The sequence below is a fragment of the Benincasa hispida genome, chromosome 12, assembly GCF_009727055.1.
Source record: "Benincasa hispida cultivar B227 chromosome 12, ASM972705v1, whole genome shotgun sequence".
NCBI classification, from domain to species: Eukaryota; Viridiplantae; Streptophyta; class Magnoliopsida; order Cucurbitales; family Cucurbitaceae; genus Benincasa; species Benincasa hispida.
In genome coordinates, this window is record NC_052360.1 from 80,670,488 (window position 1) to 80,742,576 (window position 72,089).

Below are 72,089 nucleotides of genomic sequence, written 5' to 3' on the forward strand. Positions count from 1 at the left end.
AAATTATCTCATAATTAATAAATTATAAATAATTACAATAACTAACTTATCTTATTATAATTATAACCTATAGTTTTAATATTGCATCATATGCAACATATAAACCATAGTTCTTTTTCTATTTTATGGCATTTAATATAAATCATATTTATATTAATTCCTCCAATCAAATAATAATGTATCAAATACATCATATCAATTATATCATATATAATTTAATTAATTTAATTATATCATATATAATCAAATTCCCTCTTGTTAATTTGAACATTTCAAACTAACCCAAAAACTGATTCTCAACTTGAATTCATTAAGCTACCAAGGGAACCTTATGGACCTGTAGCTTGAAGCTCCATCGGTACGTGAATAACTGACTAAACTCTTTAATCGCAATATCCATCATCCGTTAACTGTCGGACATTCCACTAAAGACCGATAGCTGCACTCTTTGCACTATGGTTATATTTATGTGTCCATTGGATATAACCAATCAACAGTACGATGACCCTTCACAAATTGCTCGTAAGTACAGTTGGGCCAAATTACCATTTTCCCCTGTAGTTACATCCAACTCCTTACTTACCACTGATTCCTCTAATGAATAATGGATTATAGTCCTACTATGACTAAACCCTTCTCAGACCAAAAGAAGACGAGGCGCCACATTGTTCAAGCCCCAGAATCAGCCCTTAAGGGAGCAATTTATCTACTTACCCCTGCATCGGGGAAGGAGTGAATTCCATCTTGTATAGCTGGGTTCCCAGCTTCCCACTCCAAAATGGTAGGCTTGTTGAGTTGGCGATCTGACCATTCTCACCCATGAAAATCAAAGGACTGTCCTCATAGGTAGGAGTTCACAACTCATTCAGGATTAAGGTCATGTTACCTATGGTCATCCTAGTGAAATGAAAATTTCAATTGTGAACGACGTTATATAACGAGACTAAATATTTCGTGGTTTGGTCTTATACAAACTCCTTTGTATAGAATATCCCCACTCGCATGTCTAATACATGAATGATTAGGATTAAATCATTTGTAGAACTTTACAACATTTGTAACACCTACAAAGTAGGCCACACTCATAGTGTCACCAGGATAAGGTATCCCTCCTTTATCCATATACTACAGACCATTTAGGTTATCACTTAAAGCACGATCCACTTGTATGTCTCCACATGCATGCTTAAGTTACAACGATAACCATGGATTTTAGTTTATTGGTTTGTGGTTAATGCAACTAAAATATCTCATATTTCATAGACTGGGGTTTATAAAATATCATATATTATAAATCACAAAGTATTTGTTCATACAAGTGTTTACAAACTACAGAACCCTACGAGATTTAGAGCATCAACCCCAACAAGGTCATCAAAATGAAATAGTCAGTTTTAACAGTAAACATTGTATAAAGAAAAATGAAAATTTCATGGCCTGGTCTTATGTAAACATTGTTTATGTGTGGGATGCCCTCATTTGCATGTCTCTACATGAACGATTCAGGATTATATTGTTTATCTTAAATAAAAAGTGGGTCGCATCTATAGTATTTCCAGGATAAGGTACTCAGCCCTATTCCTATACTTATAGACCATTTTTTTTATATACTCAAACTTGATCCACTTTTATGTCCCCACATAAAGTTCAAGCATTCATGCTATAGCCAAGGGTTTGTTAGTTTATTGGATTTAGGCTTTAACAAGTGCAATTTACATATTCAATAACAACTTTACTGAATATAACTCAATAACATCTTTATTGTAAAATAGAATATATTTAATGTTTACAAACTGCGAGTTTTAGGATATACAACCCAACACTTGAAGGCCTCGTGCCAGATCTGAGAAGACGCTTGTCCAAACATCTCCTGGAGAGACTCCATGATCTGATGTGCAGTGATCATGGTCTCGTGTTTTTTGGTAAGGACGTTAGACAGACTTGCCAACATGTAGACTCGGGCCTTGTCATTGGCCTTTGTTCAGTGGTCATATGCATCCCCCATTGCTTGGGATACATTTCGATCAGGGGTTGGAGAACACTCCTCTATTAAGACGAGCCGCAGATCATCTATAACTAGAATTGTATTCAAGTTAAATTTCCATGTCGCATAGTTTTCACCAATTATTTTTTCATTCTTTAGCAAGGAAATAGTCGTGGAAGACATGTTGAAGAGAATAACAAACAATTGATTGTATCAATTATATTTTCCTTAATTCATTACACAAAATACAAGCATCCAATCAAGTCAGCAGACACAAAAAATCAAAGAACCCTAGTTAAACTATTGATTTAGTTTTTGCAACAATACTTCAGTGGTTTAGAGCAACAACCATCTAAGGGTGATCAACCATCCCTCCCCTGAATTGAGACAATCTCAGCTAATCTTGGAAAAAGGTCGAATACCATTAAGTTCTTATCTACAATTTTTTGGCCAATGACTCATTAACTACTTTAATTCATCTCGTAAGTGTGACCTTACCATTTTTGGATCCCAAAGGTACGCTTCAACAGACTACCGTAAGGAAAGACAACTGTTGAATATTAACCTAAGAAATCTTATCCATTACTGGAGTTTGTGTTGTTCCAAATCCTATGATCAAGTCCTCCGAACGGGTGGTCACTCCAAGATGACACGCAGGTGGATCATAAAAATCTTACAATGCAACATAATGGAGGAGACCATGGATTACGTTGACACACGTCTTTCTCCCACTTACTATGAACACTTTCCTTATTCACCTTGGTATTGACCAATGCAAACACTTTTCGAAGGGAAGTCGTGTCTAGGATGCCATGAAGCCAAGCATGGATCTCACGGTGTGAACTCTTAGGGACATGAGAGCTAAAAACTTATATATCTCATATATATTTTTTCTCCCATTAAAGTGTTCTACCATTTCAGGGTTTTATTATACTTAGTTAAATTCCAATTAATGAATCTATATAAGTCTATGGCTATTATAAATCTTATAATAAGGTATTTACTTTAATGTTCTAGGTGAATCAAGTTATTTATTTAACCTAGTAATATTGCATGCTAACAGGACTAAAGTTAATTCAACTTAAGTTATGGGTCAATTCTCAAGAAAAAGGTGTTCCGTAAACTGTCATCTTAAATACCCCCAACCTAGACATAACTTTACTAGTAGAGTTCCCTTAAACCTAAAGTCTTATTTGTCCTACTCAGTCATATTTTAAATCTATATAAAAAAATAGGACTTAATTCTAATCTTATTAGAATTAATGTAATCTAAAGTCTAAATTACTTACGATCTTAAGGATTGAAATTAAAATCCTTAATATCCTAAGTTTGCATGCAACTCTTTATTATAGATTGTTAAGTTCCTAATTTACGTTGTTTAGAAATTGATGGAATATCGATTAGTTATGGATACTAACAAAATATATACTAATCGATTAATAACTCCTAATGCTTAAACTTAACTTTACCGATTTTTCTATTTTCCATGGAAGAATTAGGAAGATTGAAAAATATCCCTAAATTCTTAAACTTAACTCCAATTTTAGGGATTTTGTACAATGATTCTAAATTCTTCATCATCTTTCTTCTACATACCAGATGTATTTATCAACAAATAAAGAAACTAAAAGGCATTAATCTAAGAAAGTAAACCCATGTGTTATTGAATTTAGAAGTTAACTCGTTAAGTTCCTCATTTACGCTATTTAGAAATTGATGAAAAATTGATTGGCTATAGATACTAAAAAAATATATACTAATCGTTAATAACTCCTAATACTTAAACCTAACTTTACAAATTTTTCTATTTTTCATGGAAGAATAAAGACAGATCGACAAATGTCCATAAATTCTTAAAACTTAACTCCAATTTTTTTAGGTATTTAGGTACAAAGATTCTCAATTCTTCATCATCTTTCTTCTACATTCAAGAAGCACTACTACAAAAATCACATTACTTGACGCTTGAAACTTTTGAATACTTGACGTTTTTATCAAAAAAAATCAAGTAACATGTAAATTTGATGAAACACTTCAAGAATAATGAAAAGGTGGAGGTTGGTGAAAATTTTCGGATTTTTTCATCCCGTGTTTACTTGACGCTTTATAAACATCAAGTAATCTATGGTTTGTTTTTTCTAGGGTTTCATATATTAAAGAGATGAAAAATAGGGGGAGGCGCCTTTAAACCTCCAAATCACCCTAAACCCCCAAAACCACACCAAATGCATGTCCCTCTCCCATCAGTCAAAGAACACCGCACCTCTGCTCATTCTAATCGTCATCGTGTCGTCGTGTCGTCGTGCCAAAAGAAGAAGAAGAAGAAAAAGAAAAAGAAGAAGTAGATGGGACATTGATTAAAGTGGTGTTGATTTTCTTGGATTTAGTAGTAAACTAATCTTAGGTGAGTTCTTCCCTTTAAATTTCATCTCGTAATTGAAGAAATAAGTATAGTTGGATTGGGTATGATTCAAATTCGAAAGAAAACTGAAAGACAAAGTAGATACATGAAATTAGTGATATTTACTTTGATGGGCTAAAGGAAAATGAAAAAGTTCGTAAGGAGCTGGAGAATGCTATCCACATAATATGGAATTACAATCTGCCTTCGCAAAGAGTATGTCTATCCTATTTTTTGGTTGTAGTTTACTCATCTCTCTACTTTTAGCAAATGTCATTATTTTAAACGTCTTGTTGTTGACTGCAGGATGTTGTCATCGATGCCATTGTTGAACACAACTTGGTCTCTGCTCTTCAACTGTCTGCTTTTCCAGAGATTATCTTCAGTAAAGAAAATCTTATACCGTGAGAAGGGTAAGTACGAAACGAAGAGAGAACATTGTGAGTTTTTTTTATTTTTTATTTTAACTCTCAACTTTTGTAAGTTGAGCTCTGAGTTTTGGTTTGGTTCAGAATTTGTAAGTGCAGATGAGTTGTCCAAAATAATGGCATTCTCCTACTATAGAGCAACTAAGCCACCATGTTTAAATGACATTGGGGATTATCAGGAGACGATCCATCAGTTTTTATTGGGGATTATTGGAAGAAGAAGAAAAAAAAAAAAGAAATAGATGAGATGTTGATTAAGGTGGTGTTGATTTTTTTGGAAGAATATTTAGTAGCAAACTAATCTTAGGTAAGTTCTCTCCTTTAAATTTCATCTCTTAATTGAAGAAATAAGTATAGTTGGATTGGGTATGATTCAAATTTGAAAAAAAACTGAAATAACAAAGTAGCTACATGAATTTTCATCTATTTTTTTTTTTTTATAAAGTTGCTACCTTTTTTAGTTTGTAGAGATGAAAGCGTTTTTCTATCCAAATATTAAAAAAAAAATTCATCCAATTTGAAAGCCCAAATTTATAGAAAAAAGTCATGCAACATTTGCATGAAACAAATTCATAAAAACCAACACCTCAAAATCCACTATCTATGTGGGCTTGATGTCTCCACTATAAGCCAACACCTAGCTCACTATCTTGTTAGTGGAATTATCCAACAAAAGTTTGGATTTTCCCATTAACTTTAGTCAAAGGGCAAAATGGTCATTTTGTCAAAGTCAAAATTTGACCAAAAAGTCAACATTTTGACTTTTTATAAATTTTTTTCGTGTTGACTAATTTTGACCTCCCGAGCATGAGTCCGTATTTATTTTCTTGAAATTCAAATCACATTTGAATATAACGGCGGTCAAAGTTTGACTTTTCAAAGTCAAAAGTCAATGATTTGATTTTTAACATCTTTGACCATTTCTATTATTTCCAAGCTTCCGAACATGAACGTATTCATATTCTTGATATTTAAATCACATTTAATCATTAAAGCTGTATCTCTAAATTGAAAACCGACTATATCACATATACTTGTCGGTTTCTCTCTCTTCGCCTAATTTCTAACAATTCGAATCATTCTATCATATTGTTCTAAGTTTATTTCATATGAACTAGTAGAGGAACCTAATGGACCTATAGATCATGGGCTCCAACGATCCGAGATTAACTGGTCAAACTCTTTTAGACGGAGCTAATCAACATTCGTTAACTAACGAGTCATTCCACTATAGTTCCGTAGTTGCACTCCCCTCACTATAGATATATTTGTGTCCATTTGATATAACCATGATTAATAAGCTAATCCTTCGCAGGTTGCTCGTAATCTCGGCTGGGTCATAAAAACCGTTTTACCCCCAAGACTACATCTTGTTCCTTAAGTTCCACTGATCTTCTAATGAACAATTGGTTTAAGGTCCAACCTATAAACCAAACCCCTCTCGGGCCAAGGAGAGGGTGGGGCCCCTTGTTCAAGACCTGGATTCAGTACTAAAGGGAACAACCTATCTACTTTCCTTATAACGGGTAGAGTGAATTCCATCTTACACTCTATGTTCCCAACTATCCACCTGATCTTACCCCTAAAATGGGAGGCTTATTGGACCAGCGATAATGAGTTGTTCTTACCTATGCAGATCTAAGGATAATTTCGAGTGAACAGGAGCTCATAGTTAGTCCAGGATTAGGATTAAGTTACCTAGGTCATCAATTAACGAAATAGTCAGTTTTATACATAAAACAGCGTTTAGAACGTAAAAAGTAACTATTTCATGGTTCAATCTTATGTAAACTCTTTACATAGGATGCCCCCACTTTCATGTCTCCACATGAACGGTTTAGGATCACATCGTTTGTACTAACTACAAAATGGGCCACATCCATAGTGTCACCAGAATAAGGCGTCCAACCTTATTCATATAAGACCATTTTGGTTGTATATTTGAACTTGATCCACATTTATGTCACTACATAAAGTTCAAACTAAATTAAATAGCCTCAGGACCTTAGTTTATTGGATTGAAGATTACAATTTCAATAACAATTTTATCGAAAAACAAAACTGAATATGTTTATCAATTTACAAACTACGAGTTTTATGACATAAAATTCAACATGTAGCATGAATAACCCCACTTTTGGTTTGAAACTTCCAGATTCTAGTATATGTAATGTCTTAGAATAGTTTTAAATTGAATTGAGCTTCAAATTTATGGAAATATGGATTAGCAAAGAATTAAAAGGATTGGAATAAGCCAGGTGATTAAAGTGACTTGTTTTGATAAGATCATTATATCATTTTTTTAGTTGGATCTAATTGGTCTTCCATTAGGACTTTAGTTATCGGGAGGGACTTGAACGAGACAAAAACAAGGACTCTTTGGAAAGTGGGAATGTTGGCTAGATAATGTTTGAAGATTAGGGGAATGCCTTAGACAAGCTCATAGTAGAACAAGGCAAGGCTAGGGACACGATTGAGAGTTATGAGAGAAGCAGTGTCCTTGAGTAATATCCTTGAAGTCTATTCTTAGGTACGCTGGAAAAAAAATGGTTGATGGGACTAGTATTTCCTTCCAACTACTTGTTGAGCTCTTTGGTTTTGGCCCAAAGAGTTATGTTCTGCAAGAAGATGTGATCGAATTTTGTAGCATGCAATAAGTGAAGACTTTATCAATGGTGGTTTATATCGCGTAAGTAAATGTTATTTATTTATGATATATTATCACTTTATTAATTAGTAATAAGTTAATGTGTTTGATCTATTATTGTAGGTACTTACGCTCGTTCATTGCTGATTCAAATAAAAGGGTCAAAGTACATTTTTGTAAATCCATCTCTTATATCCGTGGGCCAAAATACTCAAGAAGTTAGAGCTTGAAACCTTTATAGTAGATTAATGGCTTCCGAACAAAATCAACTAGTTATTGCTCCTTATAATCCTGAATAAGTAGAATTTTACTCGATTGATCATACTGGAGTTCTCAGAGGCATTCATTGTTCTACCTTACTTCTTGGGTGACTTGAAAGCAAAATCCCTTCTTTCTTTCTTTCTTTCTTTTTTTTTTTTTTTTTTCCTTTTTTTTTTCAATGTGGAATTGTGTTGGGATCATTGAACTTGTATACCAAATAATGGAATATAAGAAAATTAGGTTGAAAATTTTACATGTGTGGTCCATGATGGAGTAAAAAATATCATGTGCTTTTAGCCCAAGAAAATGTTAATGTAATGAATCGCCTTCATGTTCCATACTAATTAGTTGTGCATTTTATTTAGTGATCATTGGTCAATAATTGTTATTAATGCATATGATGATGTGGTGTACTATCTTGACTCATTGAGAACAAGTCTGTGAGAATATATCAAATATATAAGAAATATGTAAGCTAACTTTGTTTTTTTGTTTTTTTTTTTTTGGTGTAAAGTTTATTTCATTTTGAATAATATTTTATACTCTTTGGCAAATGTAGGGTAGTGACGATTTTTCAATCTCAACAGAATTTGCAAAAGTAAAGGCAAGTATAAGAGCATTAAAAAAATTATAGAATGATGTATATTGAGTGCATTTGTATGATATGTATTAATTATTGGTTTTGTATTGTAGTGTCCTTTACAAGTGGGAACTGTCAAATGTGAGAATTACGTTATGAGATATATTCGAGAAATCATGACTAAAGAGAAGAATATGATCACAAATGCGGTATGTTTTTAAATTACTTATGTATATATTGTAATATTATAAATAGTGTAAATAGTGTAAATAATGTATATTTGACTTTTTTATGTTTTATAGATTGATACGAGGAGTTCGTACTCGCAACTTGAATTGGATGAAGTACACATGTAATGGACTGAATATCTAGGTCGTTATATATGATGGACTTCTTGTAAATTTTGTGTATGTGGCTACAGGGGAATGCCATAAACTTTTTTTTGTGTAATGTTTTGTTCATAGGCATTATAGGTTATGTTACGAAATCAACAATTAAAGAACACACAAAGGAACGTAGAGATAGAGAAGATCGACACACAAATATACGTGGTTCACTAACAGTGTGTTAGCTATATCCATGGGCAGAGGGAGAACAGCATTATTAGGAAGAATGTTTTCAGAAAATTACATCAAACGGCACCTCTAGAGTTAGAGAGTTTATATAGCGCACTACTCTAAACCCTAGGGTCATAATCGTAAATAACTACAAATAAATAAATATGATAAACACAAGTGCGAGACCCCCGTACTTGGTTGTTTGAAGCGCCAACAAACAAATTCAAGGCATTCCAACAGGTTATATACTTCAAAGAAATGTGTAGTGGGGGATATAATTTTAGTTTTGTGATTTTTAGAGTATATAGCACATATGGATTCATCTTGTAATTTTGGAATTATCATACATTGGGGCGGGTTGATAGAATATATATTTTTGTAAATTTTAGAATCGTTCATATACATGAAAGGTAATAGAATAATGGAATTGTTAAGTTACGTTGGATATATTGGACTAATATATAGACCTGAAATATGTGCAACTGTTTATTTTAGTTGATAAAATTGTCTTATTGGAACACATGTAATGCAGGAAATAAGAAATGGAAATTAAATTCGAATGTTTAATTTTTTTTTTTTTAAAAAGCATAGATTACATTGGAAATGTGTCAAGAATTAAATAACTTGTCCATTATTTCGTGTCAAGATTAAATATATTTGACAAATAAAAAAATGTCAATAGTAATCACATATGATACGTAATAAATGTCAATAATTAATCAACTTGATACGTCATCAGTGTCAAGTGTATTATCTTTTTTTACACAGAAATTGTATTAAAAAATACTTGTCTTGACATTTTTTCAGAATCAAGTTATCACATTATATTTGACAATTAAATACTTGACGTTTTCATAAGCGTTAAATATACCCTTTATTTGACATTGAAAAAATGTCACGTAATCCAATTTTTGTAGTAGTGAAGCATTTATCAACAAATAAAGAAACTAAAAGGCACTAATCTAAGAAAGTAAACTCATATGTTCTTCAATTTAGAAGAAAACTTGTTAAGTTCCTAATTTACGTTGTTTGAAAATTGATGGAATATTGATTGGCTATAGATACTAGCAAAAGATATATCAATGGATTAATAACTCCTAATGCTTAAGCTTAACTTTACCAATTTTTCTATTTTCCATTGGAAGAATAAGGAATGATTGAAAAATATCCTTAAATTCTTAAACTTAGCTCCAATTTTAGGGATTTTGTATAAAGATTCTCAATTCTTCATCATCTTTCTTCTGCATACAAAAAGCATTTATCAACAAATAAAGAAACTAAAAGGCATTAATCCAAAAAAATAAACTTATATGTTCTTGAATTTAGAAGTTATCTTATTAAGTTCCAAATTTATGTTGTTATAGAAATTAATGGAAAATTGGTTGGCTATAGATACTAACAAAATATATACTGGTCAATAAATAACTCGTAATGCTTAAACTTAACTTTACCATTTTTTTCTATTTTTCATGGAAGAATAAGGAATGGTTGAAAAATATCCCTAAATTCTTAAACCTAACTCCAATTTTTCTAGGGATTCAATACAAATATTCTCAATTTTTAATCATTTTTCTTCGACATACGAGAAGCATTTATCAACAAATAAAGAAACTAAAAGCATTAATCTAAGAAAGTAAATTAATATGTTCTTGAATTTAGAAGTTAACTTGTTAAGTTCCTAACTTACGTTGTTTATATATTGATTTAAAATTGATTGGTTATAGATACTAACAAAATATATACTAATCGATGGGAATTTCACATAAAAAAAAATCACCTAAAAATGAGTGGGTTCTCTGAAAATAAGTGCCTTGTGGTTTTTCAAAGGAGGAAATCGTCAAAAAGTTGTATGAGTTTAGAAATCGGGGTTAAATATGTACTAATAGATAGAAATTTCATACAAAAATACGTGAAAATGAATGGATTCTAGGCAAACAAGGTTCCATTCACATTCGTATGAGTTCCATTTTGGCGTTCTGTCTAAATCGAGTGCAGAAACTCGTCCAAACAGGTGTAACAGCAGTCACTGTCCATTCGTGTCAGAGAAGATCGTCATCATCCATCCATTCAGGTGCACCAAGTATGGTCGCTGTCGTCCATCTATTCAGGTGCAACAGTAGTCGGCCATTCGCACATAGTAGTCGTGTTCCTCCGTTCGCTTCCTCTGTTTGCACACAACAGTCGGTCGTTCAGGTGCAGCAGTCATCCGACAGTGAAGTCGAGTGAAAGAGTGAGGGAATGGAGAGTTGAAAAAGGGAGAGAAACGGTGAGTGGGTTGAAAATGATAGGGAAAATGGAAGAGGGGAAATAATTGGGGGGAAGAAAGAGGGAGAGAGAAAAACCTAAAACTTTTAATTTTTTTTATATAAAATTATATATATATTTNAAATAATTGGGATGAAGAAAGAGGGAAGGAAAAAACCCTAAAACTTCTACTTTTTCTAATAAAATTATATATATTTAGTGACACCTTTCTATGTTGCTAATATTAGGATTGGTGTCCTAAGTCTCTCTTGTATTCTCGTAGTTTGTAAACTTTGTGAATAAATTATTATCAATAAAATGATTATTATTTTATTAGCATACACTCAATTCAATAAACTAAGATCCTATGATATTTTATGTAATTTAAACATGTATGTATAGAAATACAGGTGGATCATGTTTAAATGGTTACATGAACAGTATGTAGCAAATGGATAAGGTTGGATACCTTATCATGGTGCTATTACGGATATGACCTGCTTTGTAGTTGTTACAAGTGTTGTAAAGTGCTACAAATGATATGATCATGATCATCCATATGGAGACATGTAAGGGAGGGTACCCTATACAAAGAGTTTGTAATACCAAACTACAAATGAATAATATCTCTTTATAACACTGTTGCTAGAAGATGCTTACATTTCACTAGGATGACCATAGGTGACTTGACCTAAATCCTGAGTGAGTTTTGAACTTCCTGCCTATGAAGGCGGTTCTTTGATTTGCATGGGTGAGAGTCGCCAGTTTCACCGACCCGATATGCCTACCATTTTGCGGATTCGTTTGAGGAGCTGGGAACACAGCTACACAAGAAGAAATTCACTATTTCCCTATTGTTATAGTAAGTAGAAAAATTCTCCCTTAAGGGCTGATTTCGGGGATTGAAAAATGAGGCGTCTCACCCTCTTCTGGTCAAAGAGTGATTCAGTTATAGTTGGACTATAACTTATTATTCATAAGAGGGATCAATGGTACTTAAGAAGTTAGAGGTAACTATAGGGGTAAAATGGTAATGTTGGCCTTTGGCCTAATTGTACTTACGAGCAATTTGTGAAAGGTCGACATATTGTTGACTGGTTATATCCAATAGATGCATAAATATCTCTATATTGCGAAGAGTGCAGCTGTCAGTCTTTAATGGAGTGATCGGCAGTTAATGAAGGTTGATTAATTTAATTAAAGAGTTTAATTAATTAATCAAGTATCATTAAAGCTTCAACCTATAAATCCATAAGATCTCCTCATTAGCACAATTAGGATTAATGAGAATCGAGTTAGTTTTGGATTAATTTGAATTGTTCAAATTAATAAAAGGGAATTAATTATATCAGATATAATTAATAATGTATATCATACGTTATATTATAAAGTTTTAGTGGAAGAAATAAATATTTGAATATGACTTAAATATTACATATATGAATATGGTTCATATAAAAACTATACACTAAAATTAATGTGAATTTAATTCATTCTAATCTATTGGTTGTGTGAGAGACTTATAAACTATAGTTTATATTATATGTGATATAATATAAACTATACGTTATATGTTATATGTGGTATAGCATATGGTTTTATTATATGTGATATAATATAAATTATAGGTTATATGTTATATGTGATATAATATATAGTTCTATTAATAAAATTGGTTTTATTAATAATTTTTATTTAATTTAAATATTAAATAATAAGTGAGGAAGTTAATTTTAATAACCTCATTTCCTTTAATCTCTCATCATCTCTTAGTACGTGTAGGGAGTTACTTCTTTTCACAGAGAGATGGTTTTTTCCTTCCTCCTTCAACTTCAAGCAAGCCCTGGGCATAACATCTCTCATCATCTCCGTCTGTCTCTTCGCAGTATTGCAATGTTGTTGTACAGTGTCGATCTCCATCAAATTTACTCTGATTTGGACCTCGTTTTCTCTAGAAATTCGTCGAAAAGACCATGAATGAAACAGACAATAAATAAACAGACTTGCATATTAATGCTCAAAACAACGGGCCCTTACAAACCAAATTGTAAAATAAAGCAGTAAATTCTACACAGTCCAATCCTGAAATATCCATAATTGCAAAATCATACATTCATCAACATGAAATGCAGTATGGTAATGCAACCCACCATTAAAGAAATTTTAATTCTAGAAAAAATTAAAATTGGGACCAAGAACGTTGCTCTGATATCAATTGAAGGACTGTGAGGTCCAATGCGAAAGTGTAAATTGTGTCCCAATTTCAATTTCACATAATTGTAATATAGAGAATCCTAAATTATGCATTTTACAAAATTTTACAACATGCTATTTAGATTAAACAAAGAAGGATAAGGAATTAAACATAGAGATCTGGTCACTCTCACCCATGCAAATCAAAGTACCGTCTTCATAGTCAGAAGTTCACAACTCACTCAGGATTCAGGTCATGTCACTTATGGTCATCTTGGTGAAATGTAAGTCTTTATTATTAACGAATTATATAATGAGACTATTCATTTTGTGGTCCGGTCTTATACAAACCATTTTGTATAGAATACCTCCGCTCACATATTTCTACATGGATAACCTTGATGTTAGTTTATTGGTTTTGTGGATTAATGCTATTAAATGTCAAATAAAACACCTCAAATTTTATTAAATATATAAATTGTTTGATTACAAACTATAGGACTCACGAGATGTAGGGCATCAACCCCAACAGTTCACACACTTCCACCTAGGATTCAATCCCTTAAGTTAAAAGTATTCAGTATTTTATGGTGCTGGTAGCTACATTGCTAATTCTTTTAATGACGTTTAAGATGCATTGGTAATAAAAAAACTTTTTGTGATATTTTTACAAGACATCGTAAAAAGTTAAAATGAATTGGTCCCTCCGACTATTTTATTGTTGACTTGTTTTCTTAAGAAAATATTTAGTCTATATTAGTCTTCTTTAATATGCATTTTTAAAATATATTCACATCCAGTCTTTTCTTATATATAAATAATTATTATTATTTAACTAATTTAGAAATTAAAAAAAAAACTTTGTACTTACTAATTTTAAGATTTATTTAAGTAAGTAAATTAAATTTGGACCTTTAAAAGTATATTAATTAGAATAGACTGAAACTGGATTGTATAGAAATAGTATTTAAACATGTTTTCCGTACGGCAGAAGAAAATAGAATGTTTAGCATCATCGATATGCTCAATTAAATTGACCCTAATATTATAACTACAAATCCACTCCAAATGATCAATTGTAATTAAGAAAAAAAAATGAAAAATGACCTATCAATTCAATTGAGCTCAATAAAATTAATCAATTTTTGTTTTTAAGTTGTTCTTAAAGTCGATTTAATAGGAAAATGGAAAAACAAAGTTTGATTGAATCCCAACTTCGCTATACATAGTTGACTTTGTGATATTTAAATTTAATATGATGTGATATTAAAAATCAAGTATAATATATATTTAGTTTATAATTAGTTAAAAGATAAACATCAACCTTAATTATGGTGAGTTTATTATTGACAAGCAAAACTTAATTAGAATTATTGATGCCAAGTACTTGTTAACCACACATTCGTTCTAATTGTTAGCCACATCATGTTTCTACAAGAAAAAGAAATTTGAATAATTTATAACCATTTGATAATGCTTGTGTTTTTAATTTCTATTTTTGAAATGAACGGTGGTTTTCAATTTTCTTAAAAAATGAAAATATGGATAGAAAAATGAATAAAATCTATTTGTGAAAGTAGTATTTAATTTATATGTTTAATTTTTCAAAATTATATAAATGATTTTCAAATAAGATATTAATGGTTAAATTTCTATGTAAACCAAATAATATTTATTAAACGGGATCTCAGTCGTTCAATTTTATAAATCGAATTATCATATATATTATATATTAATCATCGATATTTGAACATTGTAACTATTTGATCACTACCGCATCAAAGTGTAACACTTGATCTTCATGATTCAAACTATTTGATTTTTAATTAATTTTTGAAGTTTGAATTTATTTCTATTTTCTAAATTGACTTCAAGTAAGATTTACACCAGTAAATCTAACAAAAAGACGACTGTTGGCCTACTTTACTTTCACGTTAAAGTAAATTAAAATTTTCACTTTAGATGAATTAATCAAGCAGTTTTACCTAATAACATAGATGATTAGAATTTTTTTTATTTAAAAGTTTTTTTTTTTTTTTTTTTTTTGTAAACTAAAAGAGTCAAATATAAACTAAGTTCACCAAATTATATTTTATCCTATTAGTTTGATATAATTTTTCTTTTAAAAAAAACCAGAATTATACTTCAAGTGCCGTACCGTTTTGAAGTTCTATATTGTATCAATTTATCAACAAGTACCGTACTGATCTGAATGGTTCAACGTACAGTTGATCATGTAGCTATTAAACATGCAATAATTAGTAAAATAACTAACAAAATATCTTATGAAAAAAAAATCTCTGGGAAGCCTTTCATACATACACAGAACAATATTTAGGTATATTTCAAGATACATCTATCTTTATACATTTCACTCTTAGAAAAAATAAAATATTTTTTAAAAAATTAATTCCGTCTCTCATTTTTCGCCTAAACGAGATTCCCAATCCTAATCCTCCAACTACAAGAAATGTCTCTCTAGAGTAGTATATTAATATCTCTCTACATCTAACCATATAAAATTATTGTTGGCTACATTATACAAACCTTATTAACTCCTTGATAGAGAGGTTCAAATATGAAAGCAACGTATTGATATTATGGTTTTTTTTTTTTCATTGAAGTTTATTTGTGATTGAAATTTTTAGGGGTGTTCATTTAATATTGTGGATGAGTGACCTAAATTGTTGTTACATTAGACTACTATAGCCATAATAAATTAAACAATCAAATAGAACGACGAAGAATCTAAGACTACCACAATATCATCTACAACTTATAATAATTTAGTGTGTACATTAAAGAGCATGTTGAATTTAGAATATATTTCCAAATTATTATTATGTTACAAGGTATCCAAGATTTTGTTCCCCTTTCTTGCTCTCTCTTTTTTTTTTTTTTTTTTTTTTAATTTTATTATTTTATTATTTTTTACATGTTTGGTTAGAAAGCTGAATGAGATTAGCCCATTGTTTTGCTAAGAAAGATGTTAGATTAATGATCTAGTTACTCTATTTTATGGAACAATGAAAAACTATCCTCATATGGATCATTGATGTTGTTGGATAGAAGATTGATATCAAATAATAATGTGGAATCATTTTATTTTAATTGAGATTCTTTTGTTAATTAAAATTGTATAGAAGTCAATGTTGCTTAACGATTAAGACACTGACACCTTTAATTTTTTAATAGTTCAAAGGGTTCATTTCTCTAAAACGAAAAAAAAAAAAAAATAATCCCGTATGAAAATAGACTATGTACTAAAAGAATTAATTATATAAAATAGGTTAACCTAATTTTTGGTTTTATTTGATAAAAATCTTGTATTAATATGAATACATACTTTTTAAAATAAAACAAATTAATTGGGAGGATTTAAACCATACATGTCAATATACTACTTTGCCATATTAATTAATAAGAACATTATATATCATAAATGTTATACAAAAGACATAGACCAATCTAATTTTGAATATTGATAGCAGGTTAGTTATGTTCATTTTGGTATTTTAAATTTATAAATACATAAGTACATATTAAAGAATTAAAAGATTGATATTTTCAACCAACAACTTAGAAAGTTTCAATTGAACTACATTGTTGTCTGGTATAATATATTTCTAGAACATAAGTATATTTTTTATTTGAATTATAAGAAGTTAAGAGCACATTTTGGAAGTTAGAAACAAAAACTACAAGAAGGTCTTATGTGAAAATATCAAAAGACTACTTATATCTCATTCATCCACAAAAATTTTTATTCATTTTAATTCCATCCCTTAATCTCAGTGTATAATTCCTAACCATTTAAATAAAATTTAAGAAAATAATGTCATTGTATTTATGATTGATTGTTTAAAACTTGAATAATAAAACTTTAAATATATGGGCATATGTATATAGTTTTCTGAGTCCAACATGTGAGAGAATGAAAGAAATCGAACATTGGGCGACCTCCTAGTTGTGTTGGGATTTATATCCCGATCATTCAAAGTTAATTAGTTATTTGATATAATAGTTGATTATTTTAAATATGTAATAATGAGTTATCAATTACAGAAAAAATCTAAGGTTATTTCATGAGATTTGGACAGTATGTAGTGTACATACTGATGGATAATGTTCAAATAATAATCTAAATGGTCTATAGTATATGAATAAAGTTAGGTGTCTTATCTAGGTAAAACTATGGATACGACCCACTTTGAAAGTGATATCAATGTTGTAAGTGTTTGATCGCTTGCTATCGTGAGATGCTTTAGGAGTGTATAAAGTAAAACAGATTGGAAGAATAAAGTCTAAGTGTTGCATTCTGTCTTGATGCGTTTAAATGAATGCAACGCGTTGGAGCATTAGTATTATGCACAGAAGGCACACAACTCCTTATAATAACGTTCAAATTTTCTTAGATTAAACCCAAGTATAAATCTAATCTAGGTTCCTGGCAATTCCAGGGTCGATCACAGGGATTTAGTTTCACTAACACAGATTATGCATTGTACTTGCAGTAGGAGGTTTTTTCTAAATAAATATGAAAGATGTATTATTTACACTAACATGCTATGCATGTGCAAGACAATACAAAAGAGTTGAGTAGAAAATGAAGGATCATGTGAAAATGGAATTTAAGTAGGTGGACACACCGGGTAAAGATAATTGCACACAACTGATGTATTGTGGATGAAATAGGATGGGTTGCTTATCTTTCTATTCATGCGTTAGACATCATTCAACACTTCTCAATGAGAATAACATACAAGCCTATCTCTAGGGTGCATGCGTCTAACCTAGAATGCAAGAAACACCAGTAAGTCTATCTCTAGCTATACTAGGCGTTCTACTTAATGCGGCTTAGCTATTCTTTCGAACAACTAAGTAAAGAAGCTTTCACCAAGTTGTCAAGTTGGTTTAGGCGTTGGAATAGAATTATGCATGAAGTACTAATGCTTTTAACATAAACAGAAGATAAACAATAGCAAAAGTGATGATCAAATATATGAATTTTATAAAGGATCAATGAGTCTTTACAAAGAACTATATTTAATCAAAATAAAATGAAAATGATATTAAGAGAGAGACTGAGTCAAGCCAAAGAATACAATCTCTTGTAGTTCTTTGGCTCAATCTTGTTGTGTATAATCTTACTTTAAAGAGCTGAGGCCAGAGTATCTTTCTCAAGAATAACTTTCTCCACTCCCTGGCTGGCGATGGTGGTGGTTCTCAGCTCCTTCGATTGTATTACACCTCGGCACAGCTTGTACAAACTAAAACTAAGTCTACAAATTTACAGAGAGTATGGAGCTTCTAATTGTCTGAACTCTTAATTCTTGAGGGTCTTCAAGTATTTATAGGCGTGGTCTCTTCCACTTGGAGGATGGGCTGCATTTAAGTCCATGCCCTGGTCAGCATTAAGCTCCAAGTCATGGTTGGCCGCCTGACCTCTGGAAGCTTTTCAGACGTCGCCTGCTGCTGGAAGCTTTTCAGACGTCGCCTGCTGTAGGTGCCCATGCTTGCAAGTAGTGATGTGACACAATCAGCCCGGAGCAATGAATCTTCTATGTGTTGCATTCCCTTCGACGCATGGCTCATGTGTTAGTGCGTTTCTTGCGGCACTTATCTAATGCGTTATTGTCAGTTCTTGAGTTGAAATCCTGCAAAGTAGTGTGTTAGCGCCACGATTTTAGTGATAAACTTCTTTTACATGAAATTGCTATTGTTTAAGTAAATCCATGCGTTTCTATTAAAAATGAGGAGAGTTTATCATTAAAAACCCTAATTGTTCTAACTTAAGAGCAAGGATAACTTGTATTTTTACAAGTTATCAACCACCCCCAAATTTGAACAATGTTTATCCTCAAGAATTCTAAAATAATTCTTCGTTATTTCCTCTGCCTTAGATGTGCAAATTTCACCTCTCATCATATTAGTCTCAAAGCTGAAATAAGAGTTGGGAAAATATAACTTAGATTGACGCTTTTCTTAAAAGGACTAATATTTAGTTTCCGATGCGGTAGGCTTCTCATCTCAACTCCTTTCATTTCTCAAAACATTTCAATCTTTTCTAAACCAGCAATGCGTTAGATACTATTTCCTTTGAAAAACAAATGCTCGATAAAAAGAAAACTATTGTGTACTTGTTTACCCATGTGGTGCTCCAAGTATCCCACTTTTGTTTTGGCTTGCCTCCACAGGTGTCATGCGAGCATCCAACTACGGGTGAGAACCCTTTACAACTAAACTCATATCTAATATTCATTCCTTTTTCAAAGTATAGTTTTTTTCTTAAGACTAGATAGAGGAGTTTTATGGGACGCGTTGGTCTAGGATACTTAACTTCGTTTTGGCTTACCCCCATGGGTGTCATATGGCCATCCAACTACAGCTAAGTGCCTGTTCCAATTAAGCTCATGTCATTTGAAATTTCTTTCTTTTGAAGTAATGACAGAGGAGCTACGTTCAAAATTCTTCTTATTTTGTTTCCCTTTTTCTTTATTACATTGACGCGTCTACGCTCGGATTTCCTTCATCCCCAAATTTGGAGATGAGCTATATCTTCGTTTCTAAAAGAGAAAGAGGGTTTTAAAAGGCTTAGAAATTGAAAGGAGTTTAATACTTCAAGCTTGCATGCGTTAGAAAGTAAACTTAATCTTTTTAAGAGAAGTTCGAGCCTTGTCTATTTTCCTAATGCCTATCTTATGCTTATGAGTTCATAGAGTTGATATCATTGAGGTTAAGTTAAGCACAAAACTTAGAAAACAATCAAAAAACAAAAATAAAGTATGCTAAGGACAAACGCAAGGATCAAAGTGATAATAACTTCTCATTCATTTTTCATATTTTAACATAGATTGCATAAACACGGCAAAAAGATGCAAAAGGACAATTAAACCAAAATTAAAAAAACCCAACACCCTAAGGTTCTACTGTGCTGGCGCATCATCTCTACGTTCTTCTTCAGGTTCTCGTCCATGAAGCGTAAGGGATTTCTGAGATGGGCTGGTAACGGAGGCAAGGCAAACATTCCAACCAAGACCTGATTGATATACTGCGTCATGTAGACAAATTGGTCTTGCATGCGTCTTATCTGTTGCCTCAAGTAATCCTTTAATACCCAGTTTTGTTGTTGAAGATTTTCAATTGATGCAGCCAACGGTCAGAGTTGATCACTGATGAATGTTTTCAACTCCTCCAAGTCTATGCTACGTTGGGGTACTAGTTCTTCTCGTCCAACTGGGTCTTCAAATGCTACTGCATTACTAGACCTTAACCCAGTTGGCTCAAAGATCACTAGAAGTGGCACAAAATTTTGGATTGGACTTTATTGGGGCGAAGGAATGGAGTGAGGGAGGTCCTGATCTATGAATATAGGTTCTTGATGCGTCTGCTCAGGACTCCCCTCTAGCTGGGCTATTTGTAAGTCATGGAAAAATTCGAGTGCAGGCTGTGCTTCTTTAGCCAAGGCTTCTGGCTCAGCTTCACATTCTTCATTCTCTAAAGCTTCATCGATGTGTTCAACTACCATGACGTGTCTTTTTTTGGGGGTGCATTTTGTTGGTCGAGGTCTACGTGCCACTTCTTTGGCAGGTAAGGCTGGTTGATGCTGTGATACTCGAAGGAGACGCCTTACTGCCTTTATATCTATCAGACCATCGACTTCTTCATATTCATCCCCTAGAAGGATGCCCCTGCGTTCGTATAACGCGCAGTTCAGCCACGAAAAATATAGTTGCCCTCGAGGCTTATTCTTGATGGCTTTGATCTGGTCCCGTATAATCCTCCCAATATCTAACGGGATGCATTGCATTATGCAGTAAGTGGCCAGGACGCATTCTCTGGATAACGTTTCATCATGCGTTGTAGGCATGATGTTGCGTTTGATTAAATACCACATGTTAGCGTCTGGGTTCAGATTCCTGTAAGCAAACATCTTTGATCCATTCCTTGATGTCTGCCACTTTCTTCCAGGTTTGGCCACTATCTTCAACACATCTTCCAATTAACCAGGCGTTGGTTGCTCTAAGATGCAGTTTCCTTCTGTGTTAGGATTACTATTCAAGTTGAACACTTCATTTATCTTGTCTGCCGAGAAGCGCACTAACACGCCTTCCATGAAGGCAATGTTCTTTTCCATGTCGAATTCGCTGTTGTAGAACGCGCAGACAAGGTTGGGCCAGATGCGATCGTGCCCAATGCAGAATTGATTCCACCCTAGTGTGTTGATGGTTTCCATGATATAGACTGGCAATGGGTGGCGTTCAGGGAAGAAGCCTTTCTCTACTAATATGTCACTAAAATGACGCTTCCACCTACTTAAATTCCATTTTCACATGATCCTTCATTTTCCACTCAACTCTTTTGTATTGTGTATGAAATGGGATGGGTTGCTTATCTTTCTGTTCATGCATTAGACATCATTTAACACTTCTTAAAGCCTATCTCTAGGGTGCATGCGTCTAACCTAGAATGCAAGAAACACCAGTACGTCTATCTCTAGCTGTACTAGGCATTCTACTTAATGCGGCTTAACTATTCTTTCGAACAACTAAGTAAAGAAGCTTTCACCAAGTTGTCAAGTTGGTTTAGGCGTTGGAACAGAATTATGCATGAAGTACTAATACTTTCAACATAAACAGAAGATAAACAATAGCAAAAGTGATGATCAAATATATGAATTTTATAAAAGATCAATGAGTCTTTACAAAGAACTATATTCAATCAAAATGAAATGAAAATAATATTAAGAGAGAGACTGAGTCAAGCCAAAGAATACAATCTCTTATAGTTCTTTGGCTCAATCTTGTTGTGTACAATCACTTTAAAGAGTCGAGGACAGAGTATCTTTCTCAAGAATAACTTTCTCCACTCCTTGCCCGGCGGTGGTAGTGGTTCTCAGCTCCTTCAATCGTCTTACACCTCGGCACAGCTTGTACAAACTAAAACTAAATCTACAAATTTACAGAGAGTATGGAGCTTTTAATTGTTTGAACTCTTAATTCTTGAGGGTCTTCAAGTATTTATAGGCGTTGGTCTCATCCACTTAGAGGATAGGCTGCATTTAAGTCCATGCCCTGGTCAGCATTAAACTCCATGTCCTGGTTGGCCGCCTGACCTCTGGAAGCTTTTCAGATTCCGCCTACTGCTGGAAGCTTTTCAGATGCCGCCTGCTGCAGGTGCCCATGCTTGCAAGTGGTGATGTGACACAATCAGCCCGGAGCAATGAATCTTCTATGCGTTGAATTCCCTCCAACGCATGGCTCATATGTTAGCGCGTTTCCTATGGCACTTGTCTAATGCGTTATTATCAGTTCTTGCGTTGAAATCCTGCAAAGTAGTGCGTTAGCGCCGCGATTTTTAGTGATAAACTTCTTTTACATGAAATTGCTATTGTTTAAGTAAATCCATGCGTTTCTATTAAAAATGAGGAGAGCTTATCATTAAAAACTCTAATTGTTCTAACTTAAGAGCAAGGATAACTTGTATTTTTACAAGTTATCAGTGTTACACACGATGTAATCTATGTTGGGGATTGTGCCCTAAATTTCATGGTTTGTAATGTATAAACAAAATTCATTTATTTAATAAATTAAGATATAAAGTTATTTTATTTGATCATTAGACTTATGTAACTCAATCCAATAAATTAAGATATAAAGTTATTTTATGTAACTAGAACAGTATGTGGTTGACATATAGGTGAATCATGTTCAAATAATAATCTAAATGATTTGTAGTGTATGGATAAGATTTGGTGCCTTATCTTGATGACATTACGAATACGGCCAACTTTATAAATGTACAAGAGTTGTAAGTGTTACAAGCAATTTGATCCAAATCGTTCATGTGGAGACATGCAAGTAGAGGTATCTTATGCAAATAGTTTGTATAAGACAGGATCGAAAAATGATTAGTCTTTCTTTATAACATCGTTGACTGAAGAGATTAACATTTCATAAGATGATCGTAGGTAACTCGACCTCAATCCTGAGTGAGTTATGAACTCCTGTCTATGAGAGCAGTCATTTGATTTGTCTGGGTAAGAATAACCCAAGTCGTCGACTCAATAAGCCGATCATTTTAGGGATTTGTCCGACTAGGGAGCTGGGAACATTGTTACACAAGATGGAATTCACTCCTTCCGTTTTTAGGATAAGTAGATGAATTTCTCCCTTAAGTGCTGACTCCAAGTCCTGAACGATGAGGCATCTTTCTCTCATTCACCTGAGAGGAATTTGTTTACGGTAAGATCATAAAAAGGTTGTTCATTAGAGAATCAATGAGACTTTCAGAATAAGAGATAATTACAGAGATAAAACGGTAATTTGACCCAACTATAATTACGAGCAATTCGTGAAGAGTTGACTTACTGGTAATGGTTATATCCATGGACACATAAATATTCTACCATTCAAAGAGTGCAACTATGGGTCTTTAGTGGAGTGACCCACGGTTAATGAATATTGATTAATTTAATTAAACAGTTCAATTAATTTAATCTCGTATTATTGGAGCTTATAATTTATAGGTCTATTAGGTTCCTTTGCTAGCTCACTAAGAATAAAATAAGATCAATTAGTTTTGAAATAATTTGAATTGTTCAAATAAATAAGGGAATATAAATAAATTATATTAGTTACAATTAATATAATATATATGGATACATTATAATATAAAGTTAATTTTGAATTAGATACAAAATTAAACTATATAGTTGAAGAGACATATATATTTGAATAAGATTTAAATATTAATTATCTGAATGAGATTCATATAAAAACTATAGGTTAAAATTAATATGAATGAGATTTATATTTAAACTATAGATTAAAAGAGAGATATGAATTTTAACATGATTTGAATGCATAATTAATTAAATATATGATATTTAATTTAAATTGAGTAATTAATGATTAATTAATTAATTTTTTAATTTAATTATTATATATTAAATATGATTTAATATTTTTTAATTAAATATTAAAATTAATTACCCATGTGAGAAGTTATTATGGACGGGAGTTATTGTAACTCCCCGCTTTCACTCTCTCTCTCGTATATGTGTTTTAACATATTGAGATTTGAAAAACAAAAAAGATTTAATATATATATATATATATATTTTTCTTCTTTCCATTTCCTTCATTCTAAAAAGGTTTTTGGATCCCACAATCACAACCCTTGCCTGAGAATAACAAGGTAACCCAATGGTAGTATTCATCATCTTGTTTGTGGTAGTTCGTGCAAGCAAAGGTGTTGCTATTTGTGGAAAATTTTGTGTAGAGAAGAGATTTCTTGAAGAGGATCTTCAAGGGTATGTATTAAATCTTCCCTATATTCACATACTTAATTAAAATTATATGTTTATTATTCTTTGTATTTCTGTAAATTCGAAACTTAAATTAAAAGCACAGGTGATAAATCGCTTCCGCTGCGGGATTTGATCATTTCAATCCAAATTGTTTAAATGGAGACATGCGAGTGGGGGTATCTTATATAATGAGGTCACATAAGACCGGACCATGAAATATTTAACATCTCTTTGTAACATCATTGGCTGAATAGATTAATATTTCATAGGATATCCATATGTAACTCGATATCCATCCTAACTAAGTTTGGATAACTACCTGTGAGTGCTTGTCCTTTGATTTATATGGGTGAGAGTGGCTTGAGTTGTCGACTCAATAAGCCTACCATTTTAGGAATGAGACCGAGTGAGGAACTAGGAACATAACTACACAAGATGAAATTTACTCATTCCCACCTTTAGGGTAAGTAAATGAGTAGTTCCCTTTGCTAATTCTGAGTCCTTGAACAAAGGCTACCTGCGCTCTCACTGGCCCGGAAGGGACTTGGTTTATAATAGGACCATAAACAAATTTTTTATTAAATGGATCAGTGATACTTAAGGAGTAATAAGCAATTACAAGGGTGAAATGGTAATTTGATCCAATTGTAATTATGAACGACTCGTGAAGAATCGACTTATTTTTAATTGTTAAATCCATGGACGCAATATGTTCTAGAGTGAGAAGAGTGTGGCGATGGATTTTTGGTGAAATGATCCATAGTTAATGAAGGTTGGTTAATTTAAATAATTAATCTTGAATCGTTGGAGCTTCTAATCTGTAAGTCTTTGAGGTCTCCCTACTAGCTCACAATGGGTAAACAAAGACCAATAGTATTGAAATAATTTGAATTGTTCAAATTAATTAGTGAAATAATATTAATTGCATATGATACAATTAAAATAATGTATATAGATACACTATAATATAAAGTTAATTTTGAATAAGATTCAAAATTAAATTTTATAATAAAAGAAGATTTGTTGTATTTGAATAAGATTCCAATATTAATATGAATTAGATTCATATTAAAACTATAGGTTAACAATTTAATATGAATAAGATTTATATTAAAACTATAGGTTAAAATAATATGAATTAGATTCATATTGAAACTATAGGTTAAAATTTAATATGAATATGATTCATATTAAACTATAGATTAAGAACAGATAAATATTTGAATAAGATTCAAATATTTAATTAAATATGAGATATTTAATTTAGTAAATTAATTAATTTTTTGATTAATTAAATTAAATTAAGGGAGATTTTCAAAAATAGAAAAGTATGGGAAACTATTTACACAAAATAGTAAAATTTTAATCTTCTTTGATAGAGGTTGATAGAGACCGATAGAAGTCTATCAGTGTCCATCAGTGATAGAAACTGATGGAAGTCTATCATTGATAGACGCTGATAGAATTCTATCAGTGTCTACTAGTTTTATTTTTAATATTTCTATAAATAATTTAACATTTTTTTCTATATGTGAAAATTTCTCTTAAATTAAATTGTTTAGTTTAATTAAATTAGAAAGAGGGGGAGAAGTGGGTGGTTATTATCTCATTATCCTACTTCACGTTTTTTTTCTAGAAAGAGGGGGTCCCTGCCATAATACAAGATGTTGTAAATTTTTTTTTTTTTTTTTTTTGAAACCTCTAAAACTCTCTCTACTCTCTCAAGATTTTACAGAGAAATGATTCTCTATAAAAAAAAATTTGCTCCACAGCAAATATTCTCTCATTCTTTCAAAAGTCGGTTCCCACAAACTGGTCCTTGTCAAGAGAATAGTCGGGAAGACCCTACGAGGTGTCACTATCAAGTTCGAGAGAAGATTCATTGTTGTTCGTAGAGGAAGAGGAATTCCGTGGATTTTAGAAGAAGAGTGTATTCAAAGGTGAGTTCCTTTTGAAGGAAATTGTGAAGGCCTTGAGCGAAAACATAGATCGTCTCAATTTTTTATTTTCACATAATCGGATTACAGAAACAAATTATGCATAATCACAAATAATACAGCATGCAAAAGAATAAGACAATAGAAATCAAGGTTTAGAAAAACCTTACCTTTGAAGATCTGATCTTCATGAACTTCCTCCTCTCCAAAATTAATCAAGATCAAAATAATCTCTAATGGCCACCACCAATTGGATCCTTCTGTATTTTATGGGATAAGAATCCAGGGAGTTGTGAGCTCATGAAAAAATTAGAAGAGAGGGAGATATTGAGAGGGGCGGAAGAATGTCTAGGAAATTATAGAGAACTCTTCTTCTATCAATCTCTGTGTAATTTTCTTTGTAAAAAGAAAAAACCACTAAAATCTCACGTAACCTCTCACTAATTACGTGAGTTGAGAGAGATTAGGAGAAGGAAGTTATTTTTCTCCCTAAAATTCAAATTTTAAATTTAAATTAATTAATAATAAAATAATTATTTTTAATTTAATATATCTATATATAAAATAACTAACTTATTATTATTGTTGTTATATATATATATATAACTATATGTTATATCATATAGTTATATATGGTTTAATATTGTATCATATATAATATAACCTATAATTTTAATTCTTTCATTAATGGTTTTGATATAAATCTCATTTATATTAAATTCAATTATATGAATTCAATTCATATAATTAATATTTGAATCATATTCAAATATTTATTTTCTCTCAAATAAACTTTATATTATAATATATCAAATACATTATAGTAATTATATCATATATAATTAAATTGAATTAATTATATCACATATAATTAATTCCCTCATTTTATTTGAACAATTCAAATTAATCCAAAATTTATTCTCATTAAATCCCTATTGAGCTATAGAGGTGATCTCATGGACTTGTAGATTGAAGCTCCAATGATACTTGAATAAGTAATTCTCCTTTAATTAAATTATTTAACATTCATTAACTATCTGACACTCCACTAAAGATCGACAACTGCACTCTTCGCACTATAAATATATTTTTGTGTCCATTGGATACAACCAGTCAACAGTGTTCACAAATTGTACGTAAGTACAACTAGGCCAAAATTATTGTTTTGCCCCTGTAGTTACATCTAACTCCTTAAGTACCACTGATCCATCCAATAAATAATAAGTCATAGTTCAACTATGACTAAATCCCTCTCGGGCCAGGAGAGGGTGTAGCGTCACATTATTCAAGCCCCGGAATCAGTCCTTAAAGGAGCAATTTATTTATTTACCCGACACTGGGAAAAGAGTGAATTATGTCTTGTGTAACTATATTTCCAGCTCTCCAATCGGATAAATCTCTAAAATGGTAGACTTATTGAATCAACGATTGATAGCTCTCAAAAGAGCTATATTCCTAGCTTAATTCGGACTCGTTGTTGGATTTTACGTGTTTATTTTCCTATTTTTTAGGTATCGAGCAACCATGAGATGAAATTAGTGTTTTGGAGCTGAACAGGATTAATTTGAAGCAATTTGGAGGTGATTTGAACATCTGTGTTTCAAAGGAGCAGAAATTGCGAAAATGCCACTATCACAGAGCTACAACGCTAGCCTAACGCTTGCCTGACGCAATAAGAAAGAATGTGCAGCATTGCAACACTCTGAAGTTTGCATAATGCCAACATTGCAACGCTGTGATGATTTCTATAAATACCTCTATTTGTCTTTAGGTCAAAATATGCTAACTTTTGGGGCTGAATGGATAGAGGTCGAAGTTAATCTTCATTCTTCTTCTTTTCCCTTCAGAATTTAGTGTCTTTAGGTTAGTTTTTCTTTTTGTTTTAGGTTGTAATCGATGGATTGGATGTGTATCTTGTATTTGTCTATGAAAGATGTAAATTCTATCTAATTTTCTTTGAGCAAGAGCCTTATATTTAATTTTTTAAGTTCTCTGTAATTAAATTGTGATGCTCTTCAATTCTATATTTTTCTTTGAATCTTGTTGAATTTAGATTTGCATGTATGTTGGATTGATAACCCTATCATGATTGCATATCTTCACTAGTTAATTTCAAGCTCGCACGTTTCCTCGTAGTTTGTCTATGCTTGATTTTACCCTGGTAGCAATGGTTGAAAATGTATGCTTAAGATTTATAGGTTGTCCTTGAATTTTGGCATTGCATATTTAATCCATATTTGAAGAATAAATTGATTAGTTGAATATGGTTTTTCCTAACTTTTAATCGACGCGATTGAATCCTTATTCTTAATGCATATGTTTTTCTAATTATATATGATCTCTAAGAACACAATAAAATTGAGAGCATATAGTTTAATTAGGGCATGATCTTTCCGACCTTAATTAATAATTAGGACGCTTGATTGATTTCGATTTAATTGGTTATCGGCCTTTGTAGAGATTAATTAATTCGAATCGATTTAGTAGTCCTGCATGCATAGAATGAAATATTTACTTAATTATTGATTTCCATGATAGAAATTACATAGGATACTCTCTTTTGTTCCAAAAATTAGATAGGCCTCTATCCTAGATTACATTTACCATTTTATTTCAATTTCACGCATTTATCTCTTTCACACCAAAACCCCTCATTTACCACTCTAGTTAGGAAATTGGCTTAACGAAACAAATCGCGCTTCCCTACAAATTGACTCAGACTTACCACTATTGCTACGTCTTTGTAGTGATAGGAGTAGTTCAGTATTTACAAATTTTCTTTTGACCAAGTTTGGGGCGTAAGTCTCGGGCCTGCCAGCGATCTAGCCACCCTCACTCATATAAATTAAAGGACTGTTTTCACAGGCAAGAGTTCACAACTCACTCAGGATTCAAGTCATGTCACCTATGGTAACGTTATATAATAAGATTAGTCATTTTGTGATCCGGTCTTATACAAACTCCTTTGCATAAAACACCCCCGCTCACATGTTTCCACATGAATGATCGGGATCAAATCATTTGTAGCACTTTACAACAATTGTAACACCTACAAAGCGGGTCGTATTCATAGTGTCACCAGGATAAGGTATCTAGCCTTATCCATCTACTATAGATCCTATAGATCATATACGTTATACTTAAACATGATCTACTTGTATGTTCTACATATATGTTTAAGCTACATATGATAAACTTGGATGTTAGTTTATTGGCTTGTGGGTTTAATGTTACTAAATGTCAAATAAAACATCTCATATTTTATTAAAATAAATAAAATTTTTGCATAATACAATTACAAACTACATAATCCTACGAGATTTAGGACATCAACCCCAATACATTCTTCTTCTCTGTAAAATTAACCTCTAATTCATGCTTGACCTCCAATGCAATGTGAACGTCTTCTCTGTAAAATTAACCTCTAATTCATGTCATGCTGTGTTTTCTATTTTGTGTTGAATTTTCTTTTTTTTTAAAAAAAAAATTTGAAGTGATTACTCGCTTCCACTACAAGATTCTATCCCTTCAAATCGAATAGTGGACGACCTCTTTAGAACCAAATATATACCTAACTAAAACTATGTTTGAGTTAATAAATTCACACAAATTAGGGAATATTAATCAAAATCGAAATAGATTTTAAAAAGTTAAGATTAGGACAACAATGCTAGTTTTTAAGAATATATAAATTAAATGTATGTTATAAAATTAGATTAATTCATTAATCAAAATATCAAGATGAGCTCAATAATAATTAGTATGATCTTCCTCTCTAGAAGTGAGAGGGAACAATTTTATTTACAATCATGTTTACATGAAAATATATAACAGATTTATAATTCTAAATAAACGTAAAAAAGGATAATATAAATTATATTTAGGTCGTATTAAAAATTTTGAATCTCTATTCTTTTCACTAATCGATATATGCCAATTAGTAAAATATCCAATCCTTCACGTCAAGGCAAAAGTTAAAATCTTATTTTAAATCGCAATAAACCAAAACACTTAAAACGAATAAGTGACGATAAATTTAAATGTATAGCATCTAACACTTTCAAATATCTCTGTACTACAATAATTAATTGCAAAATAAATGTTATAGAATAGAACCAAATTTTAAGAACGAAAATTAATTGCATATACGGAGAATTGCATCTGGACTGTACAAACAAAAATTCAACTTCTTACAATTTCCAAAAAAAAAAAAAAAAAAAAAAAAAAAGGAAAATAAATATTAAAAAAATAAAAAGTTTCCATTTCTTCGTCTGTACGGCCAATTGTCCTATATAAAAATAAAGATAAAAATAAAACCAAAGTTCATTGAGAGAGAAACAGAGCGAAAAACAGAAAGATGAAGCTCGTTTGGTCTCCAGAAACAGCTTCAAGAGCTTTCATAGACACCATTAAATCAGTAAGTTTCAATTTCATCTTCATCTTATCCACCTTCTCTTTTCTTTCTGATCATCAATTCATTTCATCTTCCTATTTACTAATTTTATTCAAATCTCTGATCGTTCTTAGTGCCACAATTTCAAAGAATTCGGTGTCGCCGAACTGCTCTCCGCCATGGCCGCCGGCTGGAACGCCAAACTGATCGTGCACGCTTGCTCCGCCGCCGCCTCCTCCACCGTCACCACTGTTGGCCTCGCCGTAGCCGCGAGGCACAGCGGCGGACGGTACGTGTGCGCGGTGGCCGACGAGAGGTCGAAATCGGAGTACGTGAAGGCCTTGCAGGAGGCCGGTGTTTCGCCGCCGACGGAAATTGTGGTTGGAGAGGCGGAGACGGCGATGGCGGCGGTGGTCGGAGTGGACTTTCTGGTTGTCGATTGTAAGCGGAGGGATTTTGCTAGGGTTTTGAGGTTCGCCAAAGTGAATGATGAAGGGGCAATTTTGATATGTAAAAATACATGGTCGAGAAGCTTCGAGAAGCTTGGTTACTGTGGGCTCCTCCCCAAGGGGACACGTGTCGTCAGGTCGGTGAGTTTGCCTGTGGGCCAGGGCTTGAGTATTATTCATGTGGGATCTTCTAACGGCGCCGGCGCCATCTCGACGAGCAAGCCCAGTCGTTGGATGAAGCACGTCGATGAGCGGTCCGGTGAAGAACACGTGTACCGGAAGCGAATTTGAAGCGGGTTTTTTTAATGAATAGTAAATAAAGAAAAAACCCGGTCGGACAAACCCGTAGAAGTTAATATTTCGATTTTAGTCGAATGAATCGAATCTCCGTTTCTTCCTACCATACATTTAAGTTTTTTTTTTTTTTTTTTTTTTTTTTTTTTTTCAATCATAAAAAAAGGTTATATACATGTTGCAGAAACAAAAAGAAATTAGAAGTCTCTAATGAGTTTAATAAAATTTTAAAATCTCTCTGATAGATTTTAAAATTTTTAATTTTCTTTTAAAGAACTTTTAATTTGTGTTTAATTGAACATTCGCTGGTCTTTTATTTTTAGCTTCTAAAAATTTAATCTACAACATCTGTAAGTTTTTAATTTTAATTTTGTTATCAGTTTTCTACTTGTATTTATAAAAACTAAGTTAAATTTTGAAAATAAGAAAAATATAGATACCAATCGATAATGATTCAATTTTTTTTTTTTATAAAAAAAAATCAAATCTATAAACACTCTTTTTAATTTTAAGTTTTTTTAATTTATTATGTACGTTTTATCAAAATTTTGAAATAAAAAAAGTTATTTTTTGTTTTGACAATTTGGTTAAAAATTCAACTCTTTTACTTATAAAAGATGTCATCATTATGAAATAAACTTCAATTTTAAGAAGAAAAATGAATGAAACAGTTACCAAACGAATTTTTATTTATAATTAAACTCTTTTACTTAAGAAGATGAAAACAATGATAAGAAATAAAGAAAAAACAAGCTTAATTTTTAAAATTATCTTCAAATTTTAATTTTAAATCTGCTATATCATTGACGTATTCAATCTTTATTTTTTTAGTTTACCTATTGGATATAAAGGTAAAAATTTAAAATTTTCTAAGACAATAAATTTTACTTTTTATCAATTAAACTTTAAAAATTTTGAATACTTCAAAAATGGAAGATTAAAGCTTTATTAGACAACTCTAAACTTTAAAGATCAAAATGAACTTGAAAATTCGTATATCAGTTAAACATCATTTAAAGTCAAGAATTAGATAAACATAAATTTGTGACTTTGCAATTAAATTCGTAATTTAACCATAGTCTGATTAGTATATAAATTAAAAATTTGTATTTATGTTACATATTTATTATTATTTTTTGAGGTGAATGAAATTCAAAAAGGGAATTTTAAATGAAATATACTTTATAAATGTAACTAACCTTAATTGGCATATAGTATGTATATGTATTAATAACCAATAGGTTGGCAAGTGCCGATCGGAGTGGAAAATCTCCGGTTTGACCAGGGATGGGGATCAAACCGTGGATCCTAACTGGGTCCTCGGTTGGAAATGGAAAGGGTATCCCCCTCCCATCCCTAATTAAATTATTTATTTATATATATATAAAGCCGGGATTTTTTGTATAAAAATAATTGCTTCCTCTTTCTATTGTATAAAAATAATTTCTTCTCATTTTTTTCCTTTTTTTAACCAAGTTATGGACCATTAGTCATCGTGATTTTTTGAAAATGAACAAAAAAAAGAAAAAAAGAAAAAAGAACATACATGTATATGTCAAATTTCTCTTAGTGATCAACATCATGAATATTAACTAATCGGTGAGCGTAGTTATTTTCCTTACAAATTATATTAAGCTTGCTTATTATTTTGTAAATGTAGGATATAAAATTGAAGTTTTGACTTAATGAATAGATTAAGATGTTTTCCAAAGTTATTTCTAAAATAATAAACTCGACAATTGAATAAGAGAATGACTTCTAATGTAATAAAACAATGGACCAAAAAGAAGCAATAATCATACTACGAACAAATTTGTTGTTAGTTGTTACACCTTTCTTCTTCTTACAATATTGAATTTCTAGCGTGGTTTATTATTTTAGAACGTCTTTAAAAATCTCCCTTAACTTTAAGAAGTTTATTATTAGAATATTAAATGTATGGTTAAATGTATTAGAGTGTATAAAGGCATTATTGTAATTTTATTTTTTTCTTGTATTTTCTCTATTTAATCTCATTCCCATTATAATGTTCAAGCGAACAATATTGAATACAAAATCTCTCTCTAAACTTGAGATGGGATTAGAGCAATAAGCTTGGGTTTTCTATTGCCGCCAAGCCTTCTCTACCTTCGTCGATCCAATCCGCCATCAACAGAGGCAAATCTATCTACGATTTGGTGTCCAGCTGTCTCAAACTTCAAATCTGTCCTAATCTTAGATCCATTCACAGACAACCCTCTACTTCATCGTCTGCAACCCTCTACTCATATCCTAGCTGTCGTTGCCCTCTATTTTTGTGGTTGCCGTCATCAATCGTTGATGTCTCCCTGCAGATCCCTTTCACCTCATGCATGCGTAGCTTAGCTTGTGCTTCCGAGAAAAGGTCTGCTTTCCACCGTTCAGGCGTTTTATTCATGCCACCACTCAGTCATTGTCGCGCACTTAGTCGCAGATGCTCCATTCGTGGTACTGCTTTCTAGACCGTTTAGATCGTTCGACACCTACATTTTCTGTCTGTCTTAATCGTTTGTCCATTTATTCACCTTCGTGGTTCTTCACCATGGTTCTTTGATCCTTGCACGTGTATTCCGTCAGATTCGTGATGCCTTCAGTCGAAGATCCGCGCCGTTCAAGCCATTTTTCTCCTCAAATTCGCTTTCATCCTCATATCTGCTGGTTGCTGGTTCGTTCATATCGCACCGCCTTCCAACCCAGATCTCTTTTTCATTGGAAAATTTGTACGAATGAAAAAAAATTGGACCAAAAATGTCAAATGACCCAATTTTTAAAAAAAATGTCAAATGACCTTTTGTTGACGTCAAATTCGATCAAATTACCAAGATATACTCGTGCGCACATGGAAAAGCATCTTGCTCTCAATCATTCTCGGTCTTACTCTCCCTCCCCTCTTGCTGATAATTCATTTGCGAACATTCATAGAACAATGGGTCATCTTCTTCCTCCCTCTCACTCACGTGGGTTTTGCTCTCGTCGGTTTCACTCTTCCTTTCCTCACTCTTCTCTCTCGCTCTTGAAGTTGGTCGCGTCGAAGCTGCTCATGGGAACTCTTCGTACCGAAAAAGAAGATGCGCAAAGGAGAAAAAGTTGGAGAAGAAGATGATACAAAAGAGATGGATAAAGGAAGAAGAAAAAGAACAAAAAAACTCAGCAAAGTGAAGAAAGGAAAAAAAAAAAAAAAAACAAGAAAGCAAGATCAATATTGTAATTTCATGTGACCATGACATTAGTAAAGAATCATTTGACATCTTTTTTTTCAAAATTTTGATCATTTATCATTTTGGACCTTTAAAGTACATTTTTTGTGCAATTATTTTCTTTTCATTTCATCATGGATTGAAGGGTTTAAAAAAATGAAAAAGATCATTTCCCGTTTTTCAATTCCCACTTTCCAATACACTCTCTTCTCACTTTTGCCAATACTACACTTTGCATTCTTCTCAACAAACCCCAACAAATCCTATTTTTTCCAACCTATCAATCTAACTTTCAAAACCATTTTATCTCTTATTTTATTTCTCTCTTCCCTACTTCGTTCTAAAATAAAGAAAAATCAGCTTAGTTAACCAAGTTCGATCTAATCCCTTGGTTTGGTTTAACTAGGTTCAATTTGATAGACCCCCTATAATTAAGAAATATGAAAGAAAACACAATAGGAAGATTAGGAGGGAGGGCATAAATGTAAATGAGGAAATAGACGGGAATAAAATTAGTTAGAAAATGAAGACTGTGTGGGGGCCACAAGGGTTGAGTTTGTTACCATTTTGGGTATAAAGATAGGGAGGGGGAGTGAGGCAAGCCATCCAAAATTTGATCTAAAAATAGCTCAGAGAGTTTATGTACGAAGGGAGTCTCGGCTTCCTAGGCTTATTTTAGCCAAAGTAGTAAATATATAATCGAGTTCTATCAATTTGGTATCAAAGTCGTTCCTCCTTGAGGATATGGTGAAGAAAATGGAAGTAAGAATGACAGCATTAGAGGAGCAACTTACCTTACTAAAAGTGGGGATGGAGACCCAATGGACCAAAGGTTTGTGGAAATACAGTAGGTTACCGAACACTCCATGGCAGCCAAGATGGAAGCATTGGGAGAGACGCTTGAGCAAAAGATGTTGCGGGCATTGGAGGTTTGGAAAAAAAAAACACAGAAGTTCCCGACGACGTGGAGTCAGGCTCATCTGAGCGAACTGTGACGGATAAGGGGAAGCAACCGACGAAGGAGGAGAGCAGGGAAAGGAAAGACATGCCACTGTTCGATATGAGATTAAGGAAGTTGGAGATTCCCATCTTCAAGGGAGAAGTAGGAAAAGATCCGTTAGGGCAGTTTCATCGAGTTGAAAGATACTTCGTGGTGAACCGACTGACTGAGAAAGACAAAATCGAGGCTACAATCCTGTGTCTGGAAGGGGAAGCCCTCGAACGGCATCAATGGGAAGAAGAACGGACGTCGATGGACATATGGTTTAAGTTTAAAGAACAACTACTATTACGATTCTTACTGGTCAAGGAGGAAGATCATCGAGCTCAGTTCCTCACGCTGAAGCAGGAAGGCAGCGTCCGAGAGTACCGACGGTAATTCGAACAGCTTTCTGGGCCGCTGAAAGATCTCTTGGATGAGACATTGGAAAGTAAATTTGTTAGTGGGCTTAAAAAAGATATACAGGTTGAAATGAGGATGTTTAAGCTTAAAGGATTAAGGAAAAAATGAGAATGGCCAAAATTATTGAAGATACAGAGGAGGCTCGGAGAAAAAAATGGGGAGGGAGCAGCCCAAGCCCATCGAAGCCAACCGGATCCGGGGTGGCAGCAGGCCTCAACGCAACCGCGGGTCAGATCGGCAACAACCCGAACCATTTCACCAACTTGACAGCCCAAAGCATTTCACTTAACCTGAACCGCAGCATAGGTACGTTCTCTAACTGTATAACCTTGAGGGATGTGAACAGAAAACCATTCACCATCGGTGCGTTCAAACGTTTGTCCAATAGCGAAATGCAGAACCGGAGAGACAAGGATCTATGCTATCGCTGTGATGAGAAGTACACCCTGGGCCACCACTACAAAAAAAAGTTAAATATCCTGATACACCATGACGAGGAAGAAGACAAAGGGATGGTCGGAGTAGAAGAAGAACAGGGCGAGCCCGAAGTAGCACCTCCAGCGACCTTGGAATCTATGGTGGTCAATACACGGAGGACGAAGTTGTAGAATTGTCGCTCAATTCCTTAGCCGGAATCGATTCACCACAAACGATTAAAGTTAAGGGACCGATTGGGGATAGAGACATGATTGTACTAATAGGCAACGAAGCATCCCATAACTTCATTGATAAGAAGTTGGTAGAGGTCCTCGAACTTCTGCAAACACCTATGACAAGCTATGGCATAATGCTGGGCACGGGGAGCTCTGTCTAGACGATCGACATCTGTAAAGGTGTAGTATTAAACTTTCTAAACCTTACATCATTAATGACTTCTTTCCCTTATCTTTGGGCAGTGCCGATGTGGTCTTGGGAGTCCAATGGTTGATGACGCTTGGGTGGGTAGAATGCGACTGGAGTACGTTTGAAATGGACTTTCAGGTCGACGACTAGAGAGTACACCTAAAAGGGGACCGAAGCTTGATGAAGGCCCAAATATCCCTTAAATCCATGCTGAAGCTCATAAAAGAAGAAGGCTAAGGGATTTTACTGGAGCTAAATTCTCTCATGACCAAAACGGAGGAGGAAAGTCAGCACGCAGATAAAGGGAAACCACCCCGATATCCGAGAGGTTCTATAGAGATTCTGGTCAGTATTTCAGACCGTGGAGGGACTTCCTCCAACATGGCACCACGATCACCACAGGGCCCTAAATCAGGTGACGGTACCAAACAATTTTCCCATTCCGATTGTAGATGAGCTACTCGATGAACTAGCCAAAGCAAGGGTTTGCTTCAAGGTTGATATGAAGTCAGGCTACCACCAAATCAGGGTAGCACCCACGGATGTCCATAAAACAACATTTCAAACCCATAAAGGCCACTATGAATTTTTTATTATGCCATTCAGATTGAGGAACGCCCCATCGACATTCCAATCGGTAATGAACGATCTCTTACGGCCTTATTTACGTAAATTTGTGTTGGTCTTCTTTGATGATATCTTAATCTATAGCCCCTCGATCCATGATCATGTTTAACATTTGTCCCTTGTGTTGCAAGTTTTGGAGGACAACCAGCTGGTGACCAATCTCAAGAAGTGTACATTTGCGTCCAGCCAAATTGAATATTTGGGACATATGATTTCAGCTGAGGGAGTAGGGCTGATCCATCAAAAATTGAAGCCATGGTGCATTGGTCAACACCGACCTCTGTGAAACAGTTAAGGGGATTCCTTGGGCTGACCGGGTATTACCGCATGTTAGAATAGAAGAATGCAAGGATCAATCAGGTAATACCATTCAAACACCTAAGCAAGGCCTTACCAAATCATCAATTCAACAAAGATTTGAAGGATATTAAAATAGGAAGAAAAGGCTATTTAGCCAATCCATTTTCGGTTATTCAATATCCTATGTAAGGCTGACATTTGGCAATTTGTTGTGAACATATTCATTCTTTTATTCTTTATTATTTGTGTAAATTAAACCCTAAGGGTTCTTTGTACAAACGGATATAAATTCCTCCTTTGTATCAATGCAAAATATTGGAAAATACAAAAAGTCTCTTGGGTTGCCATCTCTGTCTTCTTCCTTACTATAATCAAACTTGGTATCAGAGCCTTCTTTAATGGCCAACGCCGCTCGCTCAGGCATGAACACCACCGGGGCTGAGACTACAAAGTTTAGCACGCCGCCCCTGAATCAGCTTCTCAACCAAATCACTAGCACCAAACTCGAACGGGGGAACTTTATGCTTTGGAAGACACTAACATTGCCGATTCTCCGAGGGTACCGACTAGAAGGCCACCTATCAGATACAAAAATCTGCCCTCCCATGTTTGTTTCCCTCTCAACAGAAGGCGTATCAGTTCATGAGACAACTGCCACTATCTCCGACCCTTTGGGAAGTTCATCCAGCTCCACAGGTGAGCAAATGTTGAATCCCCTTTATGAGGCATGATTACAATGGATCAGTTATTATTAGGGTGGCTCTACAACTCAATGGCACCAGAGGTTGCCGTTCAACTGATGGGATATGAGAATGCTAAGGCACTGTGGGATGCCATTCATGCTCTGTTTGGTGTTCAGTCACGAGTTGAGGAGGACTATCTCCGACAAGTATTCCAGCAAACGCACAAGGGCAACTCATCTATGTCTGAATATCTCAAACTAATGAAGCTACACTCAGACAACTTAGCTCAAGCAGGCAGTCTGGTATCATCTCAAAACCTAATTTCACAAGTCTTACTTGGTTTAGATGAAGAGTATAACCTTGTTGATGTTATAATTCAAAGCAAGCCTGACATATCCTGGTTGGATATTCAATCATAACTCCTTTCCTTTGAGAAAAGGTTGGAGCATCAAAATTCTGCTAAAACGTTTGTCAGTTTTGTAGGAAATCAGATCCTGAGAATGCTTCTTAAGGATTCGCTGCATTGCCCCGAGCTTCCACTGAAACGGCCCCTCATTGATTTAAATGTGCCACAACCACCAAGACCAAAGAAGCAGCGCCGCAATGACAAAGGGAAGGAAATCGTCCAAGGAAGATCACCGCAGAAACAAACCAGTTTACCCTTAAACCCTTTGCCCCTATTCATTCACCCACCAAGCCTTACAAATGAACCCCTTTCCCTTCTTCCCGAACAATTCACCAACCTTCTCCTTGCCTCCGACTCCAACCTCGCATCTCCAGCAGCGTCCACCCACCATCCATCTCCACCCCACTTTTCACCGCCAACATCGCCACATGTTGATCACCTACATGGTTTGGGAGCATGCTCTTCCGCTCAATCCCAAATCAATGTTGGTGAAACATCGACGACGCAACCCTCCATCGCATCCCTTACTGCTGCCTTAGAAGATATGCGGGTCTTCTTATCTCAAGAACTATCTCTCTTCCACCATTCATTAATGGAGTTGTGAGAGAGCAACACAGAGCTGCGACAGGCGATGGTCAATATTCAATGTAACATTTTCACCATTTGCCTGAATCAAAGGTAGATGGTTGAACGCAATCATGAGTACTTCAACTTATTAACTGCCTATTTACATGGTCCCATGGTGCCTCAAACATCTGGCAGTAGCCTCTGCACTTTGCAGAAGCGCCACAACCCTCCTCCGCAACACCCTCCTCACTAAGAGCCCCCGCCGCAACTCTAAATTTGGGGGTGTACTACCTTTTCCACAATTTTGCATTCTTTTTTTGCGGCCATTCAATTTTTTCTTATATAGATAACTATATCTTGTATTCTTCTGTACATACTTATAATTTTGTGTTTCGATCATTATAATTCTTTGTGTACTTGGACAAATTTTATACGACTGAGTAATCATTCTTTCCTTATGCATTGGCCTCTTTATTTTTATCATCCTTTGTCAATTTATTGCAGTAATTCTTTTCTTTTCTTTTGCATTGTTTATTTGCGCTGCCATGATGAGCAGTATGCGTAAACTTAGCAAAATTTCTTTATACATTGTATTTTCTGCCTAACACTTAGACAATTCATCGCAATAGCTCTACTTTACCTTCTCTATTACAAGACTCTACTCAAATCTTCTTTTCAAATTTTTGACTAAGTGTTTTGTCTTTTCTGTAAAAAACAATGCAATGAGAACCTTGCGCATCTCTAAATTTAGGGGTGGGGAAGGTCTGAGCAGATGCAACCAAGTGGATATGGTCATATCAGGCAAATGCGTTCATCATCATAAAAAAATAATAAAAAAAAAAACTCTGATGTTAGCGTAAAGGAAAATCCCAACCTGATAAGAGTTAAGTCGTGAAAGGAACCTGCTCGTAGTTGGATGTTCGCATGACACCCGTGGGAGCAAGTCAAAATAAAGGTAGGCTACCAAGATTGATGCAATACAAAAAAAAAAAAAAAGAGAAAAAAGAAGAGAAAATAAGAATAAAAGAGACAACTCCACTAACCAGCAAAAGTAAAACTTGGCTATGGATCAAGAGTTGAAGTTGAGCTTGGTACACAACCGAAGTTGGATGCTCGCATGACACCCGCGGGAGCAAGCCAAAACGAAGAATGTAACCATGATCAACGTTCTCTATAGGATGACACAAACTAGGCCACCGCATAAAAGGCGCACTTCGTTGTTTTTACAAGAATAAGTAAAATATTCTTTTTAAAACAGAAGAGAACTTTGGGTGAGGTTTGTCTTAGATAAGAATAAAGTAGAGCATGTTGAAGAAATGTCAGAGGATAGAAGGAATTTTGTAGTTTTGAGAAATTATGTAGAGGTGGAGCATTCGGAGTAGCCAATCGACGCAAAGTTATAATAGAAATTATACCGTTTTATTTAGATTATGTGGCAAAAAGAAGGAAAAGTTGCATCGACCGTATAGAAATTGACTTAGAAATGCGAAAATTGTAAAGTGTCGTAAGCACACCCGCTAACCCCATTACGATGGCAAAATGGAATGTCCAAGTCTTTGTTTTGCAAGAAACAGGTCACCACATGCGATAATCGCTCGAGGACAAAAATGAACAACGCATTCACACTGCATGCGACGGGCAATCGAGAATGAAAAAGAATAACGCAATTGCAGCGCATGCGAAAATCGATCATGGATGCAAACGATCAACGCATTTGTACCGCATGCGGCAATCGAAAAAATGATCAAAGCAATTAACCGCATGTGGTGATCGATCGCAGATGTAAAGAGTGACGCATTCACAAGGACTTCTGAAATTGTACAACTTTTCTATTGTAAATAGCTACATCAAATTCAAAGAAGGTAGGCTGGTCTGAAGAGATAATTTATAGAAATCCGGGGAGAGACGAGACAAGACCGAAAGGTAAGTCTCTGAAGCAAGCAACTATTTCCATTCCCAAAGAAGAAGCTCTGTGCAAAGATCACTTCTACTTGGAAAACAAGCCTGAGACGGAAGCTTTCCACTCCATTCCTACCATACGCCGGCAAGCACATCGTCTCCGATTGGGATTAATGTCAAGACATTGACACTCTTTCCGTATTTGTTCTCATTTTCTATTCATCTACTATGTTCATCTCTAATCTTTCATTCACTATCTATAACAAACGCTTATCTTTAGATTTCAATGTCATTATCGTATTCATCATCATCTCTCTATTCTTCACCATACATTCATCATCCATTTCTTTCACCATGTGTAACTAATCCCTTAGGGTAAAGGGGAAGGATTAAGCGAGTAAGTTAATCTTGTTGAAGAAATCGGCTAAGTTTAGCTAACGCATGCTCGACGGTAACTTCACCTGTGAAAGCAGAAGTGAAGATGTTATTCCGCCTCTCGAAAGAAGGTTGGAAGAATGCATTAACTAAAGCGAGAAGTATTTCCAAAGATGGAAACAACCTTGCGTTCACCACGTTCATCCCTATTTCACCATAGACATATGAGAACGTGGCCGATCACTGAAAGGTATAAGCCAAGGGAAAGCGGAACCTTAGTTGCGCTCAATAAGATTGACGAACTTGCGATGTTCTTTCCCTCAAACCATTCTCTTTCTGACTCATTTCACAAGACTTGTCATCGCATTCATCAGATACTTTTGCACATCTTCACAGCCAGTCCTCAACTTGTATATTTAATTGTTTATTCATTTACTTTATTACCACAACTTTATTTATCACCGCAATTTATTTTATCATCGTATTTTATTATTGCACTTTATTTATCATCGCATTCTATTCTTTATCGCAATTTACTCTTTACCGCATTTTACTTTTCTCAAATCAATTCATTATTCTTTTTGTATACCGGTCGCATATATCACATCAGTATCGCATTAATCATCACAATCCTCATGTTCGACCTCAGATCACTCTGAGAAACTTGCGTTGGAATTATACTTGGTTCCAGTATAAGAAAACTTGTGACACACGCACACTACACAAACGCATACTACAAAAGCATCTAAGCATCACCACATACATCATTTAGAACATAGTATCGCATATTAACATTGTCGCAAAGTGCATACATAAGTCAGTCCTAAAAAGTTGTTTGACCACGAACGATCAAATAATCAATCATCACATCAAATTCAAGCTTACAAGTTTTTGGCGTCGTTGTCGGGGATCGAAAACTTGAATCAATCATTTTCAAATCTATTATAGTAAGCATCTCTAGACTAACTCAAGACAATAACATTTTTGTGGAATTTCATGGAACTTACTGTTTGATAAAGGACAAACGTACGGGCAATACTTTGGTGAAAGGCACACTTAAGGATGGCCTCTATCAGCTTAGGGAGACGACAGTTCAACCATATGATATTTCGAAGTTTAGAAGATCAGATGATCCCAGATCATTGGACAAAAATAATGACTCCAAAGTTCTTTACCTATCAAATATCAGTGTTAATGTTGTTGAGTCAACCGATCTGTGGCACAAGAGATTAGGTCATCCCTCCCCCAAAATTTTGAAAACCATACTAAATCAGTGTAAACAGTCGATCAAAGTTAATGAAAAACAGTTGTTTTGTGATTCGTGTCAGTTGGGCAAAGCACACTCTTTTCCTTTTCCTCTATTTGATTCTAGAGCTAAAAACAGTTTTGAACTAATCTACTTTGATGTATGGGGACGAGCTCCAATACAGTCCACAGCAGGTTTTCAATATTATGTTTCATTTTTGGATGATTATAGTCGATTTCTGTGGACATATCCACTTAAAAAAAAATCGGATGCCCTGGCAGCTTTCAACCATTTCATACAATAGTAAGAAATCAGTTTGATACTACAATAAATGTATTTCAATTGGATAATGGCACCGAGTTTACAAAAATACATCAGCTTTGCTCTTCTCTTGGCATTGTAAGCAGATACTCTTGTCCCTACACCTCAGCACAGAATTGAAGAGTGGAACGAAAACACAGACACTTAGTTGAAATGGGGCTCACTCTCCTCGCTCAAGCTTCCATGCCGTATCAGTATTGGTGGGATGAGTTTGTTAATGCCAACATCCTAATCAATGGCTTACCCACCTCTGTGTTGCAAGGACAATCTCCAACACAACAACTGTTTAACCGAGTACTAGACATCACCAAGTTAAGAACGTTTGGTTGTGCATGTTTTCCCTACATCCGACTATATCAGCAACATAAATTTCAGTATCATTCTGAAAAGTGTGTATATCTAGGCCCAAGCATACTTCATAAAGGTCATCGATGCCTAGCTAAGTCAGGTAAGGTGTATATCTCTCGAAATGTTGTATTTAATGAGACTGAATTTCCTTTCTCTCTTGGTTTTCAGGTGATCAATGATCCTTCAAAAGTCAGCTCTCCATCACTGCCTGTCCAAAGTCCCTCTCCTCTTGTCTAAGTCTTACTCAATCTGTTGCAAACCACATCCAACATCACTCCTACCTCAAATCTGTCCCTCAACTCTACCAGTCAGCCTATCCTATCAGAACCATCGACTAATCACTCAAACCAAGACATACCTTCTATATCTCCTATCCCACAACCTGACAATCCCATTACTCTATATTCCAACAGTAATCCACTTCAAACGACCAGTTCACCATCCCATACAAGCCCTGCTCCTTCCCAGACAGATCACTCCACCTCAATCCCACCCCCATAACAAACCACTACCATGACTGAGCGTCTACAACCCTTAGCTCCAATTCAACCAACACATCCAATGGTCACTAGAGCAAAGGTTGGAATCTTTAAGCCCAAACTACTACTTACAACCAAAACTGACTGAACCATTACAGAACCGACGAGAGTCAAAGAAGCACTTAGTACACCTTAATAGAGAATAGCTATGGATAATGAGTACCAAGCACTAGTTCAAAGAAACACGTGGCAACTTGTACCACCATCTAATTCATACAATGTCTTGGGTAATAAGTGGATATTCAGACTGAAAAAAACGTCCAGATGGCTCCATTGACAGGTACAAAGCTCGCTTGGTTGCCAAGGGTTTTCATCAGCATCAAGGGGATAGACTTTTTTGAGACGTTCAGCCCAGTTTTAAAGGCATCCACAATTGGAGTAGTACCCAGCATAGCAGTCTCAAGAGGATGGGAGATTCGCTAACTTGATTTCAATAACGCTTTCTTAAATGGTGGCCTACAAGAGGAAGTATACATGAAACAACCTACTAGATATGTTAGTACTGACCATTCGGACTATGTGTGTAGGTTAAATAAATCTATTTATGGCTTGAAACAAGCCCCTCGGGCGTGGAGCAGCACACTTAGAAATGCTTTAGTCAATTGGGGGTTCAAAGCTTTGAAGGCAAACAATTCCTTGTACACTTTTCACACTTGAGAAACTGTCATTTTTCTGCTAATATATGTAGATGATCTGATAATAACAGGCAATAATACTCAAGTTATATCCCAACTCATCCAACTCTTTTACAGCAAATTTGCACTGAAGGATTTTGGTCGTCTAACATACTTTTTGGCCATCCAAGTGCACTATCTCAAGTCTGGCTTCATACTTAATCAAGCAAAGTATGTGGAAGATCTACTCCACAAACTTGGACTCACTAATCTAAAGCCAGTATCTTCCCCCTGCACAGTAAGTAAACACCTATCTATAACTGATGGACAACTATTGACTGATCCATATCTGTTTAGAAGCACCATTGGCGCGCTCCAATACTTGACAAACACTAGACCAAACATAGCTTACATTGTCAACCGTCTGAGTCAGTTCTTGAAAACACCTACTGATGTACATTGGCAGGCCACCAAATGAGTACTCCAGTATGTCAGTGCCACCATACATTATGGCATTATGTTCTAACCAAGCATTGACCTACAACTCACAGCTTATTTGGATGCTGATTGGGCCTCCAATGTTGATGATAGGAAGTCTATTGCAGCCTACTGTGTGTATGTTAACAACAACCTGGTCTCTTGGTCTTCTAAAAAGCAAAAGCAATTGCTAGATTCAGCATAGAGTCCGAATACCGAGCACTAGCTCACACCACAGCAAAAATCATTTGGCTTAAACAACTACTCACTGAACTACAACAAACTGATAATATAGTGTGACAACATCAGTGCTGGAGCCTTAGCATCAAACCCTGTGTTTCATGCTCGAACGAAGCACATTGAGCTCAATGTCCATTTTGTACGAGATCAAGTTGTCAATGGCCATCTTGAAGTCAGGTACATCCTTTCATCTGATCAGATTGCTGACAACTTAATGAAACCATTGACATAGTCTCACTTTAAACTACTTCGAAGAAAACTCTGTGTTGTAGAACTCCCCACAAGTTTGAGGGGGGATGTTAGAATAGAAGAATGTAAGGACCAATCAGGTAATACCATTCAGACACCTAAGCAAGGCTCTACTAAATCATCAATTCAACAAGGATTTGAAGGATATTAAAATAGGAAGAAAATGCTATTTAGCCAATCCATTTTCAGTTATTCAATATCCTATGTAAGGCTGACACTTGGCAATTTGTTGTCAGCATATTCATTCTTTTATTCTTTATTATTTGTGTAAATTAAACCCTAAGGGTTCTTTGTACAAACGGATATAAATTCCTCCTCTGTATCAGTCCAAAATATTGGAAAATACAAAAAGTCTCTTGGGCTGCCATCTCTGTCTTCTTCCTTATCATAATCAAACTCCACAAATTTGTAGCAAACTATGACACCATCGCATTTCCACCAACTCAACAACTCAAAAGAGAGAATTTTTGATGGAATGAAGAAGCCTAGGCGGCCTTCGAAGCATTGAAGCAGAGGATGGCACACCTCCCTGTCTTAAAACTACCCGACTTAAACCGAGTGTTTGTGGTGGAAATAGACGCATCAGAGGTAAGCGTTGAGGCGGTACTGATGCAGGAGGGTCGACCGATAGCTTATTTCAGTTGAGCACTACCACCAACACATCACCTCAAAGCCACGTATGAACATGAATTGATCGCGATAGTCATGGCTGTCCAAAAATGGAGGCCTCACCTATTAGGCCGAAAATTCACTGTGCGCACCGATCAGAAGAACCTCAAGTTCTTGTTAGAACAATGGATCATCGTCGGAAAATATCAGAAATGGGTAGCCAAATTGATTAGGTATGATTTCGAAATTGAATATAAGAAGGGCTTGGAAAACTCAACCGACGATGCACTGTCCCGACTGCCTTCCTCAATGGAGCTGACATTGTTGAGCATGATCGACTCGCTTAATCCAGCCGTGTTTGGCAGCCAAATTGATCAAGACCAGGAGCTACAAGGCATCCGAGAGAACATCCGAACAAGGCAACCACATCCGCAAGGGTACACGGTCAAAGGGGAACTCTTGTTGTACAAGTAGCGGATCGTACTACCACCTTCATCTCCAACAATCTCACTGCTACTCCAAGAATTTCACAGCAGCCCGATTGGAGGTCATAACGGAGTAGTCAAGATATACCAACGGCTCACGAAGGAGTTCTTTGGAAGGGAATGAAGGCCCGGGTAAGAGCATTTGTTGGTGAATGTTCGGTTTGTCAACAAACCAAATACTTGTCTCTAGCGCTGGTAGGGTTACTGCATCCATTGCCAATACCGGAACTCATTTGGAATGACATCAGTATGGACTTTATAGATGGATTGCCGAAATCCGAGGGACATAATTCCATCTTGGTGGTGGTAGACCGCTTGTCCAAATATGCACACTTCATCGCCTTTCACCACTCATACACCGCAGCCATAGTAGCAGAGATATTCCTTCGAGAGGTCGTTCGATTACATGGAGTCCCCCAGAGCATCGTATCAGACAGAGACAAAATCTTCACTAGCCTGTTTTGAGAAGAACTATTCAAGCTAATGGGTACTCAGTTGAAAAGAAGCACGTCATATCATCCACAAACAGGTGGGCAAACCGAAGTGGTTAACTGTAAATAAGAAGCCTACCTCCATTGTTTTTCCATTGAAACACCATCGAAATGGTCTAAATGGTTGGCATGGGCAAAATATAACTGCAATACATCAGACTACACAACAATAAAAAAAATCACCTTATGAAGTAGTCTACGATCGACCGGTGCCTCCATTAGTCTCTTATGAGTCAGGGAATGTAGTGGTGGGAGAAGTAGATGTGTTATTGAAAGACAGGGATAAAATGCTCACACAGCTCAAAAGCACACCACCGACATGGCAAAAAGAAGGGCAAACAACACCTCATCCAATGGCTATTTTGGGGATTAGAAAGATTGACACCACTATACTATCACCAATTGATTTTGAGGTACTTATTCAATAGGAGGGAATGCCAATCGAAGATGCAACTTGGGAAAATGGAGCACAAATCACCAAACAATTTCCAAATTTTCACCTTGAGAATAATGTGGTATTTTGAGAGGGTAATGATAGAGAAAGGATGGCAGAAATGTAAATGAGGAAATAGAAGAGAATAAAATTAGTTAAAAAGTGAAGATTGTGTGTAGACCACAAGGGATAAGTTTGTTATTATTTTAGATATAAAGATAGAGAGGGAGAGTGAAGCAAGACATCCAAAATTTGATCTAAAAAATAGCTTAGAAAACTTGTTTACCGAGGGAGTCTCGACTTCCTAGGCTTATTTTAGCCAAAATAATTAATACATAACCGAATTCTATCACAATCCTCTCGACTTGATCCAATTCATTCCAATCGATTCGATTTAACTTTTAATTAAATTCTACCGATTCAATTTGATCATCTTAGTCTAATTTAACTCAACCAGATCAGTTAATTCATTTCTATCAGATCAATTTAGTTCTATTTTTCAGATGTTTCAAAATCTATGTTTCTAGCCCGTGGTTTTCTCCATTTTTTTTTTTTGTTCATTCCCTAATGTTTTCAAATTGTTATTCGATTTTTCTTCCTTTATTGTCCAAGATGAGAGTGATGAATACTCACTTTTCATGATATTAAATATATTAGAACGTTAAATACATTATTGTAATTTCATTTCTTTATATTTGAGTATTTGATCTCATTCCCATTATAATGTTTAAGCCAACAATATATAGAACACAATCTCTTTCTAGACTTGATATTTATAAATTACAATCTTCCAGATCCCTAGATTTCAATTTTGTAAAATTTTAAACCATTTAAATAATTTGACACAAAATTGAGTGAATTATTACACAAAATTTAAAATACAAAATTGAAAAAAATATCAACAACCTTGTTGTAACCATTTCAATTTTCAATTTTCATTTTTAAAGATTAAATATATTTTCTCTCAATTTCTTGAGAACCAATTTGCAAATAATTTATATAATACAATGGTTGAATTTTCAACCAGATTCTAAAAACAAAAACATAACTTTAAAAAGCTAACTTTTTTTTAATTTTTAAAATTTGACTTATTCTTTTAATCCATTAATAAAGCGTAGATAACAAAAAAAAAAGATATTTAAAAACAGAATTAGTATACATACACTTAATTTTCAAAAACAAAAACAACAAACCAAATAATTCCCAAACAAAAACTCATTTTTAAAAAGTTGACTTAGTTTCTATAAATATTGCTAAAAAAATAGATAACAAAATAAGAAATTTAGAGCTAGTATTAATAGATTTAATTTTTGAAATCCAAGAATAAAAAACAATATTGTTACCCAATGGAACTTAATTAAGTAATTTATAATTATTTTTGGAATTTATTCAGAAATGCTCACAAAAGTTAAAAGAAAATAACCTGCAAAAACAACTTCTAAAAGGAAACTCTTTAACTATGGCAAAATGTTTCAAGCAGGAAGATACTATAGTATTTGAACTAAATGTTTGAATTTCCAAAAAACAACCTGAAAGATTATAAAACTATCTTTCCTCGAAAAAGACGCTATACTTCCATTCAACTATATGCAATATCTCTTTCTCTTGCATCATCTTCTATTCTATGTTGATCCTGACTACCTTTTTGGTCCTACCAGAACTAGAGCTGTCCCTAGCACCATCATTTTCATTTCTCCTTTCAGCAAAAAATGGAAAACCCCAACTGGACATCTCACTGTTTCTACTGCCGCTGGATTCTGCATTGTTAATGTTAATCAAAATTAAACACCAACATCAAAGAGCATGGTGAAGTGCCAGTATAAAGTTATTTTACAGAGCAAAATCTTGAGAAAACCAGTACAACATATTACATATTTCAATATATTTCACAGTTGGGGTATTTGAGAGTTATCAACCAAACCAAACCAAACTACACTATATGATGTTCTGGGTTTACTTATTAAGAAAGGAACTGTCTCCTTCACATGGCAATGGAAGGTATGATGTTAAAAATGGGGTTAGGTTAGAGTGATTGATAAAAAACTGCTTCTGGAAAAGCAAATAATCAGATTACCTGCATTGGGATCCATATGAAATTGACCTTTTGGAACATGTTTATGCCCTTGAAAGTTACCGTTCCATGCTTGGTCAAAACCAGGAAGCTCTTCTGTAAGAAAGTAGTGCAACACGATACGATGTTATAGCTTCTACATGAAGAAACCAAGATAATTATTAATTATGGATAAACAGATAGAGCAGACCTTCGTTAAGATTGTGCAGAGTCTGAACTATGTCCACTTTACCATCTGGGTTCAGTTTCCTTGTAACTGAATGACCCTGCAGAAGCAATGCAATCGTTTAGTCCGCATTTTTCTGTTTCCCCATCACATCTCAAGGAATAAAAATTAGAAGCGAATTTCAGAAAAAATACACAAAAATAGAACTTGTAACACACTGCATCACATGCAAATTGGAAAAACATAACACTGACACTCTAAATGGAAACGATTAGATTACAAACATAATAAAGGCAATTTCGCACATTCGGCATAAGCTTAAAATTACACATTTAGATAACACCACCAATGGATCCTCTGGGTTCTACGAATACTATCGTCTTCTCAAAAAAGAAACAAGTCTTTCATTTCCAACAGCTATGCATATTAGCTACATGGTTTCACAATACTGACCAAGGAATAACCACTCAAAACTTGTATGAACCAAACAGAAAACTTGGAGGGAAAACGATTATCAGAGTAAGTAGCTGTATCTTCCTATATTTCATGGATTCAATGCCAAGCCACCATTAAAGATAATCAAGGACAAGACATTAAGTGATGTCAAACAATTAAAGGATAGCAGTTCCATTTTCAATCTATACCTTATCATGAATTCCTCTAGAGATCCTATGAGTGGCCTGACCTGTTGTCTTATCTGCTTCTTTCGTCTCTTCAAGCAATACCTGATTTACAAAACCTGTTATCAAACCCAATACTTTATTCATAAAGCTCACAGTCATTCCATAAGAACTTGACTTACTCCCTCATTATCTACCCTTCTAGTTCTAGTAGAAGAGTAGTACGCCCCATCTACACCGCCATATGTGACCTTACAAGAATGCGTACTGGCTTTACTAGCCTTTGGCTGAACTCCAAAACTATTATCTTCATTACCTCTCAGAGTCATTATCTGGCACTCTACATCAACCGATGAAATAATTGAAGCATATTGGAATAATATGGTTTATGAAAACAATGAACATCAAAATCAAACCTCAATTACCATCATTAGAATCATCAGGATGCTCAACTGATGGCTCCTTGCCCGACCCAGAATTATTCTCATTCCTGTCCTGCTTCTGATCCCTAAGGTCATCATCTTCCTCGTCAGAGGAGATTTCTTGAATTACAAGTCCTTGTGCCCCATCTTTCTTCCCTTTATCATAAGCAGTGATATGAGAACCGGATACACTGGACTCGAACATGCTACCAAACGGGCGAGTAAAAAAAGGATCATCAAATGGATCCCTCTCCCCGAAAAGGTTAGGGATCATACTTCTGTGGGATCCAAATAAACCAAATCCAGGGAAACCACCCATGAAGTCGCCTGAGAAAAGCGAGTCCTTCTCTTCGGCTCCTCTCCTTTGCTGCATATTATATCTGCTAATTTCTACAGAAAAATAGTAATCTAGAGAAGCTACAACAAAGAAAACAGTAGATAGAAACAGAATTTAGAGGCAATCCATAAAGGATTCAGCGTCGTGAACAAGCATGCGAAGAACACATTGGAGTGAGATGAAAGTAGATATGATTGAAATCCACCAATCTCTCTGATTACATCGAACTTAAAAACCGTAACGACAACAGGGAAGAAGCCAGGAACTACAATAATCAACTAAAACCTCATTCAAATGGAAAAGGCACAACATCAGTGTAAATTACATTTCCGTTCCGTTCAGATTCTTAACGATTCCAGCAATAAATAGTAATTTCGAAGTTCGAATCCCAAAAATGCAACAATTGTTTGAAAATAAACAAAAAGATAAACTAGTAGCGTCTCCATCATCATCCAAATCATGCTCCGTCAGCAATAAACCAAAATAAGAAAAATCGAACGATTTGTTTCGTTACTAAGGTCTGCTATGAAAAATGAGGAACGAGAAGATAGGAATTACCTGGAAATTTTCGAGGGATTGAGAAACCCGCGAACACGGGGAACTGCGAAGAAGAAACCAGACAAGCCGACGTTCTTCTCAAGTGGCCGTTGAGGATCTTGCGGGCTTTATATATCACGTCTAACTTCTCGAGAGCTCCACTTATGTTCTTGAAAGTTCGAAAATGATTTTTTTCCTCGATCGAAAATTTTTCTTAAATACTTGTAATGATGATGCGGATTCTATAAAATAAAATAATATATCATCAAATGATCGGGATAAAATATAAAGGTTAATTAGATTTTTCATTTTAGTATCAATAAAAACAAGTTTGGAATGGAGCGTAACATTGTGCCTTTTTACGTCTTTCAAGTTTAAATCAAGTTGTTAAGTAAGCTATATTCATTTGTTTTCTACGCCTCTGCTTGATTTTGAGGCTTCTATTGAGAGGTTTTATGTAGTTTTTATTTCATAGGTTTCCTCTAAGCTTGTATTTAGGTCTTGTTGAATGAATATGGTTGATTTCTATCTTTCTCGTGAACTTTTGTTGTTGGTTTTAGTTTGTACCCAGACGATTATGAGACCCCTTTTATTCATGCAACTAGTTACTTTTGCTTCAAAGAAAGGGAAAGATATATATGTACCATTGTACTATTATAAATTCTCTTTTTAATACTGATTAACAAATATATTTGTTACTAAGCTTAAGATGTTAAAATACATTTTAGTCGTACAAACTCATGAGCAAAATTTAACCCATATATTTTTAACTTAAATATTAATATGAATATAACTCAATTATTTTAGACCTATGTTATTGACTCAAGAGGTTATCTGTTTGTGATAAAGGGAACTAACTCAATCACATTTGAGAACTCCCCCTATTCAAGACGAATCCTCACAACAATACTAAACTTAATCCAATCCCTAATAACTACTTGATGAGCAACCCGAATGAAAGTTAAACATATTTGGCTTAGAAAATTGATAAAAAAAACCAAGAAGAAATGAGAATTTGATCTAACTTTAAGGGGTGTTTTGTTTCGAGGGTTGAGCTTGGGATAGGTCAGGCATTCTAAGCCCAACCCTTGTTCGGGACAAGAATTTAGTAAGCCAAAGATTTCCTATACTTTTTCCCATGGGTTTGAATAGTAAACACTATTCAAATCCATGGTTACATTTTTTAAAAGTTTTAATTTAGGAAATTTGCCAGCCAACTTCCAGACACTATCTTCGACGATCGCTGCCAGTCAACTTCGGCCATCACCTCCAACGACCACTGCCAGCTACCTCCAATCGCCACTTTCGATGATCCTGCTGGCGAACTTCTGACCACCGATTCTGGTCAAAATTCGGCTATTGTAGCGTAATTTCGATCGCCACCCTCGACGACTGCTGCCGGCCAACTCCAACGACCACCGCCAACCACCTCCGACAACCCTGTCGATGAACTTTCGACCACCGACTTTGACCAGATTTCGGCCCCCACCAACCAACTTTGGAAAACATCAATAAAAACACTTTTAATATATAACAAACTAAAATACTTCTAAGGAAGAGTTTTCAAACACATTGTGTTTTTATTTTAAGATTTTTTTTAAATCAAGAATATTTAAATTGAAATGAATTTTTGAAAAATAATTTTTGCTCATTTAAAATAGCCCCTAGTTTAATTGCAAATAATACTTTTAAAATACATGTTCTCTTTCTTTTTAATTATTATTATATTATATAATCTTTTTCAATTCTTTCTCTTCCAACGACAACAACGACGACGACGACGACGACAACAACAACAATGATGACGACGATGAAGACGACGACGACAACAACAACAACAACAACAACAACAACGATGACAACAACAACAACAACAACGACGACAACAACAACAACGACGACGACGACGACTTCAACAACAACAACAACGACAACGACGACTTCAACAACAACAACAACAACAACAACAACAACGACGACGACGACGACGAAGATGACGACGACGACTTCAACAACAACAACAACGACGACGAAGACGACGACGACGACGACAACTACAATATACAACGACTTCAATATACAACATTTTATTTCAAAACCTAGTAAAATCAAAATATCAAATTATTAAAACAATAAATTAAATAAAATTATAATTTTAGTCAAATATCTATTTCAAAATTCAAGAAAACAAATATTCTTCTAAAGATCATTTTAAACTTAAATATATTAAAATAATTAAGATGACGAATTTTAACTAATCTAAAATCCAACCATTGATTAAATATAAGAAAATACTATAAACATGCATTTTATTCGTAGGCTTTCTAAGCTTGCACTTCAAACACAAGTTTCTTAAACTCAGACTTCCAAAACTTACACTCTAAACACAATTTTCTTAAACTAAATCTCAGGCTTAAACATTCCCAAACTTAGCATTCCAAACATGCGCACCAAATGTCCTCTAAAATTTCAAATTTTCCACATCTAATTAATCAAACTAAATTGAAAGTTGTCAAACATAACATCTAAATACAAGACTACAAAGAAAGATAAAAACTCGAGAGGTTAAACTGGATGATAATTTTCATTCAAATTCTAATTCCACCTCGAAGGACAAAAACACATAGGTATTGTATTAATTGAAAAAATACTTTGAGATAATATAACCTTTTATCTATATTGTCTAAATTCAGTTCACCCTTGAAATTCATACATGTAGCTTCAATAAATATATACCTGAAATAAATAGGTACATAGAATATTAAATACAGATTCATAGCAACTCTTGAATGAAGGGGTGATGCATAAAAAGTTGTCCCACATCCCCAACAATAATAGAAATGTTTGGTAAAAGCTTAAACGAAAAGTGAAGTATAGGAACAAACAATACTAAAAATGTAATATGGAGAAAGAAAGACGTAATGATTAATGTGTAGAACTTTCCATCGGTAAAAGGCTAATTCTATCAAAAATAGATTATAAACCACCAAAATTTCTAAAAAAACAAACACCCATATATAAAAATTGTCATTTTCATAAAAACCTGGTTTCCAAAATACCATTGTCTGGCCGTCTTATCCTTTTCGCTTGGACTGTCAAAGGCCATAGCCATTGTCTTTTACAGCAAATTTTTGTCATCGTCGAAAGCAACGAAGTATCTTTCATTTCATTTTGATTTAACCATTAGCCCTCTTTCCCAGATCGAAATGGGTGTTTCTTTTTTCAATATAAACAATTGGGTGGGATTCCGTCATATACAAAACGTTTCTACAGAGAGCAGAAATCGAGAGATATGGAAAGTGGGGCGAAGGGTAAAGTTTGTGTAACTGGAGGCACTGGATTCATAGCTTCATGGTTGATCAAGAGGCTTCTTGAAAATGGCTACTCTGTTACTACCACTGTTAGAGCCGACCCAGGTAAAAATAAATAAATAAATAAATAAACCCCTTTCCTCATTCCATTTTTAGTCTCTGTTTTGCTTTCTTAGATTTGCATGGCTGAGGTCACATTATCTTCTTGGATGTTTTGGCTTTCTGATGCTGGTTGTTTGCTATTGATGATAATTTCTTTGAACTGTTGGATTGTAAAGGATAAAATCATTTGGTATGAGTGTTTTGAATCTCAGAAACGGGCTATGGATTGAGATTTCTTTTCCTATTCTGTACTTGAGAGTCATTTGAATATTATTTGGGCCTCTTTTGTTTTGGTTCTTGCTGCTATGGATTCTTTTTCTATACTTCATTTCACTTCTTCGACTTCTTTTGAGGTTTGCATGCTTGGTGTTTGGGGAAAGTACCGTGAGAGTTGATCACCTGGATGCTATTTAAGCACAGTGGCTTTGACTCTTTGATTACTACATAAAAACAGCTCTAATATTAAACTAATAGGTTATAGTATATTTAATTTCTTATACATATACTTCAACCCATCTTCACTTGTGGGTTTAATAATACTGACGAGGAAACGATGTCATGGGAGTTGGAACACAAAACTATTTTTATTAAACTATCACTAAGTTCAAGTGGATAGGTTAGTGTAATATGGAACAATACATGGGTGCAGTAGGTTGCATCTAACTTCTATACTCCCCTTTCTATACATACACAAAATTTATATTTTTAAATATTTTTTAAAAAAAGAATTTAACATGTGTCAGTTTTTCTATATTATATCCTTGCCATAGTAGACTAAATGTTAATATTTCATTTGTACTTTCTGCTTTTAAATAATTGGGCTAATTTATAATTGTCATGAGTTGTTCTAGGGGTAAATAAAGAGTATGTGTTCAATAAAGGGCTAAGAGAGAATAAGTTCAACCCATGACGGTCACCTTAGGATTTAATATCCTATAAGTCTACTTGACACTCAAATATGTATGGTTAGGTGGGTTGTCTTGTGAGATTAGTTGAGGTGCGCGTAAGCTGGTCCTGACACTCATGGATATTCAAAAAAAAAAGAAAAAGAAAAAAGACAAAAATGGGCTAATTTACCTCGTAAACTTAATTGGTTACTTCCAATTACGTAAATCAATAGTTCAAACGACACTCAATAGGTTTTTGGAATTCATTAAGGATTTTAGGAGGTATATCCAACTATAAATGAAATTATCACTGAACAAAGTATGAATTTGTAAACAAGCCACCAAAAATAAATCGTTCTCGAATAGATTAATAGGTATAAGCTCATGCAATACTTGTTAATATGTTTACATTTTTATTACTGAATAGATCAATCGTGGAACTTGGCTTTCCTCATCAAAATTTGCTTACATTTTAATTTACACAGAGAAGAGAAAAGACTACAGTTTCTTGACAAATCTACCCAGTGCATCAGAAAAACTGCAAATATACCATGCTGATCTCAACGACCCAAACAGTTTTGCTCCTGCCATTGCGGGTTGCATTGGAGTCTTTCATCTTGCTACCCCCATTGATGTGCATGACAAAGAACCTGTGGAATTGTTAACGAGAAGAACGATTGAAGGTACAATGGGGATCCTTAAACTTTGTCTAGATTCAAAAACGGTAAGGCGAGTTGTATACACTTCCAGTGCAGCCACCATGCAGTTTAGTCACCACAGTGTAGACTTCTTGGATGAAAGTTGTTGGAGTGACATTGGATACATCAATAGTATTGCACCATACGGAAGATCATACCCGATTTCCAAGACGTTAACTGAGAAAGCAGTTCTTGAGTTCTCTCAGCAATATGGATTGGAAGTTGTCACTGTCCTTCCAACTTATGTCGTCGGTTCCTTCATTTGTCCAAAAATTCCCGGCTCTGTTCATGTGACAATGTCTCTGATATTAGGTATTTGTTTGTTTTCACCTTTAAAGTATCTTATGCTCGTTGAATGCATCTTCCACTTTGCTTATAGACTTATGTTTTTGTATAGTGCACATCGTTAATACCAATGGTTTAAAGTTGTTATGTTATAACATGGCCATTTGATTGATTTGATTCGGTTGGCATGATGTAACATATAGTTGAATATGTTAATGAACATGCAATTTCATGTCATTATTTTGTGGATGGTATTGATGATAAGGATTAAATAGAAATGTAATTCAAACTTGGATAAATAGAAATGTAATTCAAACTTGGTTTGAAATTTTTAAACTTTAGAGACTATGTAGAGTTATAGACTTAATTGTCAAGATTATAAGAGTCAAATTTGTAAGCTAGCCCAAATTTTAATCCATAGGAAACACTAAATTTGAATCATAGGAAACAATTTCTATCTTTATTTGCTTGGGATAGCTCTCTCATCTCAGTTGACTGCAATGATCTATACAACTCCATGAAATTATTGGCTACTCTAAGGTTGTTTGGATTGACTTTTTATGTGCTTAAACATGAGAAGAGCACTCTAGCTTCATTTACAGATGGTTGAAAATTAGTAAATTACACTTTGATTGTGACTTAGTTCCAAGTTGATCTTAAACATGAATCTTGTGCAGGTAATGAAGCAGAGTATGGATTGATCTTAAAATCAAACATGGTGCATGTAGATGATGTGGCAAGAGCACATATATTTCTATTTGAACATCCAAATGCAAATGGGAGATATGTTTGCTCTTCCCACATAATCACTTTGGAAGAATTGGCCAACTTCCTTTCTGCCAAGTACCCAGAATTTCAGATACCATCTCCTGAGTGAGTTCCACTGCATATTTAAGTGTCCCATTATCATTGCAAAATCTTTTCTCTAAAACCCCGTTTTATAAACTTTTTTTTTTAATTTATTTATTTATTATTTTTAATTTAAGTCTATTTCATCCACATTTCTTACAATGATTTGCATATTTTTAAGTATAATGGTTGAATTATTAGTCAAATTCCAAAAACAAAAATAACTTTTTGAAAGTTACTCTTTTTAGTTCTCAAATTTTGGTTTAGTTTTTTAAATCATTGGTAAAAAATAGATAACAAATGAAGAAATTGGAAGTAAAAGTAATATCCATAGACTTAATTTTCAAAAACAAAAACAAAAAACAAAATGGTTACCAAACGGGACCTAAGTTATATGACAAATATAGTTTCCATTTGATAATCATTTGGTCTTTGAAAAGTAAGCTTGTAAATATTATTTTTACCTATCGATTTGTTTCTTTGTTTTATTTATTTTTTTTCTAGTTCTCAAAATCCATTTTGAAAATTAAAAAAAGTAATTCTTAAAAACTTGTTTTTATTTTTGTAATTTGGCTACGCGTTTAAATTTTTATTTAGAAAAGATGAAAACTATGGTAAGGAAATTGTGAGAAAACTAGAGATGTCCATTTAACCCGCTTGAACAGGGTGAGAAATTCTTAATTAGATGGGGAATGAGGGAAGGGATGTGGAGAATTTTTTTTCTATTGACTGAACGGGGATGGGGATTATATTCCCTGTCCCAACCCTAACCCAAAACACCCTGATTAAATAAATAAATAAATATATAAAGTTAAGATTATAACATGTTAGTAATCGTTCAATTTTAATTTTTAAAATTTATGAAAATTAAACATTTTGATTATAACATTTGTCATTTAGGAGTGAGAAATTTACCTATTTAATTAGAATTTTTCCATAATAGTAATTTGAGTTAATTATTTTATCTTATTTTTAAAAATCAAACGGAGAAAAATTCCTCACGGGGAACTCGAACTACACGAATTCTTCATAGGTGGAGATGTCCATGGGATGGGGAAGCCCTCTTCATCTCCGTCCCCACCCTCTATTCTATTCTTTGTTCCTGCCAATTTTTGGAATGGGGTAAGGATTCCCTACGAGAATTTTTTTTTCGTCATCATTTTTTTTAACAATTTTTTAATTTCAATTAAATATATATTTTTAACAATTCCTTAAACATATTCAATATAACTTTCATTAAGTAAAATATTATCAATTTTGGTAATAAAAATAATAATATGCATTCAATTTAAAAAGATATAATTAAAATGCTAAATTCTCATAATTTTTATAAATTAAAATTTAACAATTAGAACATTCGATATTAAATATTATATCTAAGGAATTAAAGTAATAAGGTTTAAACTTAAAGAATTAAAACCTTTATAATTATCCTAACAAAATCTACAATATTAATACTAGTATTAATAGGTTTATATATATTATAAATTTATAATTTATATACAAAAGTTGGGGTGGGAATGGGTCGGGGTTGGAGAATATGTTCTTTGTCCCCAACTCCGAATTGCAAACGGGAAAAAAATTCTCCACTCTCTTTCCCGGTCCTATGGATTTTTTGGACATCTCTACTCTTGGGTAATTTCTGCTCCGATCTTCACAAGGAATGGTTATAAAACATGCCTTTTAACTGTTGGATTTTGATTGTGGTGTCTATTTATTCATTTTTGAATCTAATTCTATGTTGGCCTTTCTTGCTAAACAATTATATGATATGGTTATGGGTTAAATATTGATTGAACTGGACATGACTTGATAGGCAGAAGATAAAAGAAAGTTGATACCTAGTCAAAATAATGTGGCTTTGTACAATATGCTCATATTTTGAATTGAAACCAAGTATAGAATCTCTTTTATAGACTTCTGTTTAGATGTTAACTATATTTTTATCATTTATTTGTCGGGACACAATTGGTTTGACTGCAGGTCTTTGAAAGATGTCAAAGGCTACGTATTCACTGATGTCTCATCAAAGAAGCTTTTGGATGCTGGTTTTCAATACAAGTATAGTATCGAAGAAATGTTTGATGGAGCAATCCAAAGCTGCAAAGAGAAGGGTTATCTTTAGCTCATGTTTTTGTGTTGATAAATATATAAAAGTAAACGTTGAAATGATATTAATAAATGCTTTTGATTGCAAAGTTTGATGTTGTTAGTTTCTCTAGGCTTTGGACCATACAAAATCTGTATGTTACAATTATCTTTCTCAAGGAAGTAGTACCTGTTTCTGTTTTGCATAGTCTCTTATCTTCTGGAAACATGTATATTTGAATAGTTTTTGGCTTCTGTAGCATGCAACTGTTGTGTACTTTGCAGTTAGTTTTAGGGAAATACTTGGCTGCTTCATGCGTTGTATCTATATCTATATGTGCAGCTGTTAAATAAAAAAACTGTCATGCAACAGTTTTTATTTTTTTTTTCTAAAAAATAAAATTTTCATTTTTTGTCTTTTTTGTGTGAAGGAAGGGGAGAATGAAGTTAGGTGTAGTTTAGGTTATCCCTAATCATTTCTCTTAATTTTATAAAGGTCATCTGTGTTTTAGGCATGAAGAGGCTGTACCTAATCATCTCTTAATTTTATAAGGGTCTTTCGTGTTTTCCACTCTTAGGATTATGTTTATTGTGTTGAATTAATTAGGGGACTTTTTAGACCTAATTTTTTTGTTTGTTTATCTTAATATTTAAAATACACCCATTTTTATTAAATTTTGTGGGGATCAAAATTTTAGAGTGGTTTTTGCCGTTTTTCTAAAAATACTATCATTATGATGAAGGAACTGTGAGGTCCACTATGGGAGCAAGGAGATCGTTCCCAATTTTCCAAATCACAAAATTAAAATATAGAGAACATAAATTATGCATATCTCAGAGAATATTTTAGAACATGCTTTACAAGGATGAATTAAGATGAAGTAGTTATCATATAATGAGAGAAAATAGGGGAGGGAGTTACAACTTCTTCCTTAATTAAATTTAAATAATTTAATAAACAAAATTTAATATATATATGATAATCAACTTATCATATAATATATATTAAACTATATATTAAATCGAATATAACACATAACTTATAGTTTTATATTATATCAAATACAATATAATCTATAGTTTGAATTCTCTCAATCATTCATGGTATTTAATATAAATCAACTTTATATTAAATTTAACTATATGAATCTAATCCATGTAATTAGCATTTGAATCATATTCAAATATTTATTTCTTCTCATAATAATGTATCAAATATATTATATTAATTATATCACATATAATTAATTAAAATTTATATAATATATAATCAATCCCTTAATTAATTTGAACAATTCAAATTAATCCAAAATTAATTCTCAATAATACCAGTTGAGCTACAGAGGGGACCTTATGGACTTGTAGATTGAAGCTCCAATGATATTTGAATAATCAATTAAACTATTCAACATTCATTAACTGCCAGTCACTCCACTAAAGACTGACAACTACACTCTTCGTACTATAAATATATTTTTATGTCTATTAGATATAACTAGTCAACAACATGATGACCTTCCACAAATTGCTCGTAATTACAGTTGGACCAAAATTACTGTTTTGCCCCTATAGTTACATTTAACTTCTTAAGCACCACTAATTCCTCTAATCAATAATAAGTCATAGTCCAACTATAACCAAACCCCTCTCGAGCCAAAAGAGGGTGTGACGCCATATTGTTCAAGTCTCGGGATCAACCTTTAAGGGAACAATCTATCTATTTACCTTGACATTAGGGAATGAGTGAATTCCGTCTTGTGTAGCTGTGTTCTTAGCTCCCCAATCAGACAAATTTCCAAAATGGTAGATTTATTGAGTCGACGATCTGGCCATCTCACCCATACAAATAAAAGGATTGCCTCCATAGGCAGGAGTTTGCAACTCATTCAGGATTCAGATCATGTCACCTATGGTTATCTTGGTGAAATGTAGGTATCTACTATTAATGACGTTATATAATGAGACTAATCATTTCGTGGTTCGGTTTAATACAAACCCCTCTGTATAGAACAACCCTGCTCACATATCTTTACATGAATGATCGAGATCAGATCATTTGTAGCACTTTACAACAATTGTAACAACTACAAAGCGGGTCATATAGACTATAGACTATTTAGGTTATCACTTAAACATGATCCATCTATATGTTTCTACATATATGTTTAAGCTATAGAAGATAACTTCGGATGTTAATTTATTTGTTTTGTGGGTTAATGCTACTAAATTTCAAATAACATACCTTGGATTTTATTAAATAAATAAATCGTTTGTACATTACAATTTCAAACTACAAGACCCATGAGATTTAGGGTATCAACCCCAACACGTGACTCATATAAGTCTATGTAGCTCTAATTTGTTCAGGATCACACATTGGAAAAATTAAGAGACCTTACTATGTTTATGATTTCAGGAAGCTACTTCTTTCATTATCAATTGGTGTTGAAATAAAACCCCTAAATGAAATCTAATATGGTATTAGAGCCCATGAAAAGTCCAAACAGGCATTCGAACAAAAAAAAACGGAGATCTAATTTAGTAATGGTGAACCCAGAAAAGATGCTACTTTGATGGGGCATGTGGAAGCTCTCACATTAGATAAATCAAAAGACCTCATAATGTTTATAAGATTAATGAGTTACTTATTTCATTGTCAATTAATTTTGAAATGAAACTCCATATTATTTAATATAATACATATTTGCATCATTTTTACATCATTCATATAATATCTTTTTGTTATAATCAAAATATAGATAAACACCCTAAGTGAATATTTTTACAAAAATAAGTTCAACAGTTAAAATAAGAAATTTAGGAATTAAAATGGAATAATCTTAAATGTGGATCTGAAAATGGAAAATGAGAAAAGGAAGGAAGAAAGGGAAGGAAGAGTCGAGTAGAGAAAAAGCACTGATAAAGGAAATACTTCCCTTTTTATTAGACTACCTCTTGTAGTATTGCTTGTCCTCCATTAATAATTTAGAAAATCTTGCACCTTATCACTTATGTACTCCAATAAATTAAAACAAACAAATAAGTAAAGGTAGATAAACAAGAGCCTTGAATATTCTTAAACACTATCTCTTAGTTTTGCAGAAAAATGGAAGGTGGGATGAAGGGGAAAGTTTGTGTAACAGGAGGCACTGGATTTATAGCGTCATGGCTCGTCAAGCGACTTCTCGAGGATGGTTACTCCATCAAAACCACTGTAAGACCCGATCCAAGTACGTTTACGATCAAGAAGGAAAGACTCTTTAGTTTATCGTAATTCAAAAAGTATATGTAACAAATTTTTTAGAATCAAAAGATTTAAATGAACCAGACTTTTTGAGCTTTTTTTTTTTCACTGAGCTATGTTTAGACTGGCAATCCAATTTGATTTTTTTCTCTCTCGTTTACACTTTTATAGAGAAAAAAAGAGATTATAGCTTCTTAAAAAATCTACCAGGAGCATCAAAGAATCTCCAAATATATTATGCTGATTTGAAGGAGCCAGATAGTTTTGGTGCTGCCATTGAAGGTTGTATTGGAGATTTTCATGTTGCTACTCCTATGGATTTTGAGGACAGAGAAGATGTTGAAGTGGTGATAAGAACAATGGATTTTGGGGATATTGAATGCTTGCTTAAATTCAAGAACAGTAAAAAAGAGTCGTGTACAATTCAAGTGAGATCATACCCAATTTTCAAGACATTAACTGAACAAGCAGTTCTTGAGTTTTCACAGCAATATGGATTGGAAGTTGTCACTGTTGTTCCAACTTTTGTGGTTGGTCCTTTTATTTGTCCCAAGCTTCCTGGCCCTGTTCCCATAACATTGGCTTTGATTTTAGGTATGTTTTTGTTGCTCTTCATCTTTATAATCTTCATTGAAAGTAGACAATTTTTGTTTAGTACAACATTTATAGGGATGAGGGCTAGAATCTTCGACCTTAAGAGATGGAGTGTATGTCAATTATAGTAGAGCTAAGTTTACTTTCACTACAAGAATTCTGGACTTTAATGTTAGTTTAAAACTGACATTAAAGAGCTTTAATGTTAGTTGACAACTAACATTGAAGATTGTATTATAAAAGGTCTTTAATGTCGGTTTTAGACCGACATTGTACATCATCTTCAATGTCGGTTTAAAACTAACATTAAAGACATCCGACGTTAAAGATCTTTTATAACACGATCTTCAATGTAGGTTGTCAACGACATTAAAGTCCTTTAATGTTAGTTTTAAATCGACATTAAAGCCCAGAATTATTGTTTGTTTTTTTAAATGCCATTGTTGAATCCATTTTAATGTCAGGCAAAAAGTTAAAAATGAGATTATATGTCTTGTGTTGGATCAGAAAATGCCTGTCATTGTTTTTTTTATTAAAAATATAAAAAAAATTTCAAAAACTATCATATCCAACACTCATATGGAACCACCTGCCTCTCAAAAACTACAATCAGAAATATCAACCATCTCTATAATATTAATAATCATTTCTCCTATTCACAAATATCAATTAGTACTTCCATGAATACTTACACCAAATACCCATAAACAAAAAAACTATACATAAGTCTTCCAATAAAAAGATCATGGTTAGATAACAATTCGTCTATTCACAAATCAACGGTTAGTACTTCGAATTCATTCTAAACTTGCATATTTTACTCAAAACTCGATAAGATTCATTCTAATCTAGTGTTTACATTCTATTGAGACAAAAAAAAAAAAAGAAAAAAAAAGAAGTATATCCTTACATAAATCGGGCAACAAAACTTACTCATTGTGTTCAAATTATGTCAATCTCTCCGGTATATGCATTTTTTGTACTGAAAAAAAAAAAAAAAAAAAAAAAAAAAAACTCAATATAAGTTTACACCATTTATTAAATTAAAGCTAGTATATATAAAAAATAAATAATTTACATACGAGGCTAGTAATGGGAGTAGTAAGATTATGCACTATTTCGTGTATATACTTTTGCACATAGTACCCGCATCCTACAAAATCTAATTGATGGGGGTACTAACATATGAAGAAGTTGAAAACAATTATTTTTATGTTTGGATGAATATAAATTATTATAAAATGAATGCAAATTTACCTTTACAGGTTTCCATTTTGGAGAAGACCGATAGTGTTGGAGATCGTGCTTGGCTTGCCATGTTTTCAATCCACTAGTCTTCAATCCACTAAATATTTTGAAAACATTAGTCAAGCATAAATACTTGAATTAAGAGTTAAGAAAATTCAATTACACTTACATATTTATAACTCCATAAAAAGCCTCTTGAACCTTACTTTGAATAGAATCCAAAACATAAACACAAAGGTTCATTACATTTAAATTAGAAAACATTTAGAATAGTCTAATACTAGTATAAGCTGTTTGTGTCAGTAGCTAAACTTTGAGATATGACTTTGTTGATTTTTATTTGTTAAGTGATGATGTGGCATAATGATTATTGATAAACAATGACTAATTTAGCACAATGTAATATACATATGACAAACTACAATTATTATTATTTTTAAGTACCATATTAATTATTGTTAAATTGTAAACTAACTTTTAGGATTTTAGGTTTCAAAGTAAAGTCTCCTTTTCTTATATACATATTAATTATTGTTAAATTGTTAGATAATTTTAATGTTGTACTAAGCTATTTATACATGTACAATTGACCAATAGATACACATAGAAAATCATCCATTCAGATCTTGTCTTCACATGGTATCAGTATTGGAATTAATGTCCTAAATCTCTTTATAATCTCATAGTTTGTAAAATTCGTATAAACATATTATTGTTAATAAAATAATTGTTATTTTATAAGCATATACTCAATCCAATAAACTAAGATTCGAGGTTATTTCATGTAATTTAAAAAAGTATGTAGAGACATACAAGTGGATCTTGTTTAAATAATAACCTAAACGGTCTGTGTAGTAGATGGATAAGGCTGGGTACCTTATCCTTATGACACTATGGATACGACCCGCTTTGTATGTGTTACAAGTGTTGTAAAGTGCTACAAATGATCTGATCCTAATCATTCATGTAGAGACATGTGAGCAGGGGTATCCTATACAAAGTGTTCGTATAAGACTGGACCATGAAATGATTAGTCTCTTTATATAACACCGTTAATAATAAAGACTTACATTTCACTAAGATGACCATAGGTGACATGACCTGAATCCTGAGTGAGTTGTAAACTTCTGCTCATGAAGGTGACCTTTGATTTGTATAGGTGAGAATGACCAGATTGCCAACTCGACAAGCCTACCATTTTGGGGATTCATTTGACTGGGGAGTTGGAAACACAACTACACGAGACAAAATTCACTTATTCCCCGATACAGGGACAAGTAGATAAATTGCTCCTTTAAGGGTTGATTTCGGATCTTAAACATAGTGGTCACACTCTCTCTTGGTCCGAGAGAGACTTAGTCATAGTTGAACTATGACTTATTGTTCATTAGAGGGATCAGTAGTACTTAAGGAGTTAGATGTAACTACAGGGGCAAAACGGTAATTTTGGCCTAGTTGTACTTACGAGCAATTTGTGAAGGGTCATCGCACTATTGATTGGTTATATCCAATAGACACAGAAATTTATCTGTAGTATGAAGAGTGCAACTGTCAGTCTTTAGTAGAATAACTGGCAATTAACGGATGTTGGGTAATTTAATTAAAGACTTTAATTAATTATCCGAGTACCATTGGAGCTTCAATCTACAGGTTCATAAGGTGCCCTCTATAGCTCAATAGGGATTTAATTGAGAATTATTGGATTAATTTGAAGTGTTCAAATTAATTTAGGGAATTAATTATATATGAAATATAATTAATATAATGTATTTGATACATTATAATATAAGGTAATATGAGAGTAATTTGAATATGATTTAAATATTAATTATATGAATGAGATTCATGTAACTAAATTTAATATAAATATGATTTATATTGAGAGGAATTAAATATTTGGATATGATCTAAATATTAATTATATGAATGAGATTCATATAAGTGAATTTAATATAAATGTGATTTATATTAAATGTCATGTATTGTTGAGAGAAAATAAATCTATAGGTTATGTTGTATTTGATGCAATATAAAACTATAGGCTATATGTTATATTTGATATAACATATAGTGTGTATATATAAAATAAAGTGGTTATTATATATATATATATATATATATATATTAACTTAATTGAAATTAATTAAAGGGAAGGAGTTACAACTCCCTCCCCATATTTTCTCTCAATTAATATACGTTGGTTGTGTGAAAAAAGAGTGGATGCGATTTTCATCTTCTTCCTAGAAAACCGTTGAGAGAAAAGTTCTCTCTGGAAAAACAAAAAAAGAGAAGAAATTTTTTTGTCTCTCCTCTCCATCTCCTTCCCTCTTCCAAGGATTCAAGCAAAACCCATGGTGATGAAAAATTAGCCTTCATGGATTTGATGACTAAAATTAAGTGAATGAAATATGCGATGCATGTTTCAAATGTATGCGTTGATTATCATGCATCGGTGGTCATGCGTTAGACTTACAATATGCGTTAACAAATGTCTACGATGACCATGCGTTCCTGTCACAAGTTTTCTTGCGTTCACGCCAAGTATAACGCGAATACAAGTTTCTCAGGTGATCCGAGGTCGAACTCAGGGACTTGTAGCTAGATGTATGTGGTAATGTGTATGCGGTGGTTGAATAAAAGAATGATGGGGGGTTTAAGCTACAACCTACTCCTACTCCTAACTAACAGACAACGCAATGAGAATATGAATGAGAGGTAGAGACACGACAACCGTTGATGCGTAGTAAATGCATGGAAAATAGATAAAATGTGAGGATGTCTTCATCACAACCCTTAAGAGTGACTGCAAGGGCAACCTCAGTCAACGCAAGCTATGCGATCATGCTACACACACTAGAGCCTATTTCTAGGACGTATGCGATGTGTATGCAAAAGGGTCGAGATGACCGCATACTGCCACCGTATCCTACTTCTTGGACGCAACCATTATTTTCTCCGTAGGGTGCATACGCTGTGTAATAGAAAACGGAGCTTATTCCTAAGTCTCCATTCTTGCTTATGCAAACCTAATCTAGCTCTTTCGAGCATCGATTCTAACCTAGCTCTCTCAAGTCTTAGGTTCTTTCTTTAGACTCTCTCTCAAGTAGCTCTAAAGGTGTAATGGACGCATACATAAGACAAGATAACTGCAAAAGCCTGGTTGACGTAAGATTATTCCTATCTCTAGTGAATACATGCTTACATTGCTTAATACGACCAATCACTTACCCTCTCGGGCAGTTGATTGTTGCTGACTTTACTCATAGACAAGCATTGAGTCCGCCTATAGACAGGCATTGCTACAACTTCACAATAAGTAAATAAGGTTTTCTCACACACTCACACAATGCACACCTTCCGATTGTTTGCTACATGCTTCATATCTCTAATCCGCATGACTAAGTATGCGATACTCTAGCAATCTCACTAAGTGATGCAATGAAAGTTAAGGATGCTAAGTAAAGAAAGATGGAGATGGAATCGAAGGAAACATAGAAATGCGTTGAACACATAATGTATTAATTTCTTAATCTAAAATGTTAATACAATACAATATAAGAAAAGAAGAGAAAATGAAATGACCAGCTGGAAGCAATGTCTTGCTTCAAGCAGATGTGTGTCAAGGCTACCGGTGGTGCCATGGATGGGCGATGGAGTTGACTCTCTCGAGGTTTAACTCTGACGAAGGCTCTGGTCGTCACTCGAAATGGATGAAGGAGGTGAAGAACTCTCAAGCTTTCTTCTAATGCGTTTGTCTGGATCAAAAGGTTCTGCCCGAAGGTCGAAACTTGGATGAATTAAAATTCTGCTCAGCAACTTCTATTTATAGAGCTTGAATCGCCGATAGCATTTATGGACCTGCTCTGATTTTGACATTAGCAGCGCGTTGATCCTTTTCTGAGTCTCTGCTGCTAATGGTGTGATAGGTGAAATGTCAACATCATCTTTTGATTTTTCCGAGATATGCGTTGATGCTTTCATTCTACTAATCTTGCGTTCATCCCACTATTATGGTTATCGTGTAGCCGTAATCGTGTAGGGACCACATTCGCTTGATTACCGAAACTTCTACACGATGACCGCAATCGCTTGAGATCGCAACTCCTATGCGATGGACGCATGTGGCTGATCACTGCAACACCCATGCGTTGATCGTATGCATTCGCGTTTGCGATGGAGAGTTTCTTCGCATGCGGTCACCTATGCGATAGCCCGGCTTCCGCGTTTGCGTCCACTTCCTGCATTAGCTACAAAAATAGACAATTGAACGCATAATAGCGTATAATAATGGGTTAGCCGAGATTCTCAATGCTGAATGCCACAAACTCATTTTCTCATGAATTCCTAACATAATTGCCGCATATTATGCTTAACAGCCCTCATAATTCTAAATAAAAGCCCTAAGATGACGTGCATTTCTGCATGTCATCACACTCCCAAACTTAGAATCATGTTTGTTCTCAAGCATGCGTTATACTCAAGAAATTCTAACTCACCTTCCGGCTTTCCTTTGTGATGACCAGCTTCTTAGAATATAATTTACTCATACCTCTAACCATCACCACAATGCTCTCCTCCACTTCAGCTGCTTCTTTAAAAAGATATTTTCTAAGTTTAAATCCGGCAAGCCTTTGCTCAAAAACTTTTTATTCATTCACCGAAACTTTGAGTTTAGCTTTTGAGAATGCGTTCGTTCAAAACAAAATTTGCGATGACTTATTCGAATGCGGCTTTGAACTTGGTTACGCTTTTCGTTTTGGCTTACCCCCACGTGTGTCATGCGAGCATCCAACTTCGGTTGCATTCCATATTCAACTCAACTCTTGTCTTGCTTGATTTGGCTTGTGCCGGATAGAGGAGTTGCGCTTATGCGTTGATCTTGACGACTTACTTTCGTTTTGGCTTGCCCCCATGTGTGTCATGCGAACATCCAACAACGGGCAAGTGCTTGTCATAACTTAACTTTTATCGACATAGGTTTCCCCATTGCGTTGACAGTGAAGTTGTTATTCTCAAGATTCTTTTTTTTTTTTTTTGCAAGAATTGACTGCAATGTAATGAATGCCATTCTCTGACACCGTTGCCACCCTCAAACTTAGAGGTTGACTGTGTTCTCTCTGCAAAACTAAAAACAAAATCAACAGGAATGCGGTAATAAATGTTTGAGCAAAAGTTTGCGCGCAATAAAACTTAAGACTTTCAAAATTTGGAGAAGCTATTAAAAGTAAGAAGCGTCTTGCAATGCTTAGTTAGCAGATGCGGTGAATTAAACGTACCATCATAGATAACTCTCACCACATATAGTTGTATGGTAAATATTTATATTTGTCCAAATGAAAATCTTTTGCTTGCCTGTCACAATAAGATGTGGGTAAAAATTTCAAACTATCCACCCAATCCAAAAAAGCTTCTAAGGTAATGAAATAGGGAACTCTTACGATATACTGCTTCATAACTAAGACTTGTAGTCTCCCACATTTCTCTATTTTGATTCCATTTGATTTTTGTCTTTGTTTCTATCCTTGTCTTTTTCTCTTTCCTTAAGTAGAAAGTGATTCCAAGACTGAATATAATAGTTTTCAAGAACTAAGGAGTTAGTGAATGTGGACAAAAAGTAGTGTGGGCTTAGTGAAATGCATTTTTTTTTTGTTTCTGTCGATGCTTATTTTAGTTTTTGCTCACGCAATATGCATGAGCAAAAAACTTTAGTATCTACAATGCAAAAAATGTGGCAAATATTACATGGGCGGAAATTGACCTCTGCGGACGCAACTTGCGTCAACAAAGGTTGTATTTTATAAAACCCTAACCAAAAATTTTCCCCACACTTTCTTTTCCCTTTTTTTTTTTTCGATTTTCCCTCTCACTCTACCCCTTCATCTACCATTTCCTCTCACTTTCGTTCTCACTCTCACCTCTATCTTCCATTGTCCCTATCATTTTCACCTTTCCCCTTTCTTAATTTCGAAAGCCTTATATCCCTCTCTTTTAGTTTTCTTCTAACCAAAATGTCGCTCGTCTACCTCTGCTCAACCGCTGCCACCCCTTCGCCATTCACCCACTGCTTCCTCTACTGCTGCTCGCCATTGTCGCATTTGGTTATTTTTTCCTTTGAAAACTGATTTTGTTCTATTTCTTTCTCATAAAGATTTTTTTAGCAATGTATGGGGTTATCTTGTTGTTGTTGTTTTTTCTACTTGTTGGATTTTCTATTGTTGTGTAGAAGACAACATATTAATTGAAAATAAGCATTGAACAGAAATCACTCAGATGCTGGTACGCCTGGTTTTACCTCAATTTTCATTCAATTTCAAATCAGGGATTGATAGTTTTGTTTATGCATCTTTCCTATTTTGATGTGTTTCCATATTGATAAGAGTTATTTTTGATTTGATATATATGACGTAATTCTGGTTAATTTCGATGATTTTTTTTTTATCATTTTTTCAGAAATTCTTAAGGAAATTCTCAATCGAACGAGGGTTTGAAAGCCTCATTTGATTGATGATTCTGTTTAATGAGCGAAATTTCCTCTCAACTACAGGTCTCTTTTGCTTGTTAGAGATGAGGAATGTGGGTAGA

At 34.0% G+C, this 72,089-nt stretch overlaps 3 protein-coding genes and 1 pseudogene across 3 annotated transcripts; 3 read left to right on the top strand and 1 right to left on the bottom strand.

Moving 5' to 3' along the window:
- Positions 1 to 30,694: 30,694 nt before the first annotated feature.
- On the top strand, positions 30,695 to 31,785 carry LOC120068075. The gene is made up of 2 exons (XM_039019752.1): positions 30,695 to 30,960; positions 31,071 to 31,785. Exons 1-2 carry the CDS (start codon positions 30,901 to 30,903, stop codon positions 31,674 to 31,676), a joined length of 666 nt encoding a protein of 221 aa, XP_038875680.1. The 5' UTR covers positions 30,695 to 30,900; the 3' UTR covers positions 31,677 to 31,785.
- Positions 31,786 to 49,472: 17,687 nt separating this feature from the next.
- Positions 49,473 to 52,386, bottom strand: LOC120092566. Its single transcript, XM_039050687.1, has 8 exons — positions 52,223 to 52,386; positions 51,604 to 51,744; positions 51,331 to 51,483; positions 51,088 to 51,245; positions 50,930 to 51,010; positions 50,310 to 50,385; positions 50,123 to 50,215; positions 49,473 to 49,805 (listed from the first exon to the last, which is right to left on the bottom strand). Exons 2-8 carry the CDS (start codon positions 51,698 to 51,700, stop codon positions 49,666 to 49,668), a joined length of 798 nt encoding a protein of 265 aa, XP_038906615.1. The 5' UTR covers positions 51,701 to 51,744; positions 52,223 to 52,386; the 3' UTR covers positions 49,473 to 49,665.
- Positions 52,387 to 55,358: 2,972 nt separating this feature from the next.
- LOC120092657 (vestitone reductase-like) lies at positions 55,359 to 60,734 on the top strand. The gene is made up of 4 exons (XM_039050804.1): positions 55,359 to 55,617; positions 56,987 to 57,511; positions 58,162 to 58,357; positions 60,317 to 60,734. The coding sequence occupies exons 1-4, from the start codon at positions 55,494 to 55,496 to the stop codon at positions 60,456 to 60,458; spliced, it is 987 nt and encodes a 328-aa protein (XP_038906732.1). The 5' UTR covers positions 55,359 to 55,493; the 3' UTR covers positions 60,459 to 60,734.
- Positions 60,735 to 63,307: 2,573 nt separating this feature from the next.
- LOC120067990 lies at positions 63,308 to 65,863 on the top strand (annotated as a pseudogene).
- The last annotated feature ends 6,226 nt before the right edge of the window (positions 65,864 to 72,089 follow it).

What these genes read in the sequence shown, in the direction of transcription:
- LOC120068075 (XM_039019752.1), top strand. Translation starts at nt 30,901, where the DNA reads ATGAAGCTCGTTTGGTCTCCAGAAACAGCTTCAAGAGCTTTCATAGAC. An exon ending in TCATAGACACCATTAAATCA is followed by an intron (nt 30,961 to 31,070) that starts GTAAGTTTCAAT and finishes GATCGTTCTTAG; the next exon opens with TGCCACAATTTCAAAGAATT.
- LOC120092566 (XM_039050687.1), bottom strand. Translation starts at nt 51,700, where the DNA reads ATGCAGCAAAGGAGAGGAGCCGAAGAGAAGGACTCGCTTTTCTCAGGC. An exon ending in TCTGCACAATCTTAACGAAG is followed by an intron (nt 50,216 to 50,309) that starts GTCTGCTCTATC and finishes ACTTTCTTACAG; the next exon opens with AAGAGCTTCCTGGTTTTGAC. An exon ending in TCATATGGATCCCAATGCAG is followed by an intron (nt 49,806 to 50,122) that starts GTAATCTGATTA and finishes TTAACAATGCAG; the next exon opens with AATCCAGCGGCAGTAGAAAC.
- LOC120092657 (XM_039050804.1), top strand. Translation starts at nt 55,494, where the DNA reads ATGGAAAGTGGGGCGAAGGGTAAAGTTTGTGTAACTGGAGGCACTGGA. An exon ending in GACAATGTCTCTGATATTAG is followed by an intron (nt 57,512 to 58,161) that starts GTATTTGTTTGT and finishes AATCTTGTGCAG; the next exon opens with GTAATGAAGCAGAGTATGGA. An exon ending in TTTCAGATACCATCTCCTGA is followed by an intron (nt 58,358 to 60,316) that starts GTGAGTTCCACT and finishes GTTTGACTGCAG; the next exon opens with GTCTTTGAAAGATGTCAAAG.